At 49.1% G+C, this 65,935-nt stretch overlaps 8 protein-coding genes across 8 annotated transcripts in view; all 8 read right to left on the bottom strand.

The window, feature by feature from the left end:
* LOC128089145 (keratin, type I cytoskeletal 20-like) overlaps nucleotides 1–911 on the bottom strand; it is a 4,061-nt gene extending 3,150 nt beyond the window's left edge. The window contains exons 1-2 of the mRNA XM_052700268.1: nucleotides 442–911; nucleotides 136–218 (exon numbers count right to left, since the gene is read on the bottom strand). Of these exons, the coding sequence (XP_052556228.1) occupies nucleotides 136–218; nucleotides 442–864 (506 nt within the window). The 5' untranslated portion in view covers nucleotides 865–911. The remainder of the gene's footprint in view (nucleotides 1–135; nucleotides 219–441) is intronic.
* Nucleotides 912–9,455: 8,544 nt separating this feature from the next.
* Nucleotides 9,456–19,551, bottom strand: KRT23 (keratin 23). The gene is made up of 8 exons (XM_052700269.1): nucleotides 18,265–19,551; nucleotides 15,225–15,307; nucleotides 13,883–14,039; nucleotides 12,180–12,341; nucleotides 11,963–12,088; nucleotides 11,254–11,474; nucleotides 10,568–10,599; nucleotides 9,456–9,933 (listed from the first exon to the last, which is right to left on the bottom strand). Exons 1-8 carry the CDS (start codon nucleotides 18,667–18,669, stop codon nucleotides 9,830–9,832), a joined length of 1,290 nt encoding a protein of 429 aa, XP_052556229.1. The 5' UTR covers nucleotides 18,670–19,551; the 3' UTR covers nucleotides 9,456–9,829.
* A 1,679-nt stretch (nucleotides 19,552–21,230) lies between these two features.
* On the bottom strand, nucleotides 21,231–25,631 carry LOC128089143 (keratin, type I cytoskeletal 15-like). The gene is made up of 8 exons (XM_052700266.1): nucleotides 25,022–25,631; nucleotides 24,634–24,716; nucleotides 24,078–24,234; nucleotides 23,499–23,660; nucleotides 23,251–23,376; nucleotides 22,898–23,118; nucleotides 22,100–22,125; nucleotides 21,231–21,585 (listed from the first exon to the last, which is right to left on the bottom strand). The coding sequence occupies exons 1-8, from the start codon at nucleotides 25,559–25,561 to the stop codon at nucleotides 21,518–21,520; spliced, it is 1,383 nt and encodes a 460-aa protein (XP_052556226.1). The 5' UTR covers nucleotides 25,562–25,631; the 3' UTR covers nucleotides 21,231–21,517.
* A 2,800-nt stretch (nucleotides 25,632–28,431) lies between these two features.
* On the bottom strand, nucleotides 28,432–32,927 carry LOC128089147 (keratin, type I cytoskeletal 19). Its single transcript, XM_052700270.1, has 8 exons — nucleotides 32,366–32,927; nucleotides 31,061–31,143; nucleotides 30,584–30,740; nucleotides 30,175–30,336; nucleotides 29,899–30,024; nucleotides 29,576–29,796; nucleotides 29,187–29,215; nucleotides 28,432–28,692 (listed from the first exon to the last, which is right to left on the bottom strand). Exons 1-8 carry the CDS (start codon nucleotides 32,810–32,812, stop codon nucleotides 28,661–28,663), a joined length of 1,257 nt encoding a protein of 418 aa, XP_052556230.1. The 5' UTR covers nucleotides 32,813–32,927; the 3' UTR covers nucleotides 28,432–28,660.
* A 7,026-nt stretch (nucleotides 32,928–39,953) lies between these two features.
* Nucleotides 39,954–43,042, bottom strand: LOC128089014 (keratin, type I cytoskeletal 16-like). The gene is made up of 8 exons (XM_052700019.1): nucleotides 42,459–43,042; nucleotides 42,049–42,131; nucleotides 41,751–41,907; nucleotides 41,196–41,357; nucleotides 40,958–41,083; nucleotides 40,638–40,864; nucleotides 40,040–40,122; nucleotides 39,954–39,991 (listed from the first exon to the last, which is right to left on the bottom strand). The coding sequence occupies exons 1-8, from the start codon at nucleotides 42,924–42,926 to the stop codon at nucleotides 39,954–39,956; spliced, it is 1,344 nt and encodes a 447-aa protein (XP_052555979.1). The 5' UTR covers nucleotides 42,927–43,042.
* A 4,166-nt stretch (nucleotides 43,043–47,208) lies between these two features.
* Nucleotides 47,209–50,567, bottom strand: LOC128089144 (keratin, type I cytoskeletal 16-like). The gene is made up of 8 exons (XM_052700267.1): nucleotides 49,922–50,567; nucleotides 49,174–49,256; nucleotides 48,851–49,007; nucleotides 48,499–48,660; nucleotides 48,261–48,386; nucleotides 47,941–48,167; nucleotides 47,696–47,787; nucleotides 47,209–47,468 (listed from the first exon to the last, which is right to left on the bottom strand). Exons 1-8 carry the CDS (start codon nucleotides 50,387–50,389, stop codon nucleotides 47,449–47,451), a joined length of 1,335 nt encoding a protein of 444 aa, XP_052556227.1. The 5' UTR covers nucleotides 50,390–50,567; the 3' UTR covers nucleotides 47,209–47,448.
* A 1,936-nt stretch (nucleotides 50,568–52,503) lies between these two features.
* LOC128089156 (keratin, type I cytoskeletal 13-like) lies at nucleotides 52,504–57,430 on the bottom strand. The gene is made up of 8 exons (XM_052700284.1): nucleotides 56,686–57,430; nucleotides 55,876–55,958; nucleotides 55,293–55,449; nucleotides 54,936–55,097; nucleotides 54,473–54,598; nucleotides 54,022–54,248; nucleotides 53,246–53,541; nucleotides 52,504–52,839 (listed from the first exon to the last, which is right to left on the bottom strand). Exons 1-8 carry the CDS (start codon nucleotides 57,379–57,381, stop codon nucleotides 52,814–52,816), a joined length of 1,773 nt encoding a protein of 590 aa, XP_052556244.1. The 5' UTR covers nucleotides 57,382–57,430; the 3' UTR covers nucleotides 52,504–52,813.
* A 6,145-nt stretch (nucleotides 57,431–63,575) lies between these two features.
* Nucleotides 63,576–65,935, bottom strand: part of LOC128089157 (keratin, type I cytoskeletal 19-like) — a 4,160-nt gene continuing 1,800 nt past the window's right edge. The window contains exons 3-8 of the mRNA XM_052700285.1: nucleotides 65,888–65,935; nucleotides 65,374–65,535; nucleotides 65,145–65,270; nucleotides 64,715–64,941; nucleotides 64,209–64,498; nucleotides 63,576–63,719 (exon numbers count right to left, since the gene is read on the bottom strand). The exon at nucleotides 65,888–65,935 is cut by the window's right edge and continues 109 nt beyond it. Of these exons, the coding sequence (XP_052556245.1) occupies nucleotides 63,580–63,719; nucleotides 64,209–64,498; nucleotides 64,715–64,941; nucleotides 65,145–65,270; nucleotides 65,374–65,535; nucleotides 65,888–65,935 (993 nt within the window). The 3' untranslated portion in view covers nucleotides 63,576–63,579. The remainder of the gene's footprint in view (nucleotides 63,720–64,208; nucleotides 64,499–64,714; nucleotides 64,942–65,144; nucleotides 65,271–65,373; nucleotides 65,536–65,887) is intronic.

Genomic DNA, 65,935 nt, shown 5'->3' with positions numbered 1-65,935 from the left:
ACTTCTACAGCCCGAGTCCTAGAATATTTGTTTTTACTGATCTTTGTGGTTTACTTCTCAGCTTTGATACCAATGACTTGATGTTATCCTGAATAACTGGGACATGAAGGAGTGCAGGCAATGCGTGCAACTTACTTCAGTCTGAAATCATCAGCAGCCAGCTTGGCGTTGTCAATCTGCAGGACAAGCTTTGCATTTTCCATCTGTGCAGCACTGATCTGAAAAGGAATGGTTGGAAAGGGATGAAGCAGTGGTAGTAGAACTCACAAAGGACGCTGAGTGAGTCTTAAACATTAGAAAGTCTGTCACTAATTTGTATCCGGCCAGCATTAAGCATTTACTGTTCCAGGTGAGACAGTTCCAACTTGAAACAGCAGCTTTTCCACAATAGATTGTGATCTTGCAGTTCATGTTGTTATGGATGGCTGTACGAGATCTTACCTTGTTTTGGAGATCCTCGATTGTTTGAAAGTAGGAGCTGTAGTCGCTCCTTATGCCTCCTGTATTCTTCTCATGCCACTCCTTGATCTGCTTTTCAAGCAGGGAGTTTGCTTTCTCCAGAGAGCGCACCCTCTCCAGATAGGCGGCCAAACGGTCGTTTAGGTTTTGCATGGTTGATTTCTCATTGCCGGAGAGCAGCAGGTCGTTGTCAGAAAAGTTGGAGTAGAAGGCACCGCCGGAGCTCTGCCTGCGGACGGAGCTGCTGGAGACGCGGGTGCCGTAGCCGCCCGCCCCGCCGTAGACGCTGGGCGCCTGGATGCGCTGCACGGCCGTGCTCCTGATGGACAGGGCGCTGCTGCCGGGCGCTGTGCCCTGCAGGCGGGCAGCCGTGCCCAGCTGGAAGCTTTGCGTGGAGAACGACATCGTGCTTCTGCTGAGGGGGGGCGGCTGACTCTACAACAGCGAGCAGCTGGAGCGAGGTGCGGTGTGCGTTCCGTCCACCTTTATGTTGTCTGTGGAAGAGGAAGCGCGGTGGTTGTAAACCCCACCTCTCTTGACGCATGCTGTAATTGGTGTCAGTGCAAACAAAGCGCAGGACATTGTCCCCGCATTCTGTAGCGCTAAGGGTTTTTAATCTCTTCATCTGCCTTTGAAAAAACTCCTCAGGAAATTTGGTTTTCTTCGTTTTTAGTTTGAATAAAAGATAAAACACAAACGAGCTGCTGAATCATTTATAGCAGCCTGTCTCTATACGGCCATTGTCAAACAGATCCCGTGTGCAGGTTATGAAATTAAAATGAGTTGACTGTATGTGACAGGAGACTTTAAATATTTATATCTCAATCAAGTACGTATTGCTGTTGTGTGAGCCGTCGCCTGGGCCCGAGGGTGGTGTAGAAAAGTCACAAAATGATTAGAAAGATGGTATTTGTAGCGACTGCCTTAATTCATTCTATTGTGGGCACAAAACAGTAATCTTGGTGTGAAAATTACTGGCGTAGTTTGCTTGCATTGAATGTATGCTGTTCAGTGGTAGAAGGTCCTTAGAAGTTGAACTGGGCTGCAGTTCAGTTGAGATGAGTCAGAAAGTGCATTGCTGTGTGAGTAGGCAAAGCCATAAGGCTAATGGAACCACCTTGATTGCTCACTTTATTTTACATGTGAGATGCTGATGTCCATAGATAGAGCTGAGATCCAGCTTCCAGCACAGCTTGGTGCTCCTCAGCTCCAAGGCCTCCCGTGCGGCTGAAGGGAGAGCAGAGCAGAGCAGTGTGCTCAGCACGCTGTGCCCTGCTGTTCCACTTCTGGCTGCTCTGCTGCTGACAGGAAATCAGCTGCCTCTGTTCAGCACACAAAGAAACCACAGCAGCTGTGTTTTGAGGAGTTCCTCCAGCTGCAGTAGATGTACTTCTGAGATGTGAAATGCTGAGATACAGTGGACAGTGAGTGGAGAAGCTGATTGCTGAGGGAGTTACTGGCGCTGCACGAAAGCAGGCAGCAGGTGTGCACCAGGACAAAGCAGGTGTAGTTCCTTGGGGCACTGCTTTTAGTGTACTTCAGTGTATTAATAATGTATAGCTAGTCAGGCAGAACAGTTAACATGTATTGTTTATTTTAGTGAAAAAGAGCTGCTGTACGTACTGGTCTTCAATCTGGGGACAAGGAAATTGGTGGCAGGCTGAGCTGTGGGGCACTGTGCTGCATCTTGGAAGCATCCTCAGGATTTGAGAACTGAGTGAGGGATTCTATGGGCCCAGTTGTGCTCAGTTAAGTTACAGTGCTGTCAGAAGTCTGCTGAGTGGTGCTGGAGCAAGGCAGAGTTCAGCTGCTCTGGAAATATGCATATTCCAAAGCAACATGAGCAGCGTTCAGGGCAGAGCTCCTTTTCATGAAGATGCAAAGCGTACATTCAGCTGTCTGAACTGTCGCTGGACCTTGAGCTTTGGGTGTAGCTGAAAAGCATAAGTGTCTGAAAAACATTTATGGCAGGGCCAGTCAAAGTACACTAGCCAGGTCAATTGGCCTGTTGCTATAGACACTCAGGGAGGGTCTGTTCTATCTGCTCTGAATAGGAGTCATTGCCATTATTAGGGCACGGCAAAGGTACTGCTACAATTACATCTTCTGGCCGTGTGTTTCACTGCCTGGGTCTCTTATAGTATTCTCTGATGACTTGTTTTTAGCAGACTCTGTGCTGTGTCAGATTTTACGCAGATGTCTGAAGGTCTGTGTGTACTCACAATAACTGTTATAGCAACGCCAGCAAGTTGTTTGATTTCCTGTCACCTTTGTGCTGGTCACTGAGCTATGAAGATAACATACAAGGCTGTGGTAACGTTGGGTGCCACGTCGCGCCTGTTAGTCACCAACCAGCCAGAGGTAACCAGGGAGTTCCAGGAAAAAAGACACACCCAGCTTTGGCTCTGGGTTTGAGCAGCCTGTAGCTGGAGCACCTCTTTCCCTTTGGCTGAATTAAAGGTTTAACTAAAAAGGTTTTTTTAGTTCAGGCTTTAGTGATGATCCGCTTTAATGGTGAAATCCAGCGCCTGTTTATTAGTCCCCGTGACCGCATGGTTGGGTTCAGTTCGGGTTTTGTGTCATAACAATTTGATTCCATGTCTTTTACAACGCAGTTGTGAAAAGGCTTCCGCTGTACGAAGTACATTCAAGGAAGAGGAGTTCTGTGCTCAGTATTTCAGCCGTGTTCCAGCCACGATCCATATTGCTGTGTTTGAAAAATACCCCCTTCTCTTCATAACCTCCCTGTGAGAAGATGTGGCCTCATTTGTGCCACACGCCTGGTTTGGAACCAAGAGAGCAGCAAGGTGGGCATTCAGGCACTGTGCTGCTGTGTGGTACGAGCCAACGGCAGCTTCTGAAAGCAGATTTTAATGAAAGAGTGAAAAAGGATACTTAGGACAGTTCTCCACCCTGAAAGCAAACAGTGTTTGCACCATTTGTTAATGCTGCACCCTAGAATGCAAACTGTAAACAGAGATATTTCGTGTTTTGCAAACTGTGATCCAGGCTCACTATGTTCGATCTGGGAAGCAGGATTTCCCAGGGCACAACAACCCTGCAGTCTGCAGGAAAAGCTCCTCCTTTGCACCTGGTGCTGGGACCCGTTCCGTGTTGGTCTCTTATCTGAGAGCCACTAAATGGGAGCAGCCAGGCTGGGTTCACGCGAAGGCAGAAAGGATGGAGCTTTCTGGCTCTTGTCCCTGCTGACTGCTGTGAGAACGGAGGGTTTTTCTCACAACAAGTGAGGGGTGCTTGTCTGAGCTACAAAAGCACTGCAACCAAATCAGAGAAGGACAGATGAGGTCACTAATTGACTGCCTTCCTTAATCCCTGAACACCTGCAGTGCAAGATCTTACAGTGGCTGCCTCACCTACGTATTTTTTTCCTCATTTCCTTCTCCTTTTTACCTTTTGTCCAGTGAAAATATTCAACTAGTCAAAACACTCCACCTTTTGTTTTCTGCAGTGAGTTTTTGATCGGAGGCAGATTTAACATGATGTTAAATTGGACACTCAAGGAAGTGCTGCGGATTTGCAGTGGTGAGGAGGAGAGCGTGTGGGATGCATCCTTCCCCAGCCACTGACTGCAGAGCTGGGAGCTGCCTGTTCTGTCTTAGCCACTGTCAAGTAGAACCAAAGTCAGTGCCAAGGAAAACAGCTCCAGGCCACACAAATGACTCTTTTTTTTTCCTCCTTTCAAAGTATTGCAAATGTCAGCTTTAATGTAATCTAAGAGATCGCCAGTAGGAATTTTTCCCCTGTGAGACCCATGAGCAGCTGAGGGGCAGCGGAGGAGAAAATCAGCAAGCTGCAGAATATTCTCCTTGGTGTGAGAGCAACCAATAGCAGTGTTGGCTGAACGCCTGTGCGTGTGGAAATGAGGTTTGTAAGCAGCCATATGAAAAAGCTTAAAGCTGGCACAAAGCTGGGACAGCTCAAAGCCACGGGAAGATGTGACACAGAGCAGTGGGGTCCCAGAATACCTGAGCTGGAAGGGCCCACGGGATCATGGACTGTGCAGGACCTCCTCCCAACGTGTCTGCATCGTTCAGCAAGCAAACACAATTTCCATGGCCCTGAGCAAATATATGCACACTGACAGCACGCCGTGACAGTTGGGTACAAACACTGCACTGCACGCCATGACATTTATGTAGAATTTTTCCCTGGCTCTTACAAAACAGCAGCCCTTGGGGTGCTGGCAGTGCCCAGCACACAGTCCCAGCTCCAGTCGGCTCTCTGACCTTGGCCCAGGGGAGGCACAGCTACCAGGGCAGCTGCTGTGCTGACTCTCAGTCTCGCCTTCACGCAGAATGTCGTGCAGATGGAGCTGTGTGTCACTAGGGGCCACCATAGGCCTTCTGAGAGGAGCTGCCCGTGGAGTCTGTACTGCTTGCTGCAGCTGGCAGGTCGGCGCTGGAACCAGAGCGTGCTTCGTGACAGCTATGTAACAAAACTTCACGTATTGCCCGCTTTTCTGTTCCCATATCCAGAAGAAAAATTTTTGGCATAATTCTTGTGGCCAGATGTGTAAAGCAGTATTTATCTTCACAGCCACAAGCTGTGGTTACAAGGAGTTCAGTGGTTGTGGCAGTGAGCTTGTTAAGCAACAGCTCTGAGTATTTTCTGTCTGCACCTCCTGTAATGACAGACGTGTTCATTATCCATTCAGCTGATGCCCCTTCATTGCTGCAGCTCAAGTACCTTGATCCTTAGAGAGGAGTAAACTCTGGACATTAAACATACATATGTTTTTTGTTATTTGTGTGCTTTGTTTGATTCTGTTGTGTTTTTGCATAGTAGCAGTGTAATTTCCAGTGGAACATATCGCTCAGAAGATGGCTCAGTGGGAGCCTTGAAGCTGCTCTGTGGCAACATTAATGAAGCGCTGCCACAGCTTCAACACTGCTTTGTGCCTCAGTAGGAAGGAAGGACAGAAGTGGTGGTGATTTGCCAGCACTGATAACTTTCAGGTTCCCTTTTTGGGCCCGGTTCTAACAGCACCGCACGCCGCCTCCTTTGTATTTGCACTGCTGAGTTCCTTCCTGTTTGCTTGTTTTACGCCTCTGATGCTGCAGTTTCTGTTGGTGTGATCCAGGCACTGCAGGTCCCAGCTGCAGCTCAGACTTTTCTCTGAAGGTTTCGCATTTTGTCCACAGAAGTCCTGCATGGTTTGTCAGCTACTTGTCAGCTTGTTTCTTTCCTCTTCTTTTCCCTGTCTGCTTCAAATAATTATTCCTCTAAATTAATTATGTTTTCTCTAATTAAATTGTATTCCTCATTTTCACTGCATTCATTAGAGCTTAATGACAGCCTATCAAATTAAATCCCTTTGGCTCATCCTTAGGATGTTGTGAAGCAAAGAAGATTTACCCCTGAAGTCCAGATAGTTATTGAAAGTGTCTTTGCCACAGCCAATGTTGTGATTTTATGCCTTCAAGCTTCTGCTGCATATTCAGACATTCAGAAGGCAATTTAAAGTGTCTAGAAGCAGCAGCAGTGCTCCCATCCGCCATCAGGTCACGTCTGGTCCTTTGTCAGCTGTACTTTTCTATCATAAGGACTTTTCTATCATCAGGACGGTCCAGAACTCAAATGTGAGGAACTGGTGGTTGTGTTCAAAGCGATTCTCCTGGGAGCAGCTCCTTCCTGCCAACCCTTAGGTGTACGGCTCAAAAAGGTCATTTCAGTATAGCTCTACAAATACAAATGCCTTCAAAACACGGCTTGAAAAGAAACTGAATTACAGTGAGGAAGGGGTTCTGAGGAAGCAGTGTGCAGTAAAACAGGCCCAGATGCTTCCTGCTTTCTTAAAGCCAAACACATGGAGCCAGCAATTAAGATGCACTGCAGAATAGTTGGGGCAGTGGGGGGCAGGGGGTGCAGGCCTCTCAAGCATCCTTCTTTATTTGCCTTCCCATCTGTAGATTCTTCCCTCTTCTACATGATTCACACACAGGAGCAGGCATCTCCCAGCAGAACTGCAGAAACCTTTATAGGTCAGGGTGTGGGCATTGTGAAATGCTTTGCTGGCTCTTCCACCTATTCTCTGTGCTTCGGTAATAGCATGCACACAGTGTTTTTAGCAGTGATGTAAATGCTAGATTTTGTTTTCTGCTCCTGCTGAAATGACGAGCTTAATTTTGCATCTGTATTAACGAGGCAGGTACAAAGCAAAAATTTTGCATTCAAGAGAAGTTTCTTGCTTGTAAATAAGCAAGAGAGCTGCCAATGTGTGGCCACATCACCAGAAAGAATGCGTGATTAATGGCACCAACCATTACTGCATTACCTCATCGCAGGCCTCTTCCAGAGGATCAACAATTCACTTAGCAAAGCTGTGTATTGTAATGCACCTTAATAAGTTCTAACATTTCTACAAGTGAAATGAGCTGTGACTCATACGCATTCTGGAGTGCATTCAAGTCTGTTATAAATACGTTGGAGGATTATTTAGTGCAGGACTTCCTTAAATGGCAGGTGAAACTACGAGCGGGGATTTGAGAATGCTGGTGGTTTCAGCCTCCTTTTATAGCCTGAAAGTTCCTCAGTCTTGTCGGTTTGCAGTAGTGTTACATCACTCAGCCTTAGAAATGGCATTATGTCCTGCTGGGGTTTTTCTGCTATCCTCCTCCATCTGTGGGAAATAGAATGTCTTCATTTTGAGCCTGTTCTTTTTATGATCTTTCAAATCAGAAAAATGGCAGATTCCCTTGGGCCTGGGTCAGTCACTTCTTTGATACTGAATGAGCACCTCTGTATGCATTTAATACGAATGTGGAATAAATTCCAGCTCACGGCGTGTTGAAACAGCCGTACGATGAAATAATGCCACAATCTGTAAAGCAATACAGTATCACACTTGTGAAGATTTCCCTTCCTTCGAGACACTGATCTCAGTCTCAGGGAAAGCAGGACAAACCCCACCTCTTTTTTAGAGTTTCCCACATTCTACAAAATCAGCAAAACTGCTGTCAGTGTTGCTCCCAGCAGTGATCTGTGCAGGGCTGCTGACACGAGTGCACGGACCATAGGTGGAAGTGGTGGATGCTGAGATCATGATTTGTTCCTGACAGTAAAGAACAAGATTTCAGAAGTAGTAATGAATGTCTGCAGACACAGGGTACCAAAAGGCCAGTGGCACAGCATCGTGAGCTGTTCCAATGGAAGGAATCATCAGCGACACGTCGTGTTGTGAAGTCAGGAGAAGTGCCTAGGAATAAGCTGTTTTTGCTGTAGAATAACTGCTTTCATTTAGCAAACAGAGCACAGTGTAACTAATATGTATATGTTTAAGGACTAATTGGTTTAATTCAATTATTAAAAGCAGCCAGCATGGATATATTAGAGCCATGGACGTGTGATGATGTTGGTAAATGGAGCTGAGTGAGGTCAGGTGAGGAGCTGCGCTGGTCTGAGCACTGCGCCAGTGACAGCTGTGAGCAGCTCTGCTTTGCAGCTCGCAGTGCTGCTGCGCCGAGCTGAGCGCAGTGCAGGGACACCAGCAGAGCACCTGGGTGCTGCGTGGGGTGCTGGGCACAGCAAAGCCGGTGCAAAGGTGTGAAATAAGGATGGGCTCGTTCTCTATTGCTCGTTCCACAGCCATTCAGTTTTCTTTCTTCACAGTTTAGCGCAGTCAAAACCTAGAGCAAAACAGATCCTCTCCTTTGGTTTAGAAATTAGGGGCTGCTTAGAAGTTTTAATAGCAACCTGTATCACAAGAATGCCAACATGCTTTGTGAATTTGGTAAATACGCACAGCTTGAAGTAACACAGGAAACTGTTCAGGAACACCCAGGCACATTTTGTCCAGCTGCTACAAACACCAGATCTGGCTTGTTGGATCTGGTAAGCCGTAAGGAAGGACGTTGTTAGTTAGCCAAGAGTTACCAGTCCTGTATTACAAGTTTTACCCAATTTAAAGAAACCATTAGGTAATCCATCGGATGCTTTTGGGATCTCTTTGTGCAACAAGGGTGGAGAGTTGGGGGAGGGGGGCAGGGGGGGATCGTGGACTGGTCCTGACTTGCTGGTAGGAACTCGTGGTGTTGTAGAGGTGGACTTGGTTTATTTTAGATCTGTGTTGTCTTTGAAATTTTCTTTTGTGAGCCATGTTTCAAAGGAAAGCTGGTAATAGGAATCCTGCACGAAAATCCGTCACAAGGAGATATGAAGGAGTTCTGTGACAATTTCACTCATGAATATGAGGCTGCCCTGGATGTGCTGTTTTATGTGTAGATGTTGACTTTGGAATGCAAATCCACGCAGGCTCTCGGTGCTCCGCTTGGTCTCTCTTAGCTCTGCTTTCCGGGTTTCACTGTCTACTGCCCTAACAACACTGCTGTTTCTCATGCTTAGTTTTTAGTGCTGTGTATCTCTGGAAACTTTCATGCTGCTGGTGGGGTCTGAGCTGGGGCTGGGCTGATCTGAGGAAGGCGATGGAGCCTGGGTTTGGCTGAGCAGCGCAGCTCTCTGCCTTCCTGCACGCACACCTTGGTGTGCACTGCGCACAGCAGCCGTCGTGACTCCGGGATCCATCAGCCAAAAGAGTGAGCATCAATAAGAAAGCAGATTGTGGAGTTTTGAAGTAAATGGGTCACTGAGAATGTATGGGAGCGTATGGGAAATTACTTGTAGTCTTGGAAGGAAAAAGTGTGAAGATGACTGAAGGAAATTTCTCTAAAACTGAAGAATAAATAAATGTTTTGGGGATGTAAAGTGTACTTTTCAACACTGCTGATAATGCTGCTTTAAATGGCAGCAACCAGAAGCTGTATAGAAGAAAATCTGACAGTTTTGCGTATCAATGTCATGTGTAACTTGCACCACCTCCTTTTGTGTCTGCACCCTTCCAGCTTCGTGCTGCTCCATCAGTGCGGAGGCTCTGTGGCCTCTTTCCATAGCGCTGCCATTTCGGGCAGGGCATATTTAAGAATAAGCAAGATCAGAAATTCCAGTAACCAGTACGAGTAAAGGAAAAGAGTTTATTGGCAGCAGTGAGGTATATGGTAAGAGACATGAGACAAGGAGAAGAAGTCAGAGATTATTCACTTTAAATTATAGTTAATTTGCAGAGCAGTAAATGAACCACAGATGGAGATTCGTGCCCCAGTGAGGCGTGCATAATGCATACATTACCAGCTCAGACAGTCATCTTGATTGAATAGTTTGGCTCCAGCATTTTGATGACTAAAAGCTCTTAAACAGCACCAGCTCTGCCCAGCTCTGCGTGGCTCTGCAATGTCAGGCTGCAGGTGGCTGCAGGGGTGTCACCCCGCGGGCCAGCGCACGGCTGGCAGTTGCAGAGCAGCCAGCAGGGGCAGCCCGGCAGCCCGCCAGGAACAGAGGAGCTACAGAACGTTTTCCTTCACTCTTGCTGGTGGATCTGGTTGGTGGTGCAGGACATCAGCTGCCCATTCACGCCGTCGTGCACAATCGCTTTGATCTCTCCATTGGTCAGTTCAGCATATTCTGGAAGAAAATGAAAGGTTAATTATACCAGACTTTGGGGAAACTTCATTTACAGTAATTTACCAGCTACCTCAACTGATTTACGTGTTTTCCTTTAAGTCAATACTTATTATTGCTCTGTGTGAAATTTACTGACAGAGTCACCCTGGGCCTTGTCCAGGTCAGGGCAAATGAATAGCAAAGCTGCATCGCAGCCAATGCAAATCTGACTTCAGAGCAGATTCACCTGCATGTCCGTAGGTCATGCTCATACCAGAAGAGGAGTTTCCAGACATGCAGATTTTGTTTGCTCTCATGCTCTCAGACGGTTTTAGTCACCACATGGAGTCTTTATGCCTCCTCATCTGCCACGAAAGCTTTAGTCTCGAGCCCAGGCTTTGGCCGAGTCTCAAGGCAGGGCTGTCTGGGGAGCAGCTGTGAGAGGGCAGATGCAGCAGAATGTGCTGTGAAGTGCAGTCCTTCACAAGCCTGATGAATCACAGGAACTATTCTCAAATATGGCCTGCATGAGGAGCTAAGTGCAGGGCAACCCCTGCAGAGCTCTGTCGTGTGAACTGAAAATGATTTGGAGTCGAGTTTGGTAGGAAATGACAAAATTAGAGTCACTGCAGAGAACAAAATAAAGGACTTTTACCTTCAGCTTTTGATTCACATGTTCTTGTTATCCTGTAAAGATGATGAAACAGAGACAAAATAATGAATATAGTGATTTTAAGAAGTTAATCTTCACCCTCTCACTGATTCTAAGGCCTCCTGTAGAAGGTATGAGATGAGATGAGAAAAGCCCCGGTTTGGGCTGTGATAAATGGAGCCACCTGTCCTGCACTGCTTCCTGGGGACACTCGCTGATAAAGATGACATCTTCCCTGTTCTGATTTGGCATAAGTGAGATGAACTCTGTACATAAGGTGGGAGAGCAAAGAACAGAGAGATGCAGCCATTTCTGAATGTAGATTCAGCCAAGACACAGATGAGGAAAGAGCAGTGCCTCAGCACAGGGACACGTGGGAGGTTCTCATTGCTGGTATTTGTGGCTACACATGGCTGACCCCACATCTGCACTTGTCTCCACGCTTCTCCTTCACCCAAAATCTAAAAATCATTAAAAAATATATTTGTTATATTAATTTAGATCATCCAAATGAACTGGATACATGTTTCTCTGCATACCAAGTTGCTCCAGCTTTGTATTACGATCCATCAGATTAAAATATCAACCCCGTAGCATGGAACTGACAAGTCTGATTGAGTAAAGAAACCAACCAATAAGCCGAGCACTGGAACTCTTCTCATCTGTTCCAGCAGGGCAGCTTTCCTCACCTGTCCACGTTCCCCTCCAGCAGCAGGCGGTAAGTGGAGATTTCCTTCTCCAGGCGTGTTTTAATCCCAAGCAGAACCCTGTACTGGTTGTGCTGCTGCCTGATGTCGTGGCGAAGCTGGCTGAGCTCTTCCTCACATTTGGAGATGATCTGCTGCATGTTTTGAAGTGCGGCGGCGTAGTGATTGCGAGTGTCAGCCAAGGTGTCTTCCAGCATGTGTTTCTGACAGAACAGATTGTAACAATCCTGTGGTTATGATGGATGTAGTACATAGTACAGAAATGTCAGCAAATTTGGTCTCTGATCAAAGATTACAAAAGTTAGACTGTGGTCATTTAAACACGTGCACTTGAATCGTTATTCATGTGAAGATAGCAGAATCGTGACGTTACGTGTGCACAATGAATGGCAGAGAATGAGTAACTGAGCCCTGCCGTATTCCTTATGCTCAGAAACGGTGCTCCTGTGCTTTCTTTCTCTTCCCCCATTTTTTGTTTGTTTGTAAGGTGAGATATACATTTTTCACATCCTGCTGATGGTTGTGGAATCTATTCTGCATATTCTGACAAAGCATGGCCCAAATTTCAATTTCACTTTAATAACTGCAACAAAATTACACTCGGCATAATTTAAGCAGAGAATCGGTCCAAGACGGTTCCTAAGAATTCATGATGCAACAGTGGGCAGCCAGAGATGTCTGCCACAGATACCTTACTCAGCTGCGCCTGCAGCTCGATGTCCAGGGACTGTAAGGTCCGCGTGAGCTCCTTGATCTCGTTCTCGCTGCTCTGGATCTGCTCAGGATTGGGGGCTGCTGCCAGGGACACAGCTGTGCTCTGCGGAGCAAAGGCAGGAGAGAAGTTCAGTGGCTCTGGTCAGTCAGTGCAGCAATGGGGGTCTCTGAAATGAGCAGGAAAGAGCTGTTACCAGTTCTCTGTACCAGCTGTCAAGGCTTTGACGATTCTTTTCTATTATGGCTTCATAATCTTCCCTTATTTCTGCCAGAATCTTGGCCAGGTCTTCAGGAGGCGGCGCGTTCACTTTCACATTGACTTTGAAGTCCTGCGATGAGCGATTTGCTTCCATGTCCTATTGGTACAGGCACGGGAAACAAAGAGATTTGTTCATGAAAAGGGGACCAGTTTCCATACCTACACTTGTCTCGTCTTCAGTTCCGTCCTCCCACAATGCCCCAGATGCTCCTTTCATCGTGGTGAGGTTAACTGGTAGCTCCAGTCCCCGACTGGGAGGTTTGTGAGGATAATGCTGTGACGTGACTTAAACCAGGGACTGAGACCTGCTGCCACGTGAGAGAAATCAATAGAAAACCGTGTCAGAAGATCTTGTCAAATGAAGCTTCTGGAAGATGTCTGCACTGAAGCAGAAACATTTTTGGGTTACTTATCTGTAAAGAACTTAAAACCTTTCATGAAAACCTAACAGTAATTCCATATTTCTTACCCGGTACGTTAATATTTATGGAACTATAACTAAGTTTACAGGATAGCAATATAAAAGTTCTGTGTAATTGTTAAAGGAGTAATTGGATTAAAACATATAATTACTCTGTAAACAACATAATTACAGGACAAGTGGAGCAGGTCTGGTAACATTCCTGTGCTGCAGCACAATCCTATGTGCTTGGTACCATTTTCAGAAGCGCCCAGGCAAAGCAGCGCTGCAGGCATGACATCACAGCCTCCAAATGCAGGTCAGCTGGACACAGCTCTGCTGGCTGCCTCGACTCCAAGAGCCCATCTGGTACGGCTGCTCAGTTGATGCCAGTCCATGCTGTGAGGGACCCAGCCGAGGACAGCTGCACCTATGCTGTGTAACCCTCGTGTTTGTGCTCTGCTTTGTAGCGATCCACAGATACTGAGTAGGATGTTTGGCTCTGCATTAGCTAATAACTGAAAACAACATTAGCTCAAGCAAAATGAAAGCAGCATGTTGACGCACAGTGGTTTTATGTAAGGGGGAATAACAGATGTTATTGTGGTGTAGCTCTGAAAGAAGGCAGAGCAGCACTATTTTTTCTGACACGGATTATTATCTATTTAATTGTGCTTAGAATTTTGCAAGAATAAGCAGTCTTACTTGACTCCATTAACCACGGTGTTCAGTTTTGATCCTCTGAGAATTCAGCAGCTGCTTAGCTCAGGTCAGCCTGATGGAGAGGAGGGAGAAGGTGCCCTCGAGGGGTCCCTTCCAACCTCAGTCCCTGTGATTCTGTGATTCTGTGCAGTGCTATATGCAGAGTTGACGGGAAATTTGGTGATCAGTCAAACTGAACAGCAACCAGTGACGTTTCCTGAGTGCAGCATCTGTCAGTGTGTACGTGTAAGGACTTGTGAGAACACTTGTGTCAGACATGGAGGTTGTTAGCTATGTATGGTGGGTGAGGAGGTGACTAGAAAAGAGCCTGGGAGAACACACAGCAGGCTGCTGTCCTTACTGAGGTGCCAGTGACTGGTAACCTGTCCATAAGCTTCATGCTTCATCTGACTCTCATTGGCTTCTTCAAAATGCAGCTGGGTCCTGAATCATCAATCCCACTTATAGATTACGGATCTTACTCCGAGTTAATTACATGGTAGCACAGATCTGTGTGATAGCATGACTTTTTTTACCTCCTCATGGTCTTTCCTCCTGAGGATGTGTTCTTCTCTCAAGCCTTCAATTTCCATTTCCAGATCTGTTGTAATAATGGTCAGGCCATCGAGTTCCTTACGCAGGTTCTCAACATCGCACTGCACTCCCTGCCTCCGAGTCTTCTCTGCTTCATACCTTGGTCAGGAGAAAGAAGGCAAATCCCACTCACTGAGAACAGCTTCCAGCCTCTCATACAAGTGGTAGAAAGAAACATTATTTGCAATCGTTGCTTTCCGTGTTTTTTTTTTAAATGGTCAATTTTCAGTCCATCAGAGAACAGGAAAGAACAGTTATTAACAGTTATTAACAGTTATTAACATCGCTCTCTGACCCCTCACAGTTTGACATCTTCAGCAAACCAAGGTCAGAAGGACTCTGCTGTATCTCCCCTCGGGCACCTGGGGCACTTCTGCTCCTCCAGATCTGTCCCTTTCCTCCCCTTTGTGTGGGCTGTGCTGGTGTTTGTACACTCAGCCCTCAGACTGACTCAATTCATCCCAGCCCCTCAATGGAGTTCATTTTCATGACACTACGGAATGATTCCGAGGAGCAAGGCATGCAGTGTGCCCAGTCGTCGTTACAGTATTACCAAGAGCTGAGGTGTGTAAGCAGCTGATCATCATCTGTTAAAAGTAAGTCCAGATATCTGCATGATTCCCAAGAAGTCTGATTAACAGAAAGCTGAACTCCTTTCCTGTGCCAAGATCTGTCTGGAAGCTCTCAGTCCAAGCGTTTTGGCTTTTTAGATGGTCTGAGAACTCTTTCAGCAGTGTCCTGATCAAGCAAACTGCACTGAGAGCCTGGGAAGCATCGGCCCCATTGCTGTGATAGAAGTAAGAACACAAAGCAGAGGATGCTGAAGGACAGGGAGTCCAAAGCAGAGGATGCTGAAGGACAGGGAGTCCAAAGCAGAGGATGCTGAAGGACAGGTCTTTCTTGCAGAGCTGGGTGGGAGAGGTGATAACTGCAGGAAGTAGATTTGGGCTGGATTAGGGAAGCGTATGGTGCAGAGAAGAGGTAATTGGCGCTCTCAGATGACAGTGTAAATACCATTTGTCACCAGTATCAAGTGTCTGCTGTAAAACCTGCTCTTCAGGACCTGAACAAAGTATCATAAACAGGGTGACTCGGTTCAGCAATCTGAATGTCTTTCACCCTTTTTTAATCTTTTTTTTTAAACTACTTTTGTTCTGCACTGGTGCCATTTATCTGCTGTCAGCAGAAATCTGCCATCAAATCAATGTCCTGCTGGATTGTCAGGAGCAAATATCCAGCTTAATCCTCTGTCAAACTGAACGAGGAGACAAAAGAAGTTCTTACTTGAGCCTGAAGTCTTCGGACGCCATGTTAGCGTTGTCGATCTGCAGGAGGATGCTGGCGTTGGTGATCTTCCCATCCTCAATCTGCAAAACAGCAAAAACTGTGTGAGCTTCCTTGCGGGTGCCCTTGCTTGTATCAAACGTATGAACAGGAGAAATCCCAGGGTCAGGAGAGCAAATGAACAGAAGTTTAGTTTCTTGATTCATTTACGTATTTCCACAATTTTTGTCTATTATCTTCACTTTTTATTTGCTTCACTTTCCTGGAGCAGCGCTCCCTGTGTCCGTGTGTCTGGGCTGTGCAGACGGCCGTGCTGAGGTTAACACTGGCTTCCTAAACCAGCCCATCATTCACTGTAATGTACTGAAACCTCTAGCAGCCTGTGGTGATTAATTCATGTTTTGCTTTCGAATGTTGAAATTTGCCCCAAAATGTGAAGGAGAAAGTGTCACTCGTGTAGTGTGCTCATAAGGTAGCTTTGAGCGATTAATCCGAGTATGGAAAGTGCAGGATTGCACTCTAAATCTTTGGAAGTACTCCAGCACCTTGTACGTAATTAGCAGCAGTAACTGCAGGGCATCAATTAGAGAAGGGTCCTTTTCTAACAAATAGGAAAGAGAAGTGTGGTTGCAGCTGCCTTCGCTCAGTGCTGCCGTACCAAAACCAGGCCCTGCAGCCACAGAGGAACATTCTCCGATCAGAGAGCTCCCAGCACTTGTGAGCAGCTCTTCCCACCCCGTGAATCGCAGGGACTCCGGGAAGTGGGAAAACTGTCCTCACGTGTTGGAAATTTACCTTCTGCAGTGAAAATCCGAACACACAGGTGGAGTTTTAACTGATCTCTGGAACAGAACAGGCTGTGCATTCCTGAGCACTCAGCAGCACAGCGCAGGCACGGCCCTGGGACGGCACCAGGGGGACGGGAGAGGTCTGAGCCCCCAGTGTGTCAGCCTGGGACGCGCTGTCAGGGAAGGGGCGATTGTTGAACCCATCCTTACAGAAGGGTGCGCTTTGCTGCGGGAGGGAAAAGCCAAGAAGCCGTGAGAGCTGTGCTCGGGTTCTTTCACTTTGTGCCATTTCGTACAAATGCACCACAGCTACGCACACAGCTGCACTCCTGGCTGCTAAGGGAAGGGATCGTCCTGCTGTGCCCTGGTGGGGCAGCCGTCTGCAGGCACTGCAGTGGCAGAAGGACACACAGCTGTCCGAGGGCTGCAGTGAGGAAGGCAGTGAGGGGCGGGCGGCTGACATCCCTGGTTTGCCAGCAAGGCTCTCTGCATTCGTTCCTCTGTGTGTCTTCTGGTCAGCAGTGCGGATCCTGCTCCCCCGTGTGCTCTGCAAACCAGCTTGGTTATTTGGCAGCACCAGATGCCTGGATACAAGCAAAGAATGACGCACAGGGGCTGCTTCGCTCCATATGGAGCGGGGCTGAGCGAGGCAGCCCGCTGCTCCACGTTTGTCCTCTCGTGTCTGTGGGCACGGCGTGGAGCGGCGCTGGGCCCCAGGTGGCTGTGCCTCCAAGTTCAGGTAGCCACTGTGTCATGGACTTTGTGGGTTATTGGATGGAAGGTCCTAAATTATGTCTAAAAATCGTCTTAGGTGCTGAATTCATCTCACCATTTTAATTCGTGGGTAATTAATTTAACGATGATTAATGATTAAATGTTAAATTTTCACTCACTTTGCTGGCACGATGGTAATTGCAATAATTGATGGCAAAAGTGAAAATCCTGTGTTAAACCACTGAAATGTCACTCATAAATGATCCTTTACCAGCACTGCTTGCCCAGCACCGGGGCCATCGGGCTGACAGCACTCTGCAGTGCATTAGAAATAACGCTTTGGGTGCAGCGCGTTTGGAAGTGAGGGCTTTGCCACAGTCAGCACGGAGCTTTCAGCCACATCATCTTTCTAAGCCTTTTCAATTTGTTAATTTCAAATCTATGTGAAAGCATTTCTATTCCTGATAATAAGTACTCATCTCCGGACCAGTTAAAAAGGAGCGCTCAGGTGACAGGTTTGAGGCCGATGACCTTCCTTTATCCTGAAAACTGAAACAGGCGATGGCAATCCTGGCTCTCTGACACGTTGCCTGTGGTCGGGGCGCCTCATCTTCTGCCTGCAGGCAACGCATAACAGCGAGCACGAAGCCCTGAGCTCCGTCCGCAGGGCTGTGGGGCTGCTGTGCTCCCAGGGCCTCTGGGAAAACATTTCTTGGGGTCGCGAGAATGCGAAGTGAGCAGAGTGCAGAGAGTGGGCAAAAGCAGCAGCATCGCAGTTGGAATAGCTCTGCTTTGTGCCCTGTGTGGCTGTGCAGTTAATTACGGTGATTAGTCACAGAGATGGTTACAGCGCTAAGTACGTTCATTACGAATACAGATTAATATTATGGTTAAATTTGAAGACACGTGAGTTTGGGAGACTGAAAGAGTTACTGTTGAACATTAATATTAACAACTGGCAAGAACCAGAATTTCTTCTTTTAATTATAGTGAAAACATCCACAAGGAATTTGTCACTGCTATTTCCTTAATTACAATGAAGTATTTTTCCATCTGATTACATAAGCTCATTGGACCCAAAAGTCCTGTAGCTTCATTGTCTGCTGCCACAGGAATCAAAGAAATGAAAGGCAGCAGAACTACGTCTGAGGACGGCGCGCATGGAAGAAGGCGCTCACTTCAGGCTGCCTGCTTTTTAATCTGCCTGCCTACACTGCAGTCAGAGGATCGTGTTCTGCCAGACGTGGTTCTCAAACCACAGTTTCACGTACAGCACTGAGCACCTGGCAGCATTCGAGCACCTTTATGCTATCAGCCTGCACAGGGGCCCCTCGTTTCCCTTCCAGCCTTTCTTATTCCCCACTTTCCTCCTTGTGGAGGAAACGTTCATGCCCAGCTCCTGTAACCACTTTCATCTGTATTTCTAGCATTTAAAATGTTATTCTTAATTTTCTTTAAAGGAAAGCCATCAGCATAAACGAGGAGCCAGATCCCTTAGAGGAGCGCAGACGGCATAGCTGCGTATAGCTCTGACTTACCTGTCTTTGCATGTCAGTGACGTTTTGCTCGTACTGGTTGAAGTCATGCCTCTTTCCATGGGATTTTGTCCTGTGCCACTCTAGGATGCAGCTTTCAAGCTGAGCGTTGGCTGCTTCTAAGGAGCGGACCTTGTCCAGGTAGGCAGCCAAACGGTCATTCAGGTTTTGCATGGTCTGTTTCTCATTCCCACCCAGGAAGATGCTTTCCCAGTGGCGCTCGCCGAAGCATCCCCAGGACGCCCCCCCTCCGGCGGCCAGACAGAGGGGGGAGAAAGAGGTGTGTGTGCCGCCGGCACCGTCTGCACTTGGAGGTCGGTGAGAAGTTCCTTGCTGGGCCAAACCACACCCCGCACTACCCCTGAGGGACCCAGAATAAAACTGGAAAGGGCCTTGGCTGCTACTCATGTTCGGCTCCGTTACGGATCTCACCCAATGTTTGACTCGCACTGAGCAGCTCCTTAGCCTTCCCCGAGCGGCTTTATGCCTTCTCCTGTGGGAGTTCCCTCCGCTGAATGACTACAGCAAGATTGTGTCATCATGAAACGTGCTTCCTCTTGGTCAATTCTGAAGCATTTATGAGCCTGCACACACTGTTGTTATTATTTGGAATCACAGCCGCATACCAGATTCCTTTTGCTTGTTTTTTTTTTTTTTTTTCCTTCGCTTTTCATATTATAATTGCGAGGTGTGGCTAAAAGCAGTAGGTGTGGAACCGGATCAGCTCTGCTCGGACTGTTGACTAAACCCAGGAGCGAATGCAGAGTGTTCTCGTGTTCGGAAGGGGAGATCGTCACCCGTCACAGGGCGCAGGGAGGCTGAGGGCAGGGGCTGCGCTGCCGGGCCGCTTTTCTGCTGCCGGAATTCTCAGCTTCCGAGCTGCGGCACTCAGCCCTGCAGCACCGCGTGTCCTGGGGCTGTCCTGATGCACCCGACCTCGTCCCCCGGCTGCCGCTCAGCTGTTCCCTTCGCCGCCTGTTTCCCACCGACAAACATCAGAATTGCATCCTTTGCAATCTTTCCTACTCGTTGTATTCATGATTCGATGTGCGGTCATATTTCAATTTCTGCGGTCTTGTTGAAATATAAAGATAATAAAGTAGGAATTTATCGCTGTTGCTATTGCGAATACTATAAATATATTATAGCTGTAGAAAATATTCCGAAGTTTGTTAAAATTCTCCAAAAACTGAAGCTTCCAATGGTGCAAATTGAGCCGGCAGCTGTGCAGAAATAGTCACTCTCGGAACTTCCAGGTCCCCTCCGAAGCTGCGTAAGTCAAAAGCAGAACGGATCAGCGCAGCCCCTGCCCTCAGTTTGCTCTCCATTTATTCTCCAAAACTGCAATCAGTGCCGCCCCGTCCCGCACCCGGCGGCAGCGGCGGGCGCTGAGTTCGGTGGAGGGGCGGCCGGAGATCAGCGGGGGATCTGTGACCAACAGCGCTCCGCGTTCCGAAGGGTTCGACTGGGGAGATGCTACGGAACTGTGCTGCCCTGGGAGAAGCCTGCGGAATCCTTTTTTTTTTTCAGTGTTTGTTTAAATTGAAATTCTGCAGCACTGAAGAAGCTCCGCGCTTCGCCCGGCGCCGCGGGGCAGAGAAGCCGGGCTGGGCAGGGATCGGGCTCCGCCTCGTGGCTGCTTTGCGCCTCGGCAGCTGACGCTCCGCGTTCCTTCCTATTTCTCACACACTTGATGGCACTGCAGCTTGAGAGTAACGGGAGCTTGAAGCGCCGGGCAGAAATGGAGAGAGCAAACTGCAATAAAACGTGACGGTAGGATGGAACCAGTGATGTCCTGCCGTTCGGTTCATCTCCACAAAGCTGTATTTCACACTGAGTTTTCTAGTCTGGCAGTTCAGCAAGATAATGTTCTGTGAAATACGATGTTGGAAAATAAGTTCAGACATAATCGGAGTCACGGAAAGGTGTGGGCTGGCAGTGCCCTGCAGCGCGCCCGGCCCCTCCGTGCCACAGAGCTTCCCGCGGCCGGCAGCAAAGCGAGGTGCCGGCACGCAGAAACGGCTCCTCTGAAACTGAGCTTTTTTAAATTGGAAAAGATCGCACGGTTCTCCTCACGCACACACGTGAAGGATCCATGGAAAAGACAAAAATCTTCATTCAAAACCCTGCAGTTCGGCAGCTGTCTTTTATGTCCCTGTTTTCAGCCAGCTGTGCGATCCGGGCGGTGCGGAACGAAAGCAATGAGGAAAGGAGAGCCGCCGGCAGGTGGCGCCATGAGCTGAGCGCTGCGGGGCTCCCGGAGCGGCGCGCGGTGCCGCTGGGCGCTGAGCGGCCAATCGCCCCGTCGGCACTGAGCGCCCTGACAGCAGCGATGTGGAGGTAAATAACGTGCGACAAAGTGTAAAGCAGAGCTGTGACATTGACACCGACTGAGGACGTGACCGTTGAATGCTCACTTTGATAAGACCCAAGTTGCCCACTTCTTGTCAAGTGCTGTTACTGCTGGGGCAAGATGCTAGGGGAATAGGGCTGCTGTGCCCTAGCCGTGTATCCTATCAGCAGCAATGAATGCCGTTATGTCGTCCAGTAGAATTTCATGGCTGCTGGCAGAGATGGACGTCCTTGAGAATTAATGTCATTTTTTCCCAAATTGTGAGGCTGTGTGCGTGCTCAGGGTGTGCTATGGCTGTAAGAAACCTGACCGTATGGTAGGCAATAACAACACTGATATTTCAGAAGTTGTGCACGTTGAATTCAGAGCAAAGGGCTTAAGGGTGTTTTGCAATATCTTTTTCACATTAACTTCTGCTTCCTGGGAGAACCCAATGGCACTTTATACCTGTCCATTTATCACTGCCTTTCTTAAGGCTGTTATGTCGCTGTGATGCATGGAGGTACCTCCATGTCAGACCCCACGGCTGGGTTGCAGGGAGTGCTGTGTAAGGAGGGCAGGTGGCTGCGTGGATGGCAGTGCTGCACCGACTACAGAAAAACAACATCAGACTGAATGCATTTGCACAAGCAGGAGAGAAACTTTATTGTGTAGTTTTTCATAAGGATGCTGTACAGAAAGAAGCAGAGGTCTCTGACCCATAGAGCCAAATGATGGCGTAAAAAGGGAGAGCAAGTTTAAGGAAACACGTGAAGCTGGTGCACACTTTTTGGGCTACAATCTTGTGATCTAGCAAAAGTAACAGCACGTTTCCGTAAGCATTAGCCAGTGGTTGGACTGCCCTTCTTAAAGCTGGTCCAGCACAGGTGGTGTCGCAGCAAGAGAGGATTCAGTATTTCTTTATTAGTGTCTCCTGTCACGAGTGGAGGAAGACCTTCCCTCATCTTCTGTGCCCCCACGGGCTCTTCCAGCTGTGGTAGGAGAAAAAAAGATCATTAAATGTATGGGAACGCACAGAATAGTCACTCAATGTTTCTTTGTTTGCTCATTTCCTGACTTTTTTCCACACAGCAGAGGAGGAGGAGCTGCCTCTGCACCTCATCTTCTCTTCCTGCTGGTCCACATCCAGTAAATCTTCCCAGTTATGAAACAGGAGAGGTAAAGATATAAACAGAGCGCACTGCATGTCAGATTTCTCCTGCAGGTTGTATGAATCAGCGGAGGAACTGAGGAATCTCTGTGAGATTGCTGTGCTTTAGAGCCACGTGAGGAGTCAGTGCAATCATTTTGCAAGCTGGGGTCAAAAGTGCACGTAAAATAAAAGATAAGATAAAGTGCAGTGCTTTCCTCTCCAAATGGAAAAGAAGGTATTATTGCAGAGAATATGATCTGTGTTAATAAGAAGAAATACCAAGCAAAAAAGGCTTATTTAATTCTATTGCTTGAACTCATTTCCACCCTCGTTATGTCACATTTTTTACTTACCATCCTTAGGGTTCACTCCTGACATCCTGCAGAAAAGAAGAAAAGTTTGGTCAATGACCATCATGAGTTTGTGCACCGACAGTTAGGAGACGCTGTGCGCCCAGCTCAGTGCTCACAGTGCTTCATCAGCAGGTTGGCTCTTACTCTGCTGGCACTTGTGCTCACGTCAGGGCTTTGAATAGCACTGCTGTGAACTCTAAGGAAAACGTGGCCATCAGTGAGGCCACTTCTTAGTCTTGATTTGTCTCTAGAAACAACATAAGGAGCTGATTCCCTCTCAGAAATCAAAAGCAATTCCTTGTGTAGATCAGTACAAGAAATGGGCAGTAAATGTTAGACTTTACTAAAGTCAGTTGTGGTCTATCCTCTTCTATTCTGGGTGTGTGATGATAAATGTTGTGATATGTGATGTGATGACAAACCTTTGTTCACAAGTGCAGAAAAGCAAGAGAAAGAGATCCTGAGAACAGACTTGTGAGTGGTGTTAGGCTGAAGGCGGTGATTCCAGCCCAGCAAGAGGATTACGTGAGACCTGTCTGGGGCCTGATGCCTTCTGCAGTACACTGTAGTCAACATAGCTTCAAATTATCAGCACAACTGATCTGCAAATGTAGTTTGAGTGATAGCAGCTCTGGGGATGTTGCCGAGCACCCGTGTTGCCAGTGCTCAGCAGGCTGTGTATGCAATCAGTGTGATTTAGTAATCTGGAGTCAGCTAACAAGCACAAATTAGTGCTTTACAATGTGCAATGTTATTAACCTTATCTGTCCATCACCGGATTTGTACACAGAAACGTACTGAGAGTCCTGGGTCTCCAGCAGCTGGCGGTACGTGGCGATCTCCTGCTCCAGGCGGCTCTTGATGTCCATCAGCATTCTGTACTCCTGGTTCTGGCGCTCCATGTCGCATCTGATTTCACTCAGTTGCTCCTCAACACTGGTGATGAGGTTCTGAATTTGTGCCAGCTGTGCGCAGTATCGTCCTTCTGTATCTCGCAGGTTGGCTTCCAGTCCAGCTTTCTAATGCAGGAAGAACAGAACAGGTTGTCATACGGATTCATCCCGCAGATGGAATCTAAACCAAAGCAAGGGAGGAGGGAGCAGGGGAGGTTTCTGGCTGTGGCTTGCAGTGTGCCGGGCACAGCTCCATACCATGCTCATCTGTGACTGCAGCTCAATCTCCAGGCTCTGCATCGTGCGTCTCAGTTCCGTGATCTCGGATTTGCTGCTCTGTATTTGCTCGGTGTGGGTGGCGACTTCACGGTTCAGCTCATCAGTCTGAAAGAAAAAAGCAACTGCAAAATTAAATGCATAAAAAATACATTTTAAGTTGATCTCTTCTGCTGCAGCAGCAGAGATGAGGCAGCGCATCGGTTCGACATTTGCTGCCATAGGCTCACCTGAGTGAGGAACCACGCCTCAGCATCCTTACGGTTCTTCTCAGCCAGAGCCTCGTACTGCTCCCTCATCTCCGACAGGATCCTGGTCAGGTCGATGCCAGGAGCAGCGTCCATCTCCACGTTGACTGTTCCGCTGAGCTGGTTGGAGTACTCCTTCATTTCCTGCGTGGGAAATGAGAGTGGGGACACACAGGAGGTTACGCGCTGCGCTCTGACGCGCTTTCTGCCAGCAGCAGCCCATGCACTGCTGTGTGGTGCTTTAACTATCAGAGATGGGACACACATAAGAACGTTTCTCAAATTGCACCTCTCCATGTATGTGCTTCTCTACTCTCTGTGTACTCGCACTCTCAGACTTACATGTAGTTTCTGTGTGACCTGTCACATGCCCTAGGAATGTCAGACTGAGACTCTGCAGCTCATGGATCTGAACATTTTGGAATCAGATAAATGCTTCTCAGGACCAACTTCAGGTTCTTTTAATATCACAATTCTCTCCTTATTAATGTTGCCATTCTGATTTTATTAGATAAATGCCAAGGGAAGCAATTTCCTCCCTGCACTGCTAAGAGCGCTCACCTCCTCGTGGTTCTTCTTCAGGTAGGCCAGCTCCTCCTTCAGGCTCTCGATCTGCATCTCCAGGTCGGCCCTGGACAGGGTCAGCTCGTCCAGCACCCTGCGCAGCCCGTTGATGTCGGCCTCCACGCTCTGGCGCAGGAACAGCTCGTTCTCATACCTGCAGTTTTACAGAGAGAAGCATTGGCATGAGCGGAGTTTGTAGGCAGCGGAGCCTTATGTCAAAACCCAGACTGTTCCTGTCTTCTTCTCCCTTGTGATTCAGGCCACTAAAATAGTTAAGAGCATCGCTAAAAAACAGACATGATTTATTTGTATACATTTACAGCTCAGTAATCTGGTTACTGTGTTCTAATCCCTAAAAACGCCATCGGTTTTAGCCAGAGATTTCTCATTAGAAGTCATTAATGAAAGCATCTTTCTGTAATTTGGAAATACATCTTTTTTCAGTGGCTGAAGAACTTTGTTTTCTAGATGAGAAGCAATTCTGCGCTTCAGGAAACTGTTTGAGAAAGGGAGAGAAGGAGAGAGAGGACAAATGTGTTTCAGGCAAACTTACTTCAGCCTGAAGTCATCTGCAGCCAGCCTGGCGTTGTCAATCTCCAGAACGACTCTGGAATTGTCGATAGTGGCTGCAAGGATCTGACAGTAGGAAAAACAGGGAAAAACACTGTGAATACTGGGAACTGAGCACACTTTGCCATGTTCCGTTAACTTCTGTAATCAGTTTAATTACAAACACCAGCTCGTCTTCCGGACGCAACGTTTGCTGTTTAAATGAAGGAAAGGTTACAATTTTCTGTTGGTTTGCTGAGAGCCACATAGAGCTCTAGATTGGAGAACTCAAGATTTATTTCCTAATCGTTTTACTTGATTTCAGAGGTGTGAACCTTGCACTTCCACAGCTCCGGAGCATTCTGCTAACCGCCCATCTATGAACGCCATACCTTATCTCGGAGATCTTCAATTATCTTGTAGTAGTTACTGTAGTCTCGAGCCGGGCTGCTGGGCGCTTCCTTCTGGTACCAGTCTCGGATTTTGACTTCCAATTCTGCATTTGCGTCTTCCAAAGCTCGCACCTTCTGCAGGTACGTGGCCAGGCGGTCGTTCAGATTCTGCATCGTAATCTTTTCATTGCCGGAAAGCAGGCCGTCCCCGCCACCAAAGGCGCAGCTGGCATCAAAGCCTCCCCCAAAGCCGGCTCCTCCGCCCAGGCCGAAGCCCGCACCTCCACCGAAGCCGCCGTAGCCTCCTCCGAACCCGCCGCAGAACCCGGCGCCGGATCCCCCCCCGTAGCCGCCTCCTACGGAGGAGACGAAGCGGGCCGAGGACACGGAGACGCCGCGACCCCCGGAGCCGCCGTGGATGCTCGGGGCGCGGTGGGAGCCGCCGACCCGCACCGAGGAAAGGCGAGAGCCGCCGCTGCCGGCAGCCCCGAAGCCCCCGGCTCCGCTGGAGAAGGAGTTGTGCACGCTGTACGAGGTCATGGCTGCGGCTCGGCAGGAGCTGGCGGTGGGCGCAGTGCGGAGCGGGAAGGAAGGCGTTGTGCCTCGCTGCCCCGGCGCCTCTTTTATAGCCGCGAGAGACAAAGCCGGGCCGCAGCCCTCCCTCCGAAGATTCCCCTCCCTTGAGGTGAGGCCAATTATGATGACATTCCTTACACGCGGAGCTGGCTGTACATCCCAGGGGTTAGGGCTTGGGTTTTTTCTTTTAATTAGACTGAAGGGATGATTCAGGTTGTGTTTTTCTTCGGGCTACAGTTCTGAAGCTCGGGGTTTACTTTTCTGACAATCAAGAATGGAAAAACAAAGCGAGTTGAACCGCACCCACTCCCCATCCACAGCAGCCACCGCGGCTCTTGGGAGATAAATGACTGCAGGTTTCATTAAGTAAAATTCTACTTTCATTGAAAATTACAAATTGTGCAGAAATGTCCACCTCGCCATTATTTCTTGTTTCTATTTTTTTTTCCCCGCAAAAATTTGGAATTGAATTTTCCATGTTTTTATCCCTGTTCTTTCCTCGGAATTTGTATTTAAATGTTGGCGTCTGAATTTCTATTGCAGAGACACAGCACAGCACGGTGTGAGGAACGAGGGGCATCCATCAGTGTTCTGGGAGACTGGTTTAATTCACTGACTTGTGAAATAGGTGCGAAGGGCAAAACAAGAGTGAAATGGTTTGACTGAAGGAAGAATGTGGGAAAATGAAGTTCCTGTTACTTTTGGCAAACCTAAACAAGCCGAGCTTCAGCTGAAAAGTTCAGTGTGGGATTAAATGTGCAGCACTGATCTGCGCTATGAAATGAGTAATTATTGAAAGCAAGGTTTGAGAATCACTTACCAAGTGACATTGATCTTTCATTTAAAGCGAGTCTCAAACGCAGTGCATTTCAATTCCACCCATTTGTGAGTGACAATGGCAGGCAGTACATCAGTAACCCAGCTGCTGAGCAGCACAAGAAGCCACGTTTGGGCGATGTTCAGCAGTGTGAACTTCTTGCTTGGTGCTCAGGGTGTGACAGTGGGGACAACGGCTGTGAGAGGTGTGCCTGCAGTGTGGATTCTGCAGACATAAGGTGACAGTTCAGGTGAAGGAGGGGTGAGGTGACTGCTGTGACATGGAGTAAAGGCTGGGGGTGGGAGGAATTTCCTCTGATCTCTGCTCTGCTGTGAACACATTCTAACATTTTTCCCAAAAGTTGTCCTTTTTCCTTCCAAAGAAGGAAAAACCTGTATTTGCTAAACGACACAGCAAGAGCTGTGCTTTTCTTAGCAGTTTTTCAGGTTTCATACCATGCAGGATGTGTGTTTTCGGGTGCTGGGCTCGCTCCAGTTGCTGGGATGGGCAAAGGGTTTCTGTGAGGTGCAGTTGTGCCCTCGTGGTGAGCAGCCTTTGTGTGGGGGTTGGACTCGATGATCTCTGGGGATCCCTTCAACCCCTACGATTCCATGATTCTGTGATTCTGATTCTGAGGCAATGAGCACCAAAACTCAGCAGCAATACGCAGCCTGACAGCCCGTCCACTTGCCCCTCAGCTCATCAGCAACGGCAGGATATTTCATAGCTGTGGAAACATGTTTCAAACGGAGCTTGGACCTCTGCCACAGCACTTCAGTTTTGCTTTGGGGCAGATTAATAGTTGTGTGTAGCTGCCAAATGTGCGTATCTGTGAGAGGCAGCACCTCAGGGACAGGTTGAGGCAAAGTCTCCCAAAGACAAAGAAGTTTCCCTAAGCCCCCTGTTATGGCAGCGTGCGGAGGTGTGCAGGCTGCTGGGTCTGTGGGACGGAGTGATCCCATAGTAGGCGAGATCAAATTCCAATCAGAAAGGAAGAAACACACAAACCGGCAAAACCACTGTCAGCTGTATCAGGAAACTGTGGGGATTTTTCATTCAGCCACACCAGAGCAGCCTGCTGCAGCCCCGTCCTGCCCTCCCCTCCACATCTTTGCTGATTTGTGCTTCTCAGGACTGTCTTTTCTTTGCTGTCAGTTCGTTGTCTCATAGTCAGGCTGCTGTCAAATGCTATAGAGCTGGATTTCCAGGGGCTGAGCTGGGACTTGTGCATCAGGCCATGACAGATGCTGCTGATGGGTCAGCTGAGTCAGCGCAGAGCCGAGCCCAGCTCTGGCCCCTTCACCTGGGGAGGATTACCCAGCCCTGACAGAGCAGGTCTGCAGCTCTGCGCTGCTCCTTGCTGTGCAAACACTCCATTAATCTGGGAGGACTTATAAAAATGAATGAAAGAATGTATTCCCTCCCAAGTCCAAGAAGTGATGAAGGGGCTGTCACTGTGTGAGAGGAGTGATTCACCCTGGGGAGCCGGGTGTCCCTGCTGGGGCTGAGGAGTGGGGCTGGAGGCCTGGGCTGTAGCCCCAGTTTTCTTTTAGCACGGGCCCAGAGAAGTTTCCTTGGCTGTAAGCCTCTGGAGTTGGGAGTGAAATAACTGATTTCTGATGGCCTGAAGTAAGAGCGATTGCATTTGGGATTTGAGCCAGAGCACCCTTCCAGTGACACAAGAAAGAAGGTGGTTGGAAGAGTCCTGAGAGCCCATACCTGCGTATGGGTGAGGATTTGACTTTTCTGTTTGAAGATAAGTGCATTGGACTAGAAAGCGAGTGACGAAATCTCAGCCCTGTCCCTCACTCCCGTGTATCTGCAGCCATTCTGACAGCTTCGCATTTCGCCCTAACAAAACACTGTCCAGCTTTGCTGGAATCTCCCCACATCTCCGTCAGCCCTGTGGGCGCACAGCCACTGCAGCTCCCAGGAGGGCTGTGCTGGGGCAGCAGCTGCGTCGTCCTGTGGCTGCAGCCCAGCTTCAGCAGCGACTGCACAGTGAGAGAACAGGAGCTGAGATTGCAGGATCATCTTTATTGGAGCAGATACAGCACAAGAAAGAAGTAATTAAAAACCTAACCTAGTCTGCATATTAATCACTGCTAAATGAACCAATCTACTTAAGCTTGGTGTAGACAAGGATTTTCTGTGCAGTTAATTTCCAGCAGTTTAGTGTGATTTCTCTGCATTTTAATTCCCTTTTTTCTCTTCATCCTGAAGATGACGTTTGTGGGACTTTCATACTATTTTCCATCTGCCAGCTTGTCTCTCTTGTCTGCAATAATATGGAGAAAAAGAACAACAGTTACTTAACCAGAACACATCAGACCATTCTGCAAGTTACTGAGCTTAGTTTGTGTCTCATCTGTCATTCCCTGCTCTGAGAAGTTTTGTTCTTCATAGCATTGACCTGAATCATGCATCACTTTTACAATGCAGCTGACCTTTAAAAGCCAGTCATTCTTGCATGTTGGTACAATGCCCCTGAGCTGGCAGGCTGAAATTGCTCGGATCCTTCCACCTGGGGGAATGAGTTGTGTGTTTTACAGTGGCAAAGGCTGACATTTTTCCCTGATGTCTAATAGCTTTTGATGTCTAAAACTTGTTGAATTCTGGGCAGAGCCATCACTTTGACTTTTTCTGTGGCACAGATCAGTGCAGCAGCCCAGTCTGAAATGGGCAGAATTGCCTTAATGTATGTATTTATCTTTTTAGAAAATCAAACTTCTTTGGTTACTAAAGGCTTCCTAGAGGAGAAACAGTCCTTACCAGGAGATCCAGAAAGGGAGCCAAACAACCTGCAAGCAAACAGAGGAGAGGTGAGAGGGGAGGTAACACACTGCATGCTGTGTGAGACAGTGATGTAGGACAGCAGATTCTCTCATCATTTTGTACATGGTCAAAAGCAAGATGTTCATTTCCTTGGTCTCCCTTTCGTCCCAGGAGAAGGAATCGTTATAGGAAATGTTGTTGTAAATTACAACAGTGAAACAAACAGTGGGAGAAGATCACTTATTTCCTCAGAAAAAGAACTTGTTAAAAAATGCAGGATCCCCAAGTATCTGAAGCTGTGTGCTGCTGCGGCACACGAGCACCGCGCTGCGCTCACGCGGCACAGGGCGAAGCACAGAGGCTCTGTGCCACGCGCTGTTACTTACTGGGACTCCTGACCCTCCAGGAGCTGCCGGTACGTCGCGATCTCCTGCTCCAGCCGGGTCTTGATATCCATGAGCATCTTGTATTCGTTGTTCTGGCGCTCCAGATCAGCTCGGAGCTCAGCCAGCTGCGCCTCAATGCTGCCAATCATGGCCTGGATCTGCGCCAGCTGTGCGCTGTAGCGCCCTTCCGTGTCTGCCAGGCTGCTCTCCAGCGCTCCTTTCTGCCGGCACAGTTGGAGGGAAGGGTTGCTGGGCTGCTTGCAGGAGGGGAATGCGGGTGTACTTTAGGGGTCTGCATTTACGCCGTGCAAATGTTCACATACCATGCTGAGCTGGGACTGCAGCTCTATCTCCAGGCCTTGCAGGGTGCGTCTCAGGTCGGTGACCTCAGACTTGCTGCTCTGCAGCTGCTCAGTATTGATGGCCACCTCACGGTTCAGCTCTTCAGTCTGAAAATGGGAAAATGCCACATGAGACACGTGGGGCCTCTGAGCGGAGGTCATATGGCTTTCAGATTGGTTTTGTATAAGTTGCAGAGTTGTTTCGTTTCCTTTGTGGATTTAAAAATTAGCATTTATTTAGTATGAAGCTTTTGATACCTTACTGTGGAACCAGGCCTCAGCATCCTTCCTGTTCTTCTCCGCCATGTGTTCATACTGGTCTCTCATATCAGCCAGGATCTTGGACAGGTCAATGCCTGGAGCAGAGTCCACTTCTACACTGACTTGGCCGGCTACCTGTCCTCCCAGGGCACTCATTTCCTTGTTGATATTGCAGCGGAAGATAAAAGAGGGTACAGTTATGAATGAGGACATTATGAGCCATCCGTTCTTTCTGCAAGGCTCTAAATGACTGCACTGGAAAACCGGCAGGGTGGATCTTTCATTTGCCACTCTGCACAGAAGTCTTTTCTTTTTCACTGGAGAGCCCAAGACAATCCTGAGGCACCCCTCACAGTGCTTTCCTAACATCACTCCCCAAACGCTTCTTGTTTGTTTTTTAGTTTACCTCCTCGTGGTTCTTCTTCAGGTAGGCCAGCTCCTCCTTCAGGTTCTCGATCTGCATCTCCAGGTCGGCCCTGGACAGGGTCAGCTCGTCCAGCACCCTGCGCAGCCCGTTGATGTCGGCCTCCACGCTCAGGCGCAGGGCCTGCTCCGTCTCAAACCTCAAAAAAGCAAAGCAGAACCCTTCAGGCTGATGATGAGAGCACCGTGAAATGTGTTATTTGTTAGAGATGCATCTGGAACTGCAGGAACTATAGTATAGCAAATGTTGTCCAGCATTAAGCTTTTCTACACGTATTTCACATGATGGTGAAATATCATTCTGTGGAATAGGTGATGTTTCAGCAATGCATAAAGGGCTGAGCTGCAATGACAGGATCAAACTAGTGCTAATACAGAGATTTTACACACGTTCTTTGTTTTTTCACAGCCACTGCCCTTTGCCTCCTCAGGAGACTTTTCTCCTTCAGAAATTACTCACTTGGTCCTGAAGTCGTCAGCAGCCAGCCTGGCGTTGTCAATCTGCAGGACGACCTTGGAGTTGTCAATAGTGGCAGCAAGGATCTGCAATCAGCGAGAGTTCATTGCTGAGGTGAAACAAGCATGTTGTTTCTCTTCCTTACTCTCAAGGTGGAAGAGTTATGATTGTGTTTCACCCGTAGCTCCACCAAAGATGAGTGCATTTTGTTTGGTGTCAGTAGGAAAATACCAGATTATCTGTAGCAAATAGGCAGCACAGATTGATCACAGCATTTCTGCCATTGCTGTCAGCCATGGGTCGGTCCCCTTACTTGTGTCCTATGAAGGGCTTTAAGCTGGAATCCCTGCAGTGTGAGGGAGAGGCCGGTCAGTGGGAGCTGCTGTGGTTGTGAGGCACAACCAGAGCTTCCTGGCAAAAAGCAGAGGAAGCACAGCGCGGTTCTGGGCAGAACTCGTTCTGTCTGCCTTAACAGGGCAGTGACTGCAAGGCCTGTGTGATTGCAAAATAAATGCCATGTTTGTGTATTGTGAGCAATCTCGGTTGGTACTGCATTTGTAAAGCCTTTGAGCATGTTATTTCCCTTACAATAACCAGGTTAGTGTTTACTGATTCTGATAATCAATCATGAAATGCTGTGAAGGAAATGTTCCTTAGCAGTAATCCCTTTTAATTTTTAATTAGAAAATGTGTCTTTTTTGCCTGCTGCTTTCAAAACTTAAAAGGTCATCTGCAAAAACAGTAGGAACATCTTCTCTAACAAGAGGGAAGAAAAGACAGGAGGAAAAAGAATGCCAAAAGGTGAAAATCTGATTCCCAGTTCTGTCTTTTCTGGAGCTCAGAGAGAATGTGAGCATCTTTCGACAAAGGGAAAATGAACCCCATGGGAGTGGCCACAAACTGAACTGTGAGAAATGACCCTAAAGTTTTCTTCCATTTGTTTGCACAGTGCAGCCAGCTTCCAGCTGTGTGCTCCAGGGCGTGCGTCTCCTGAGGAATCTGACATCAGCTGCCCATGGCTGCTGGGACACAGCCTGCATTATAGATGGGATCGATTCTTTTATGTCTGCTAATTCCTAGTGCTGGGGTGTCTGCGCTGAGCTGTGCTGTGCTTTCTCCCTGCTAACGCTTCAAATCATGGATGATTTCGTACTGCACATTTCTCTCCCTGCCCCAACCAATGATTGTGTTCTCATCTTCCTCCTTTTCACAGACCTCACGGCCTTCTGGCTCCTTTCCTAGGGAGTTTTTCTCTTTGGGTTTTTACGCTTCCTTCTAAGGTGCCCCTTAGAAAATACAACCACCTACCTGGTCTCGGAGGTCTTCAATAGCCTTGTAATAAGGGCTGTAGTCTCGGGCAGGGCCCGGTCCTTGTTTTAGGTACCATTCACGGATCTTGGTTTCAAGCTCTGCGTTGGCCTCTTCCAGCGCGCGCACTTTGTCCAGGTAGGACGCGAGGCGGTCGTTCAGGTTTTGCATCGTCGTCTTTTCATTCCCTGACAGCAGACCGTCCCCAGAGCCCCAGCCCCCCCCGAAGCCCGCACCAAAGCCGCTGCTGAAGGCGCCTCCATATCCGCCGCCCAGGCCGCTTCCTAGGCCAGAAGAGACAAATCTGGCGGAAGACACTGACACACCCCTGCCACCGGATCCCCCATGGATGCTCGGAGCCCTGAAGGACCCCCCCCCCAAACGGAGCGAGCGGCCGCCGGGTCCCCCAGCCACGGAGGAGGTTTGCCTGAAGCTGTAAGTCGCCATGGGGAGAAATGCCAGGGACCTGAAGCGAGCTGCGGTTTGTGATCCTGAAGCAGGAATGCGCGCTCCTTTCCCCCAGCCCGGCTCTTTTATGCCTGTGACAATGGGAGTTGTCTCCAGAATGTGTTATCTGAGACCCGTGGAATTTATCGGCCGTAAACCCTCTGCCAACACAGGAATTCCTCTCATTGGTCAGTTGCAGAGAAGGGAGCTGGGTTTCATTCCCAAATACCTTCACACGAGGAGCCGATGCCCTCCCCCAGGGCTATGAGGAGGAAGGTGGGATTGGGGGGAGGTGCTGCTCCATCGACCTGGTTGCAGTTTGTGTGCTGGGAGCAGCAGGGCTGGCAGCACGCAGCCCCACTGCAGCCTGTGCTGCGTCCCCAGCGAAGTCACACAGCAACTTGCTTCTGCAGCCTCAGGAAAGTTAAAATACGGAGTGATTAAATCAGTTACTGCAGGCTGATAGCAGAGCCTGAAAGGAGCCCCCATGGTGAACAGTGCCTTAGCACGACAGGGTCCTACCAGCCTATTGCCTTCTTTCCCTCAGAAAAAATCCTCCTTTCAGAAGGAACAATGTCTTTGCTGGGCAGCCTTCCTGGGGAGGTGGATCCATGGATTCCCTGTGGATGGTGGTGGTGGAGAGGCATTGGTCACTGCCCTCAGTGATAAGGCTGGCGTTTCCTTAGCCCTGATGTGCTCAGGCAGTTGGGCTGGATCCACAAGCTGTTGAACCGACTGAATTATTCTGTTCTGGTACAAATCTTAAGTTTGTTTCTTTGGTCTCATTTCCTTTTGGGCCAACAGTAAAATGGAGGATCTGACAGAATGCGTCGTGTGTGAAGGAGTCTCTATTTTTGTACAGAAACAAGAATCCTTTTCAAGTGTTTGTAGGAGAGGACATTGAACTTCCCGGGCGTTACCTGGGGAGCAACAACAGAAACAAAGGCCTAATTATACATTCAGTCCTTTTGCTACCATCAAAGAGGGAAGTAAACAGAAGAAACATAATCACATCGCCTTCTGGGCTCTGAGAGTAATGAAAATGTTACTTCTTCTCCAGTGTTTAAATCCAATTCTCCAAGGTGAATTTTCAAAAGCAATGGTGTTTTATCACTGCAAGCATCCCCAGCAGCGAGCAGCTCTCCCATCTCATCCTGCTGTTCTCTTTCTTTCCCCACCAGCCCTCCTTCCCTTCAAACCTCCGGGCCGCTGAGGTGCTGCTGTGAGGAGGGATGCAGAGAGCAGCAGGGGCAGCAGCCAGGCAAGGGCCGAGCTCTGCGTCCTGCAGCTGCTTCCAAAGCTCTGGGAGTGCCAGGTGTGGGCTGTGTTTGAACAACCCGTGTAGAACCGAGACAATGAGGTAGAGATAAGCCAAATGAAATGCACACTCATGAGGGCACGTCTGCTCCTTTTTTGCCTTAAAAATGCACTAAGCACACATCAGTGCTTTCCCCGCTTGGTCCAGAGAGAGAAGTCAAACTGCAGGGCAAATACAGGGAGTGTTAAAGAATAAACACACGAGCTGGAAGCTGGCCAAGGAGCTGTGCAGCAGCCCCGTGGAGTCGGCCTTACAGCCTTCCTTGTGGCTTCTGACCATCCACCAGCTTCAGCGTTTCACAACTCATCATTCATATGGATTGATCTGTCCTTTTTTCCCATTTATACATCATTTTCTGCTGTAATTTATGAGGTTGGGTTCCCAGTTGACAAGAATTCAGTCATTTGTGTTGAATGTACTTTATTGTGAACGTGTGGCCTTGAGGCTGACTCATATCCTGCTTGCGTACAGGTAGATGACCTGTATCCTCAGATGAGAGGGAGTCCTGTCCTGTAGAAGCAACTTGCAGGCTTTTCTGCACCTGATGTATCAGAGCGGAGTTCTGCAGCGACTCAGCACAGAATATATCAGCAGATATGTGCAGTTTGGGGGCCATGCATATTATCTGTGGTTCTGCAGCCTAGGGGCATGACAGCTGGGTTCTTTTGTGTGCCTGCCCCGAGGCAGAGGACAGCCCTTCTGCAGATCTGAATGTTTTATTCAGCCCTGGGTGGGGGAATGCTGCCCAGCAGGTTCCAGCTCCCATCAGGAGCACCGACAGCCTGGGAAGCTGTTTGCATGGGGGCAGAAGGGACCGACGGAGAACAGTTACTTTACTGTTAAATGCTGGAGTCGACAGTTAGAGCATAAAGAACACAACTGGTGCACTTTCCTTCCCTGAGCAGAAATGGGAGAAGCAGAAAGAAGAAAAAGCCCTGTAGTTTTCCCCTTGGTGTCCTGCAGCATGGAGAAAGGAGCATCCTTCCCTCCGGGCATCCCCAGGTTCCCTCATGAAGTCCTCAAGGCAGCACGTTCTGGATTTCTGCAAAATAGAAGGCACATGTATGGTTTTGCACAGTTCTTTATGGTCTACTTATAGAAGTTGGGGTTGGAAGGCCCTGCATTCCCTCAGAACCTCCTGAGTAAAAGCAGCAATCACTGTATATTTTGAGAATACTGCTAATTAGCTGCAATCAGGCTACATTTTCTTCAGATAGGTGGGGAAAACTCCCAATGAGTTCTTCTTAGTAATTTGGAATTCCATCTGGAATTGTCAGGAGGAGAAAAGCTTGGGAGGCAGTGCGTGATGGAGCAACTATTCCATCTTCTTTGTAGCTCTCAGTGAATGGCAAGTGCCTGGACAGCAGCAGGGCACCTCGGGCAGCATTCCTAGGAAAACTGTATTCCGAGTTTCCAGTGGGGTTTGGATTTGTCTTTTAGTTCCACATCCTTTGTAGCTCTGTGGCTGCAAGTGTTTGCTTTTGCTGGGGCTCCCTTCAGGTGATAACACATTTAAATGCCTGGAAAAGCCTTCAGTGTGGTAAATTATTTGCTTGAGGAAGAAGGTGCTGTTACCATTGAGTGCAGGCCTTTGTTTCTCCCACTGCTGTGATCTTAGCTGGCTGTACAGTCAGCTCTTCTGCAGCACACAGAAGGGTGGGACAGCCCACGAATGGCCTTTATCTGCGGCTTATCACCGATAAGCACAGCATGGGGAGCAGCCTTCACCAGGCTCATGTGTTTACTTTATCTGTCTCTGTTGTGCTTTCCTATTGCTGCTGCTCTGTGCAATTGTAAATGCTTTTTCAAGGCATTTTTATGAACGTTGATGTAAACCAGTTTTATTGCCCTTGAGTAACACTGGCACGACGTACCTCATTCTCACTCGCTGCTCTTGCAGTGCTTGCATTGCCGGTGCTGCTCCCACCCCAGGAGCCCCTGCACACTTTCACCTTCCTGACTCTTTTGTTCAAACTTTGTATTTTCTTATTATCGAAGCTGCGCTGCCCTGCCCCACTGATCCTGTGCTGCATCTGCTTGGATCACCACTGTGGGTGTCCTCTCCCGTTAGAAGCCACAGGCACAAAGCAGTTGAACCTCTTTAATTCAGACACACACTTTTCTCTTTTTTTTTTTTTTTGGAACTTCCCTTTGGGAAAAGCCAAACCCGATGAGAGCTGATCTGCAGGCCGTCCTGGTGCTCGGGGAGCAGCTCTCACCCTCCTGGCTTCCCTCTCCCCTCATCAATCATTTCTAGGGCCTTTTTCCCAGATGCTCACAGCTCACATTGCTGCACAGGGCGCCAAGAGATTCCGAGATAGGAATGTTTGTGTGCTGCAGCAGCAGGTCTGGGCACAGGCAGGCACAACTGCTGGTGTTTAAAGAGGACAGATAAGAGCAGCCTCCTCAACCCTCTGTCTTTTGTAGAGGAGAGGGAATGGTTTGGTGAAGGGAAATGTAGGTAGGCCTGGCTGGGACCCCCAGCCCTGGCACGTGAAAGACAAGTTCTGGATGTATTTTTACATTTCCTTTAACCTGTTATCTGCTGGTAGATCTCAGCATGGTGTGACGGGGCTGGAGACTCTTCTCCAAGGCAACTTCGAGGCTGCTGCCCAAAGCAGACAGGCTGTGGCCGCCCCATGCTGCCGAGTGCCCACAGCCATGGGGGGAGGTCCTGCCTGATGGAGAGGAGCAGTGTCACATAGTGGGTGCACGGCTGTGTCTGGTTCCCATCTGTAAAATGTTTGCAGGACACATTCATACCTGTGTGCATTTGTATTCATATGCTTACATTATTTTTTATTCATGTTTAAATACTGTTATTTCTGTTGCTAGTTTTCTAAGTGCAGGTTTGTCTCAGTCCCACCCCACCCGAATCTAAGATAACATTCCAGTAGATTCATTTGGCTTTAAATCCTCTCTCAGTGGAACGCTGAGGTCTGTGTCAGCCATCTCGTGTGTTGGGCAGCCCAGCACCACCGAATGAAGCCAATGGAAATACCTGCTGAGTGTCTTTCCACTGCTTTCAACTTCAATAAAACCCGTCAGATCCCAGTGAGGGGTTTCTGACAGCGGGTTCGGTGGAAAGGAGTTTTTGTTTCTGGCAGCAGAGCCGGCACGGAGCTGCAGGGCAGAGCTGGGCTGGGAGCAGCAGTGGCGGAGGGCCGGGCGCTCAGCAGGGCTGGGCTTTGATCCGCAGCCATGCCCGCTGCCGGGGCTCGGGAGCGCAGCCAGCACTACACAAAGGTGTTCCCTGCAGCCAGCCTTGGCAGCGCCGCTGAGCGTGGGCTCACAAACAGCACTGCGAGGAGGAATGGCAGAGTGCACAAACGGCTCTGCAGGCGCCGTGCGGCTCCCAGTGAAAGGCAGCCTCAGCACAGCTGAAACGTGCACGTGCTGGGCCAGCAGGGAATGTTTGCCCCTCGCTCTGCTCTAGTGCGAGATTGCTTCGAGCAGATCAGAAGTTCGTTGGCATCTCCTCTCCACAATGCTACCTGCTGCATGGAACTTACCAGAAATCTACTGCTTAGAAACACAGAAAATGCATTTTCCTGCAAGCATTTTTGTGCTTGCTTCATTTGACTGCTGCTACTTTTCACGATTACTGTAGGCCAGTAAATGTGAGTTCAGCACTACCTTGTTCACAGCATTTCCTTCCATTTCTTCATCGAAGGCAGAGCGAACGAGAGATTTCTTTGTTAGAGCCCTGGGAAGTGCTGAGGGGATGGAGGGGATCAGCACAGCAGCGCTGCGCCCTGAAAGCTCTCCTGCAGCACTGGGGCCGCGGGGCTGCGGGGCCGCGGGGCTGCGGGGCTTTCCTCCGACCTTCCTGAAAGCTCCTTATGGTGCAGGCGATGATTCATTTCCAGAATAGAGAAACCTGCGCACCCCCGCAGGCCGCAACAGCGCTTTGTGAGCCGCAGCGCCGTTTCACGCCGCACCTCCGCGCGCCCCCTGCAGGCCGGCTGCTGAAGCACAGCCGCTGGGAGCAGCTCGGAACTTCGGGGCGGCTGCAGGGAGCTGATGGCAGTTCCTCTTTTCGAACCTCTTTGCTGTTACTGCGATTCAGTGCTGTCTGATATCTCAATGTTAGCCTTGTGAAAAATATATCTCTTTTATTACTTTTTTTTTCCTTAAAAAATATGAGTCTAGCTAATAATTTTTTTGGGAAAAAATTTTTTTCTTCCATTGTTTTTTTTTTTGGCAGCACATTTTAGTAATGGAAAAGGCAACCGTGAAACCCATTTTAAGCTGCATTCTTACATGTGGCCTTCCTTGTTTGCTTCAGTTGTTTGATTTCTCAGGAATAGTGACACCAGGGGAGCGGGGAGCAGAGCTGCTGTGTGACAGGGTGACATTTTGCCTGACTTGAATCTGATTGCAAAGCAAAATGCAGGGAATTGTGTGCTGCCTGCAGAGCAACGGCCCTGAGACGCACCCAGCCTGCGTCAGCCATGCGGTGCTGTGTGGCAGATCCTGCTCTGCTGCTCCGTGTGCTGAGAACCGAAGGCTGAAACACAGTCTGTAAGTCTCAAATGAGTCATTTCACTGCTTTTTCTTCCTCTGCCTACTCACATGGTGTCGATGTGTTCCGTGAGGCTGGGGCAGCTACAGAAAGGATGGAACCTTCCTCCATCCTGAGTCCCATCCCAGCACAGAGCTGGGGCTGTTCCCACAGGAAATCAGAGGATGTACCTCAGCTGCTTGGATTTGAGCCTTCAGATAGAGGGTGTGAGCCTGGGCCTTCCAGCAGGTCAGGGAGAGCAGCCCTAACAGCTGAAATTCATGTTTCAAGAGCTATTACTTTGCACATTGCCGTTCACTGCCTGATGGACTCTTTGGCTTTTATTGAACAAGATTAGACAGAGCCCTCCTCTAAATCTGGGGGTTGCCTGAATATGATTAATTTCTTCTTCAGCAACCCAAGGGCACACGTCTTCAGATTAACCCAATTTGAGCTTTTAATCACGTCAGGTTTGTTTAAGCTGAACTGTCACATCAACCACCTGGACGTACAGCCCTCACACCAACACTCTGCGAAAGGCTTCCTCCCATCCCTTCTTGTTCCCATAGGTGTCACTCTCGAGTTTAATAAGAACCTGGGCAGGCTTTCCTTCTTCCCTTACAGCTCATCCAGATCACCTGATGAAGTAGGATGTGCTGTTTTCTTTGGGGCTGTACTGAAGTACATCCCCAAACTGTGAATGTGTATCTCATTTCTTTCACGGAACTTTGAATATTTGTACAATATCAATACATTAAATCATCTACTGGACACAGGTTCTTTTTGCACTGCAGAAAAGTGAAGTTTTATTAGAGGCACTGTGGTCAGCAGAAAGCAGAGCACTGATGGCACTGCAGACCGTATGGGGATCACAGTGATCGTGAAGAATAACAGAAAGGAAGAAGCAGAAAACTTTGGGAGTCCTGGCAGGGATTCACGGTCACTGCATGACGATGTGTGCAGATGGAGCTGTGCTCCACGCAGGCACACAGCCTGAGCTGTTTGTTAGCCCTGCACCTGGGGCTGCGCAGGTGGCAGCAGGCGGATCGGAGCAGAGCATCGGTGGCATCTCAGCACACTCTTGTCTGCCCTGTGGGAGGAAATAAACGATTACTCTGTTTGATGAGGACATGGAGAGTCTGATGACTGCACAGGTTTATCCATTATTTAAGGGTCCATCCACATGAGCAAGAGCGTGGGCACAAAGCTAGCCAATATGTGTAGATGGAGTTACGGCAGTCTGAAGTTAAGAGACTTGATTGTCAATGGTTTAACCTCTTGTAATTGTGAATGTGGAAGCCATAGCACAATGTTTAGTGTTAACCAGCAAACAGCAGTGAAGTACAAAATGTGAAAGCTGTGGGCACAGGAAAAATGAGGATCCTTTTTAGAAGCTGTTTCTTACCTGACTTGTCTCCACCAGATTGTCCGTGAGAGTAGGAAGTGGAAGAATAGGAGTGCGAGGTTCGTCCTCCTCCTTGGGGCATCCTGTAAGAAAAGGGAGTGGTGATCAAGAGAACGAGAAATGAATTCCTAACCCGGCACGCTGTGGCGTGGTGTGCAATCCGTGTCACAGCGGGATTTTTCCTGGATCTTAGAAATATTTCTTTCTGTCTTTTCATTTCATTCCCTTCTAGCTGCAAGTTATGAGAAAGCCAGAGAAGCATAAACTACAGAGTGCTGTAGGAGTGCAGTTCTCCCACAGCAGCTGAACATGCCCAGCTGTGGGCAGAGGTCACGACTTGGTCTTGTGCAGTGGTTCCTCTCACAGACTCCACTTTATAAATGGGCTGAAAGGAGCTGGGAAACTGAAATAATTGTAAGTGTAATTGATTTGTTTACTGAGTATCTGATATTTGCATTTCATTGAAGATGCTGTGAAAAAATGTTACATCTGGGGTTCAACCGCGGGCTGATAAAACACTGTGCTCTGTCCTCTGCAAGTGTCAGCACAGAAAACATTGCACTCTAATGTATGCCTTAGTAACAAACAGAATACATACGCAAGGTCTTGCTGTCCCTCATTGAGCAGCGCCCGGTACTGAGCAATCTCCTGCTCCAGGCGGGTCTTGATGCCCAGCAGCATCTTGTACTCCTGGCTCTGGCCCTCCATCTCGCAGCGGATGTTGCCCAGCTCCTCCTCTACGGCGTTAATCTGCCCCTGGATTTGCTGCAGCAGGCAGCCGTAGCGAGATTCCGTCTCGGCCAAGGAGTTTTCCAGCGAGTCTTTCTGGAGGTGGAAGGCAGGGGGTGAGGACAGAGCTGTGCCCCAGGAGGCAGTTTGCCATCCCGAGGAGCCCAGGCTCCGTGCTGCCCCGCGTACCGTGCTGAGCTGCGCCTGCAGCTCGATCTCCAGGTTCTGCATCTCGCGCTTCAGCTCGGTGAGCTGGTGGCTGCTGGTCTGGATGTCCTGGCTGCTGGAGGTGACCTGTCGATTGACTTCTTCGATCTGCGGGAGCAAAGCAGAGCCTCGTGAGCGGGGATCTGCTGCCTGAGAGCGAGGGCGGCAGAGAGCTGCGCTGTGCCGAGGAAGGAGAGCGCGCTGCGGCACTGCTGCGTACCTTGACTTCATACCACTGCTCAACCTCCCGGCGGTTCTTCTCAATGATCTGCTCGTACTCATTTCTCAGGTCATTGAGAATCTTGGTCAAGTCTTCTCCTGGAGCAGCGTTGACCTCCACGCTCACATCGCCTCCAGTCTGAGACTGCAGCTGTCGTAATTCCTGCAGGGTGCGAGGAGAGAAGGCAGGGGCACAGCTCAGTGCTGCTGTTGAGGACAGCAGGTGAAGCAATGCTGAGATTCCATGGTGATCTTTTGAATGTGGAACTGGAAGTGGATGTTACTCTGATAGGAATGTGCTGATGCTGAGAGATATTTTTAAAACAGTGCAATCTAATGAACTCCTGGCTCTGAAAGTCTGTTTTTTTCCTTTTCATCTGCAGCATATCATCTAATGTGGTTAACTTTTTTGTTATCATAGCCATAAAGATATGCTGCTGTGATTGCAGTTCTGTTCACACCTGTACGTATAACAGCCAGTCTAAACCTATGCTGCCCAAGATAATTTCATTAGATATATGTAGTGTTTGGTACTGCATAAGTAAGTTGATCATACCTCCTCATGGTTTCTCTTGAGGGCAATCAGCTCCTCCTTCAGGGACTCCAGCTCCGATTCCAGTGAGGAGCGTGTGTAGGTCAGCTCATCCAGGAGATTTCTCAGACCATTCACATCAGACTCCACGGTCTGACGGATGGCCAGTTCATTCTCATACCTTTCACCGCAGAAAAGAGAAGCATGAATTTCGCTACAACCTGTAGGCCTGGTCATTCCACTTGGGAAGGTGCATCATCTCCCACATTAATGAATCTCATAACATTCATGACAGGGAAGACATGCACGGAGAGCTACTCACTTCATTCGGAAGTCATCAGCAGTCATCTTGCTGTTATCAATGTCCAGAAGCATCCTGTTGTTGTCCACAGTGGCAGAAATGATCTGCAAAAGAAGAGGTTGGAGAGGAGTCAGTCAGTGCTCAAGGTGCAGGAGAAGAAGAAAGGAACCAGAGCTCTGAGAGGGCTTTTGTGAGGATCTTAGGCTCGTTTGCTGCAGCATCACAGGGACAGTGGGAGGCCGTTTGACGTGCCGTGCCAACAGGACTGCTGTGTGCTAGGTTTTGTTTTCCTCAAACATTTTGACCCAGTAATATTTGGTGGGGGAAAGAATAGAAGAACATTTGTGCTGTGAGGTCATCAGCACTTTTGACTTTGAGTTTCGGGGCAGCGCTGGTGCGGGAGATGGAGCGGCGCCGCGGGGCTGCCCTACCTGGTTTTGGAGCTGCTCGATGGTCTGGTAGTAGGAGCTGTAGTCCTTGGAGGCGCTGGGAGCTTGCTTCCTGTACCACTCGCGGATGTGGAGCTCGAGCTGGGCGTTGTCCTCCTCCAGCCTTCGCACCTTGTCCAGGTAGGAGGCCAGGCGGTCGTTGAGGTTCTGCATGGTGATCTTCTCGTTGCCGCTCAGCAGCGCGTCCCCCCCGGCGCCGAAGCTTCCCGCAAAGCCGCCCCCGAAGCCTCCTCCCAGGCCCCCGCAGAAGCCCCCGGCGAGGCTGCCGGCGCTCATGCCCCCGCCGTAGCCGATGCCGCACGCTGCCCCCGCGGAGCTGCCGCCGATCACGGAGGAGGCGTAGCGCCGGCACGAGGCGGAGGAGCTCCTGCCGCCGGCCCCGGCGCAGATGCCTCCCCCGCCTGCGCTGCGGTACGAGGTGCTGGATGTCCTCTTGATGCTGCAGCTCATGGTGAGAGGTGGATGTGGCGACAAAAGCCGAGCCTGCTGCGAGCCCGATGCAGAAGTGGAAGCGCTGCCTCCTGCCCTCGCCGGGGCCTCTTTATACCTCACCGGGTGGGTGTCACCTCCAGGCAGTGCCGCTTCCCATGGGGTTTGCCAGCCACAGCGCTCGTGCCAAAAGTGATGTGCTAAGGGGAATTTCTTTTGGGACCTGGGACGGCCCTCCCCATAGGTATTGTGTTTGCAATGCTGATTCACACAAAGCGCGCTCTATAATTTGGGGTGGGTGGCTGTGTGTTAGATTTTGTTTCAGATAGCGTGTTGCTGGCTACTTCGTGAGTGAAACTTATTTTAATAGCTCCTCTTTGATCCTTGCCATTTTTTTTTGTCCTGAGCAGGGGAGCTGAAGGCACCGCTGTGTTACCGTTCAATTTTAGAGTTGGAGAAATATGAATTCAGGTCCCTTAATTTTGCTTTTTTTTTTTTGGAAACAACATCTCTGAGGTGTAGCTGCTGTCCTACAGTGAAAGCTCATCTTGTGCAGCGTCTTCATGGTGTTTATTGGTAAATCTCAGTAGGAGAACTGCTGAGGAGGCGGAGTTCCTGCTTCACCAAACTGGTTCCATCTGCAGGAAATAACCTGACGTTTTGCACAGAGCAGAGGACGTGCAAGAATGTCATTTTTAAAGCTGTGCTTTTTAATTTTTTGTTTTTTATGTTAGCTGGTTTCCAGGCTATTCCTTCTAAGCAGAAGGAGAGGTGTGGAGTTTACACCACTGAGTGTCTTGGGAGAGGACAGTAAGCGGCTGCAGCTTTTCTCCTTAGCAAACAGAAGGCTGAGACTTGCTGCTACGGAACGAGATGCTGCTGCCATTTAAAATAAAGACAGTTCTGTGGTCCACAGGGAAGGATGTTGCCTGGCCTTGAGTGCTGGAAATGAGGGAAAGCGCTTTGTCCATGGAAGCAAAATGGTTTGGAAGGTGCCTCTGCTGTGGGGATTTGATGGCAGAGGAGGCAGCTGTGAGGTTGGCCTTGGTCTGTTATGGGAGGCATTTATTCTTCACATAATGGACTCAGCTGTGACCCTTTCAATCCCCAGTGCCTTCTGGCTTTGGTGCAGTGGCACAATCACAGCATTTGTTGGAGAACAGGGCAGGAAGAACCCTTCATTGCAAATGGGATTTTGCCATTAAATCGCTTCTGGAGAGCATACATTTCAAGCCTGAGAGGCAGGAGGTTCTGTACGGGAGAGGGAAACTGATGGAATTCATCTCTACCAGCTCTCCTTGGGGGTTTCTTCACTGATGGTCCTCCTTGCTTCAGGTTGTGGCTGGGGCAACATTCTGTCTCTTGGCCAAACCAGTTCTGAAGCCCATAAAATCACTGGTGTGTGCAGTAATTGACTGAGAGTCATGGAAAGCCGTTCACCCTCCTCTTGGTACCACTACACATGTTTCATAGATATGCTGGAGATAATTTGATACTTTGATCTTTGTAATTAGGGTTGTTCATTTATTAGTAGCTCTCTAATTATCTGCACGTCAGAACCAGTTGCTTTGCATATCTGGGACTGAGTCATCATTATTAAAAAAGAAAAATGATTTTCTCACAGGGTGTGATTCCTTACTCATATTTTCCCCATTAGATTGTTGAAATGCTCTTTTATTCTTCCTTATGAGATGTTTATTGCTGATTGGCATTGATGCCAGAGGTGTTGATTTTATATCTGCTTCTCAGTATTGTTGCATCATAACATCTGACCCAACAATTCCAAACATTTCCCAACGCTGCAATTTCATGCCATCGACAGAGACCTTTTCTATGGCTCACCGTCCCTCTTTTCCTTTTTTTTCCTAACACGGTCATGGCTGTGACTGTATCACAAAGATTTACATTTCAGTCCTGTTCTCCAGCTCCTTTCCGTGTCCCACTCCGTTTTGGTCCCGCTTGCCGTGGCTCTGCTTTGGGCTGAGGGAGCTGCAGGGCTGTGTTGGAGGCACACAGATGCTCAGCACTCCTAAAAGCACCATTTCCTGGGCTGCCATCAGCATTCCGAGCCCTGCAGTGGCAGGAGGAGGTCGGCCTGTGGCTGCTGTGAGTGGCACAGGGGCTCCTCAGCTCCGTGAGGAGACGGCGAGATGCTGACATCGCTCCTTCCCCCGGGGGATTTTTTGCTCACAATCAGAAAAGTTGATCTGAAGTACCACCAGTGTTTTGAAAACTTTCTAATTGCTGTTTACTGAGTGGTGAAATTGGGCTCAGAGCCACAAACAGATGCTCTGAATTGGCAAAAGAATCAAAATATTCAGTGGTTTTCACAGAAACCATGATGCCATCGCTGGATGTATGTCTTTGGTCTCACAAGGGGAGAGGACGGCCTCCGAAGCGTCTCCTGGCAATTAATTGTTCTGCAGTGAAGGAGTGCCCTCATCTTGGTCCGAAGCAGCTTCTCTGATCTGCTTCAGCAGGAACTCCATCACAGTGACCCAAACAGAAACTCCATACTGCCAAAGCCCTTTTTATTCCCTGCAGCTCTCTGCAGAGCAACACACGTCTCGTATCGCTCCTTGAGCAGCCGTGGCTGTGCTGCAGTGAGAGCCGGAGGCAGGTTGGGAGGCAGGTGGGCCCAGCCCTGCTGACAGCACTGCAGCGTGTGCTGCTTTCTGCACAGCTCTGTGTGCTCCATCATCTTCCCTGGGACGACTCCTGCTCCGCACCGGGGCAGCTCAGCGCCCACCGCGCCAGTGGCCGCACGCAGGGGGTGTCATGGGGAGGACTCAGCCGTGATGTCGTTCTGCTGGCAGTGGCAGTTTATGGGACGGCCATTCCTTTCAGAACATTTCTCACAGCTTCGGTTTTCCACATGTAACTGGAAGCTGCCATCTGTTTCACAGCCCCCACAATCTTACAAACTGATCCCGAAACGCTCTGTGCTCCCTAAAGCACTGCGGTGTGGCAGGCTGTAGCTTTGGTCATTGCAATGCTTCTCTGTGCTGCTGGAGGTTTAGAGCCAAACAGAACAGCCTTGCAGAGCTCATTGATACGCAGGAACTGGGGCTCAGGTCTCTGTAGCCCTTCCTGAGAAAGATGTCTGTGTAACATCATTGTCTGTGTTGAGTGCAGCTGAGACCTGAGTGAGTTCTGGTAGCCTTTGGAAAGGAAACTCATGTTTGCATTTGCTTTGCATCGCTCTCTCTATTGTTAGAACCTTAAATGAACCCTTTTTCTTTGGAATGGGGCTTTTCTTCATGCAAATTCCTGATGCTGGCCTGAAAAAAGTCATTTTGGCAAGGCGTATCTCCTCATTGCAAATGCTGTGAGCTGCAATTATGTTACTGTGATGGCCGAGCCCAGCCACATAGCTACCGAAACAACACCTAGCCTGAATAACTGCTGAGCTGGTTGGGATGGGCAGGCTTTTTGTTTTGTTACCCTATGGAAACAGTGGCGCAGCCTTCAGTGAAATGGCAGGGCTGGTGGGTGGAGGGGGGAGCAGGAGTGCTCTGAACGGGCTGAAAGCTGCCTTTGGGGAGCTGAAGGGCAGTTATGGATTGAAAAGGGAGCTGCTGTGTCCTTCAGAAAGCAGAACATGTATAAAGCATCTGTTCTAACATTGCCCTTTCATCCCCAGTTGTATTGCACTCTTTTATCTTCTGAGAGAAATAGAAGCATAAGGAAAATACCATTTGTGGGGGAAACGTGTCTCTGATTCTTTGGAAGGTGCTGTGTCAACCAATGGGTGATACAGACAAAAAAGACTTCTTGGCATTATATTAGCATTTAAGTTGGAATTTCAGCTGTAGAATGTGAGAATGTTTTTGCTCGTGAAACTAAATGAAACAGGAGCATTGCCTTGTTGCCTGCATTTCCTAGCAGAAGTTAGGAATCATAGCTTTCTGCATAGTCAAAGGTGTGGAAATACTTAACGTCATGAAACCCCATCGTACTGCAGCAACCTGGACTGAGTCACACCTTCCCTGGGAACTGTACCTATAATGAAGCAGGTAAAGCCAAAGATGAATGGATTCTGATGTGTCAGAGCAGTGGCGATGAGCACAGCTTGGTGCAGTCACGGTTACTTACTCTTCAGAGGTTACCCATCATTTTCCTTCTCCTTTCCTTAGCTCAGTGATGTCACCTGGGCACAGTGGCCATTTTCTTACAGCAGAATTTGTTGTTCTTAGTGTATGTACAGACCATGGCAGGACAGCCTGTATTTTGTTGGATGACCTGATGATACGTGTTCAAAGTTTGTTGAATTAAATTCCTTAGACATTTTTATTTGCATCAAAGAAGTGAAGTTTTATTAATGGCAGCATTATCAGCAGAATTCAAGCTTTTAAACAAAGATCCAGTTGACAAAGACAAGTTGAGTAAGGCCAGCATTGCAGAAGGGGAGGCGAGGCCAGCGATGAGCGCTGCTCCGCACTGCATCACATCGGCTGCGCTGCAGGAGCGTTGGGTTCTGCCTCTCGTCCGTGGGTCAGCTCAGTGCATTCAGGAGGGGGATGCCAGCATCACTGCTGTTGCTCTAGCACACTCTTGACTGCCCTGTGTGAAACCAGGGGAAATCATTGACTGAAGGAGAAATCTGATATTTCCAGCAGAACAGAATTTTTTCATCTATCGTGGTGTGTTACCAAAAGAACATGGGAGCAGTTCAGATGGCTGCAAGTGGAGCAGCACTCTAAGCATATTATCAGAAGTGGGTTTTTTAATTTATTCCTATTTTAGTAAGCTTTAATCTTTACGGCTATTATGATGAAGTGCAATCTTACCTGTCACGTCACCAGACTGGGATTGAGAGAAGGAACTAGAAGAATATGACTGGGAGGATTTTCCTCCTCCTTGGAAAGCTCCTTGGGAGGCACTGTGAGAGGAGAGCAATTCACCAACAGTTAAGAACAGCCACTGCATACATGGTCAGAGAACATACTGCTGTTGAAGCAGACAAGCAAACTCTAAGAAATTACAGACTCAAAAGATTCACTTCATTCCCTTGCTCTTAATATGGTGTACATACGCAAGGTCTTGCTGTCCCTCGTGCAGCAGCGCCCGGTACTGAGCAATCTCCTGCTCCAGGCGGGTCTTGATGCCCAGCAGCATCTTGTACTCCTGGCTCTGGCCCTCCATCTCGCAGCGGATGTTGCCCAGCTCCTCCTCTACGGCGTTAATCTGCCCCTGGATTTGCTGCAGCAGGCAGCCGTAGCGAGATTCCGTCTCGGCCAAGGAGTTTTCCAGCGAGTCTTTCTGGAGGTGGAAGGCAGGGGGTCAGGACAGAGCTGTGCCCCAGGAGGCAGTTTGCCATCCCGAGGAGCCCAGGCTCCGTGCTGCCCCGCGTACCGTGCTGAGCTGCGCCTGCAGCTCGATCTCCAGGTTCTGCATCTCGCGCTTCAGCTCGGTGAGCTGGTGGCTGCTGGTCTGGATGTCCTGGCTGCTGGAGGTGACCTGTCGATTGACTTCTTCGATCTGCGGGAGCAAAGCAGAGCCTCGTGAGCGGGGATCTGCTGCCTGAGAGCGAGGGCGGCAGAGAGCTGCGCTGTGCCGAGGAAGGAGAGCGCGCTGCGGCACTGCTGCGTACCTTGACTTCATACCACTGCTCAACCTCCCGGCGGTTCTTCTCAATGATCTGCTCGTACTCATTTCTCAGGTCATTGAGAATCTTGGTCAAGTCTTCTCCGGGAGCAGCGTTGACCTCCACGCTCACATCGCCTCCAGTCTGAGACTGCAGCTGTCGTAATTCCTGCAGGGTGCGAGGAGAGAAGGCAGGGGCACAGCTCAGTGCTGCTGTTGGGCACAGTGGGAAAACCAGTTCTGAGGTGTGAGAGATTGGCCATCACATGGCATAAGTCTGATTTTTGATATTTAATTTCAGGAACCCTAAAATAACAACAGGCAGTATCTTGAACGTGCTGTTGATTGCTGGTTCTTACCTCCTCATGGTTTCTCTTCAGAGCAATCAGCTCATCTTTCAAGGACTCCAGCTCAGATTCCAGTGAAGACCTAACCAGAGTCAGGTCATCCAGCATATTTCTCAAGCCATTGATGTCAGACTCCACAGTTTGACGGATGACCAGTTCATTTTCATACCTTTACCACAGACAACAGAGACAAATGAGATGATGGCCGTCAACAGCACGTCTTTCCATGACAGTACCCCAATAAAACATGGAGGCTCAGTCACAGCACGTGGTGCAGTGCCTTGCCTGCTGAATTTAAGACAGAACAGATGTGGGGTTCACAGAGAGCTACTCACTTCATTCGGAAGTCATCAGCAGTCATCTTGCTGTTATCGATGTCCAGAAGCATCCTGTTGTTGTCCACAGTGGCAGAAATGATCTGCAAAAGAAGAGGTTGGAGAGGAGTCAGTCAGTGCTCAAGGTGCAGGAGAAGAAGAATGGAACCAGAGCTCTGAGAGGGCTTTGTTGCCAAACTCAGAGCTGTTTCCTGCTGTATTGCAGGGACTGTGGGAGTGGATTGTGCTCTAGATTTGCTTTTCAAAGAAACTCAGGCTATGCTGCTGTTTGTCAAGTTGGAAATAGTTATCTACGACTCCTGGGGACTGCATTTATCCCTATTCCTGCAATGTGATCCTTCCTAGATTGTTTACTGAAATTTCTTGGAACTGGAATAAGATAGCAGCAAGGGAAAGCCTTGTTCCTTCTGACTGACTTGTGTGGGAGTGTGCAAAACCAAAGGCAATGCAGGTCTTGCAGTGCAGCTGTTTGGTTTTGTGGGATGGGAGCAGTGCGGAAAGTGTGGAACCGTGGGGATCCAGCGACGTGCTCCAGCGTGGTTGGGCTGCAGGAGGCCCCATGGAGCCTCAGGCTGTGCCCCCATAGCCCAACCCTTCCCTGCTGGGCATTGTGGGGCAGGCGAGCAGCCCCTAGGACAGCAGCGGGCGGCCCCCAAATGCCCCAGGCCGTGGAAGGCAGCGGGGAGGAGTGAGAGTTTCGGGGCAGCGCTGGTGCGGGAGATGGAGTGGCGCCGCGGGGCTGCCCTACCTGGTTTTGGAGCTGCTCGATGGTCTGGTAGTAGGAGCTGTAGTCCTTGGAGGCGCTGGGAGCTTGCTTCCTGTACCACTCGCGGATGTGGAGCTCGAGCTGGGCGTTGTCCTCCTCCAGCCTTCGCACCTTGTCCAGGTAGGAGGCCAGGCGGTCGTTGAGGTTCTGCATGGTGATCTTCTCGTTGCCGCTCAGCAGCGCGTCCCCCCCGGCGCCGAAGCTTCCCGCAAAGCCGCCCCCGAAGCCTCCTCCCAGGCCCCCGCAGAAGCCCCCGGCGAGGCTGCCGGCGCTCATGCCCCCGCCGTAGCCGATGCCGCACGCTGCCCCCGCGGAGCTGCCGCCGATCACGGAGGAGGCGTAGCGCCGGCACGAGGCGGAGGAGCTCCTGCCGCCGGCCCCGGCGCAGATGCCTCCCCCGCCTGCGCTGCGGTACGAGGTGCTGGATGTCCTCTTGATGCTGCAGCTCATGGTGAGAGGTGGATGTGGCGACAAAAGCCGAGCCTGCTGCGAGCCCGATGCAGAAGTGGAAGCGCTGCCTCCTGCCCTCGCCGGGGCCTCTTTATACCTCACCGGGTGGGTGTCACCTCCAGGCAGTGCCGCTTCCCATGGGGTTTGCCAGCCACAGCGCTCGTGCCAAAAGTGATGAGCTAAGGGGAATTTTGTCATAGGAAAGTAATACGCATTACTGTTCTGCTCAAGTATGTCTGTGTTGATTCACACATGCACTGTAATTTCATGTGGGTGGCTCTTTGTCAGATACTTTGTTGGATAATATAATATCTCATAGCTTTTATTAATCTGACAGTATATCTCCAGTAATGGAAGTTAATGAAGGCTCCGCCTTGCTTGTCTCCTTTGGCCTTCCCTGTGGTGAAACTCGGGGTTCCAGCTCCTGCCTTCCTTCTGCAGGGGCGCCCAGTGCCTCCTGCCTGCAGCCACCTGCAGGGGGCTCATTGCTCAGTACCGGGTTTGGAATTGACATCAACTATTTACACATCTATTTTCATTTACTGGAGGACGTTATTCTTTTGAAAAACATGTTACTGTGTCTCATGGCAGAGAGCGTTGCTGTGAACTTTCTGCTGTTTCCTTGCTGCTCCCATCAGGGGAGCTCCTGCCCGTACCCGATGTGCTCTTTTTCTGTAAGCACAGCAGGCCGAGTTCCCTCCTGTTCTCTGCTGAAGGCAGTGGGGCTGCAGCCTGTTGTGCTTTCAGTCTGTCCTGCTGGCTGCTCTTGCACAAAATGCACATTTTCTGTGTCTGTTCGCCATTGGAAGCCATTCCCTGAGCACAGCCCTGCACCACAGTTTAGGCCTCGTGCAGTTGGAGCTGTACAGCGCCTGCCCCTGCGCTCCCCATGAGTTTCCCTGAGGATTGCATGGCCTGAGCTGCTTCTGCTCGCAGTGCCTGGTGGCTGTGCCATGGACTGGGTCTTTCAGTCAGCTCTGAGGAGTTCTGGTGCTTGCTTCTCATTACAAGCAATAAAGCTCTGGCTTACGATCTGCATGCTTTAGCAGCGCTCTCTCCTCTGAAGCTTCATGAAGAAATTCCTGAGATTCCTGAAATGTGCACAACTGCTCTGGGGGCCCAACTCTGTGCTTCATTTACTTCGATCTGGGAGTTTTTTAGGATGCAGGAGAAATTGTTTTTCCAGCCAAGTCTCTGGAAGTGGGCTTTATCCTGGGGGTGGGCTGCAGTAAAACCAGCCGGCTTTGTTTTGATGATCAAAACTGTCTCAATTGCTGAGAAAGCTGTACTGCAATTGCTTTGAAATAATGAATATGAAGAAACAGGGAGCACATTCAGCTGGAGGTGCAGATGCAGCTCCCGCAGCACAGCCTGCAGGCAGGGGGGCTGAGGTGGGTGGGCTGTGGGGCTGCCTTGGCGTCTGCGGCCAGCGGCGTCTGCAGGTAACGGCTGGATGTGGGTGTAGGAGTTTGTGGCAATGTCCCTCACAGTCAGATCTTCCTATAACCAAAAATAAACACTCTGGTTACTTTCATGTGTTCTTCATTTGGCACAACTAGAAGGCAAATTCTGCTGTGAATACTAACTTGAAGGGATCTTCTTAAAGTTATGTGAAGTGAGTTATATTCCCTCTCTTCCTCTTTTTTTCCTTTAGTTCAAAAGCAGACCACATTTGTGCATTTCCAGTTGAAACTGATGAGTGCCAGCTAAGAATTTCTGACCCACAAAGTGAAACTTTGCTTTTGTTTCACAGTCCTGGCTCTGTGATGGCTCATGTCTCCCTGTCAGGCCCAGGAGGACACTCATTTGAGGCCGCTTTTATCAGCCGTGCTGCCATTCTGCAGTCTGACTGACACAACTGCAGCCGAGTGTCAGAGCTCAGCTGCACTACCAAGTGCTCCATGAAAAACAAAGGCACAGCAGAGGATGCTCCAAGAAGATTATAATCTGCCCCAGGTACTCAGAAACAGAGCCTTAACTCTAAATTTCATTAGCAGCAGTTGCAGTGCATAGTCAGCCTTTCTGCCTGGAGGCAAGTGTTGGCATGGCTTTCTGTTTTCTTAAGTGTTTACATTTGCAGAATGGAAAAAGAAATCGTAGACATGGGATTCTGGTTGCATCAGACAGAAATGAAGTTTTATTAGAGACGCTTTTCTCGTACAGAACAACCAAATAACAAACTGGTTGAATCTTTAAAGCAAGCAGTTCAAGTTCAAGTGATTGAGCCCACCAAGCATTCTATGCAGAGGCAGCGCATGGCACGCACAGCAGCTGGCCTGTCAGAGCGGCTCTGACGGACCCTTTGGGCAGAGCAGCAGCAGCAAGGAGCTGGTAGGAGCATCTCCTTTCTCAGGAGCCTGAGGAATACTGGGGTGCTGGGCCGATTTCTCTTTGACAGGTCTTGCACAGTAGAATCCTCAGTTCTTAGTCAAAGGATTTTCTTCCGTAACCTGTTTGGAGATAAAGAAAGCATTAACTTCTTCAGCACTGGCAGCTGATCTCTGAGGCACCACATGTGGCACCAAAGAAGCTTGGTTATGTGATAGATGGCCATAAGCTCTCCCAAAAGCATGAGGGAAAACTTCAGCTCAGTATGAAAAGAATTATAGCCAGGTTTTTAACTACGTGACATGGTGATATTATCCTCAAAACCGAACCAAAACTGAAACTGTATCTTAACCAGAACCAGTCCTTTGCACACGGATACGAAAGACGTTGTCATAAAAGTGGATCTAGCACTTTCCAGAAGTGCTTTTTTATCCTTGCTACTGTTTGCCTGCAGGAGAAGATGTTGGCACAGCGGATCAATTAGTAAGAATGGGACTGGGCAAGCTGTTCCCATGAAGGAGTTCTCACCTTGGCTTTCACCACCGCCCCTGCATGACTGAGACTGCGAAGATGAAGAGTAGGAGTGGGAACTGCTGATGCCTCCTGAGGTCCTTCCTCCTCCTCCGCTTCCTCCTCCTCCAATGATGCAGCTTCCTCCGCTTCCCCCTCCTATTCCTCCGCTTCCTCCTCCTATTCCTCCTCCCATTCCACCACCCATGCTGCCACTTCCTCCTCTTCCTCCTCCAGAGAAACCACCACCACCTATTCTGCCGCCTCCCATTCCTCCTCCTCCCATTCCTCCTCCTATTCCTCCTGCTGGGATTCTGTGAAGAGAGAAGACATGAATAACAGGTCAGTCAGATGCGCTGTTGTTTTCAGAAGCACTGCTCACAAGTTTGCACTTCTCCTGTCTGTACTTCTCCTTTTTGGAACCCCACACAGATCAAAAGACAACTGAAACCTTTAATTTTTCTCCATACAGGCCTTTTCAAGGTGACTTCCATCTGCTGAACTCCTGGTCCTTTCCAGCACTGGGGTAAAAGCGAGGCCACATGCGTGGCTTCCCTTGTCCAGCCCAAAGCCGGGAGTTCAGAATTTCTGTACTGATATTTTTCTCAGACCATTTCTGTTCTGAATAGATTTGCCAAGAAATGCATTGTACCTCAAACCTGGGAGGTGATTGGTTAAAAAGGCTGATTATCCTCATTTTAGTTTAAAACCTGTTTTGCAAGTCTAAACTGTGACAGTCACTGCTACTGTCTGGGCTTTTGCACAATGCTGCGTCCTTTTGTCAGGGTACATACACAAGGTCTTGCTGTCCTTCCTCAAGCAGTGCCCGGTACTGAGCAATCTCCTGCTCCAGGCGGGTCTTGATGCCCAGCAGCATCTTGTACTCCTCGTTCTGGCTCTCCATCTCGCAGCGGATGCTGCCCAGCTCCTCCTCCAAGGGGCCAATCATGCCCTGGATCTGCTGCAGCTGCATGTTGTAGCGGCGTTCTGTGTCCTCCAGGTTGGACTGCAAAGAGTCTACCTGCAAGTGGAAGAAACAGTGCAGTGTTCGTGGGAACGTGGCAAGCGGAACTCGTGATGGTGACAAAGTGGGAGATCTGCACAAAGCAGAGAGGTGTGTTTTTGCTAACACAATCCAGCACCCCGTCTGCGCAGTTACACGCTAGTTGTAACCAACCTCCTTTCATTCTGAGAGCGCCTGCAGCCTGTGTTACAGGGGAAGCAGAAGCAGCCACCTTTACTTACCATGCTGAGTTGCGACTGCAGCTCAATTTCCAGGCTTTGGTATTCGCGTCTCAGCTCAGAGATCTGTTGGTTGCTGGACTGTATCTCCTGGCCGCTTGAATGGACTTGTTGATTAACTTCTTCCATCTGAAAAATTGTCATACAAAACTCAGGTCTTTCTTTGCAGTCTTCTGATTGCAAGAGGACATTGTGGTGTTGTCATAAAAGCATTTAGGAAGCAAGGAATATGTATAAATAGAGATGTTATGTAGACTGACTGTGGATTTCCCCCAGGCCACTCTGTTCACCCACACCCAACCCGTTTCATTCACCTTGCTCTTGGAACACAGGGATTCCACTTCTTCCCATACCCAAAATCACTTAGTAGTCCCTTGTATAATACCTGATGAGTTGCCTGTGCCCTACTGTGTGCAAACAGAATCTTGGTGAAAGATTTACTGACCCAAAGAATCTCATGCTTTACCTTGGTTTCATACCAGCTTTCCACCTCTCTTCGGTTGTTCTCAATAAGCCGCTCATATTCGGAACGCATTTCATTTAATTTTTCCATCAAGTTAGTGCCAGGAGTAGCATTGACCTCAACATTGACATCACCACCAGATTGTGTTTGCAGTCCTTTCATTTCCTATGAGAAAGAAAAGAAAACAAAACTTGGAAAGGTTGAAGGTGAGAAGAAATGTAGCTTTAAAAACAGGAACAGGAAGGGCCACAGATCCTCCCAGCAGCCAAATCTCATTGCTGCCAGCAGAAGAAATGCACGGGAGATTCTTGGAGTGATAATTTTTTGTTAGTTATTATTTTAAAGTGTAGAGAAATTTACCTCTTCATGGTTCTTCTTAAGGTAGATCAGTTCCTCTTTCAGGGATTCAAACTGGGTCTCCAAGTCCGATCTGGATAGAGTCAGTTGATCCAAAAGTGGACGTAATCCATTAATATCACTTGCCACGCTCTGGTGGAGAGTGTACTCAGTCTCATACCTGAATCACAGACAAGAAAAAAAGTAAAACTGCTGCCAGAGCTCTCTGGTCTCTTCATTAGGCACAGTTCCCATCAGTACGCCTTTGGTCACTGGTCCCATTGGTTTGTTCTTAAAAGCAAGGACCTGATTCTCTTTCCCTCTCCAGTAGGATTGTTTGATTTCAGTGAAATCACTCTGTAGGATTTCTCTGATAAAGTTTATAAACCTATAAAGCAGATATGGAGAAACAGAATGTTTCCTATAAACAGCACTTATCAACAACTTCTCTGAAGCAAAATTCTAACGAGAAACAAATTCCTGCTCTTCCCAACAGCCTGCTCTGCTGCTGGAGCCAAGACACTGCAGTACCTCCAAAGACTGGCAATACAAACTTGTGGTAGGAAAGGGACCAAAGGCAACATGAGACGAGGAGGAAAAGACTTACTTCAGTCTGAAGTCATCCACAGTCATCCTGGTGTTGTCAATGTCAAGAAGCATCCTGTTCAGGTCCACGTTTGCACCAACAATCTGCAAGGGAGAAGGCAGATGCTGGTCAGCCAGCCGTCTGTTCAGTCTGGCACACAAACAGAGGGAAGAAATCCCTGTGCATTAACACATTCCAGAGCATCTCTGAGACAAGCTTGCCCAATCTCCAGAGGCTGCACAGAGAGAGGAGTTCATTGTTTCCAGCTAAAGGAGCACCTTTCTGTAGAATCAGCGCTGGTTGGTGCCTCAGCTGCCAATTTTAGTTTATGGGTAACCATCAGAAGTGCTATTCTTTGTTGGGAAGAATAACAAAATAAACTCTCCATACTACCAAAACAGTGGAAATATTAGCCTTGCTTTTGGCATCAGTATTAAAGTAGGAGACTCTGGAACAGCTGAGAGCTGGAATGGGGCTGAACGCTGTGGCCCATGTTAACTCATCCTATGCATTCACAGTTCCATTTAGATGGCCACTGGAAGCACAACAGAAGCAAACAATGATTCTGTGCCCTGTTCAGGAGAGAGAGAAGCAAATAAAGCACAGCATTGAAAGGAGCCCTGGGCACCAAATGGTGCTTCTGTGTCAGAGCAACATCACACATCAAGCAGAGTGAACAAAAGCTGAGAGTCAGGCCTTGTCGTCACAACTGTCTGATGCTGCCTCAAGTAAGGAAAGGAATATGTTACCCCAAACAGGAAAATTGTGCTGTAGCAAGTGTGAGGCCGTTCTAATGAGACCCTGCCCAAAGTTTGCCAAATCACACCATACCTGGTTCTGCAGTTCTTCAATTGTTCGGTAATATTGGCTGTAGTCCTTGGAACCCGTGGGACCCTGCTTTTGGTACCACTCCCTGATCAGACGTTCCAGGTGAGCGTTTTCTTCCTCCAAGCCTCGTACTTTATCCATGTAGGAGGCCAGGCGGTCATTAAGGTTCTGCATGGTCAGCTTTTCATTTGTGGAGAGCAGTCCAGAATCTTCACCAAACCCCGCTCCGCCAAAACCGCCTCCACCATAGCTGCCCCCACCGAAGCCACCGCTGCCCCCAAAGCCACTGAATCCACCTCCGCTGTATCCACCAGAGCCACCACCAAAGCTGCCTCCTCCATAACCCCCTCCCATGCCCCCAAAGCCACCTCCACACGATCCATATCCTCCTCCTATTCCTCCTCCGTAGCTGCCGCCGCTCACTCTCCCACTATAGCTGCTGCGGCCAATCCTTCCGCAGCTGCCGCTGCTGAACCCCCCTCCATAGCTGCTCTTGGAGCCTCCTCCACCAAAGCTTCTCCCAGAAAAGCCTCCGCTCCCTCCAGAGGAGGTGTATTTTCTGGTGGACACCGAGGAGTATCCGCCAGACTTGCGGATGCCGCAGCCGCTGCCCCCTCCACCGCCGCCACCACTGCCGTATCCGCCACCGCCGCTGCTGATCCTGGTGGTGCTGGAGGAGGATTTGGTGCCACAGCTCATACTGGCAGCAGGCAGGAGTCGAACCACAATCCCGAGTTTAGGTGCACAGCCTGATAAGATTCAGGACTGTAAATTTTCATCCCCAGCACTCTCTATTTATACTTTTGACAGTGGGTGTCACCATCAGGGAGTTCCCTTCTCCCAGGGCATTTACTGGCCTTGTTGTTTGTGCCAAGAATAATTTGCTGAACAATATTTTTCTGCTGATATCTCAGGCAATCTGTCCCAGTGCTGAGTTTATGGTGATTGTTCAAGACCAAACGCTGTGCTTTCTTTGGGTGGCATTCTTTGCATTTAGCTTTTCTGGTACCGGTGGCCTCCTGCAGCCCAGGTCTGCTTCAAAGTGCAAAAAGCACCTCAGCAGGGTCCTGTTGTGCTCATGTGGGAGCTCTGTACAGGGAGAAAGAAAGATGATGCCCGAATCTCTCATGTTAAGGCTGTACAATTATTGATTTTTTTATTCATTTATGTTCCTTGCTCAGGTTTTTGTAGCTGCCATTGTTGGATGCTGTTCTTCTCTTCTGCTCTTTCCTACTTTGTGCAATTAAGGACTCTTACACTGCTTTATTATTGTTCTTATTGTTACTAGTACTATTATTTGTGGCAATGTAAGAGTTTTGTAGTAAGACTTGACTACTGGGATCGTCCAAAACTGCTGCATCCCTGCCAGCACTCAGGAAACATCTTTATGTATGAGACAGCCTTCCTTGCAGTGCGCTGCCATGCGTTTTTAAAGCCAAAACCCTTCCTGTGTGGGAAATGTTAGCTCAGCTCGCAGGACTGAGCTAGGACTCAGCTCTCCTAGAACTCAAAGGAAAAAAGCTATTTTTCACCAAAGAGATGCTGATCTAAAATCACATGAAGATTAAGGATGCTTTAATCACTCTATAAAGTCAAAGTAAATTGCAGCTCAATTAGAAGCTTTATGAAGCCAGGCAATGACCTGCTAACCACCGTGTGGGAAGAGCTGTAAGGTTTAAGGTAGAACAGCTCATTGTCTCTATTGTGCCTTACCTTATAGACAACAGAGCAATTGCGTGGACTGCGTGTGTTACAGTGCACAGATCAGTCAGCTTAAAATATTATTGTGAGAGCACAGCTGAAAGGCTCTCAGCGTTGTGGCACGCAGAGCTGGCGGAGTTTTGGTAGTGAGCACCGTCACCTGCAGAAGTTCGACTTGTGTTAGACTGGTTCATCTTTGCCCTGGGTGTAAGCTAAATGTTTTGGTTCGAGTGCAGATCTGTTCCTCAGCATCAGCTGTCTGCTCTCACATGCACCCTTCTGTATGGCTGTGCATTCTGCTTTGCAGCTCCTCCATGCAGACGCAGAGCACAGCGGCAGCACCCTGGGGGACCCTGCAGATGGATCACGGCTGCTTTCCACACTGCTGTCTGTATCCATGTGCATAATTCTTTTACAAATTCTACCGCTGCTTCTCCAGGCCTTTTTTTTCACATTAAATTTAACATTATTTAGTATTTTCTGCCTGGATGCATCATGCTGTGCTTTGGACTGTGCTTCAGTCGATGTTGCTATATTGCTGCTTGTGCAATCTCTTTCAAAAGCTCTCTGATCTTATCTTGCTATTTTATACTCTCAATAGCTGACAGATGATGAAAGCTTTCAGTTGCCTTGATGATGCGATCGTATCTGTGGGATGTGCAGCTGGGGACGGCAGTGTCACCAAACACAGTTTCTGGGATCCACGTCCTCCCGCTGGTGTTGAAAGGCATCATTCACAAAACAAAAGCATTTGGTTTTTGTGTTGCTCTGTGTGTGGGTCGGGACGGGGTGGGGAGTGGGGCCCTTCCTCACGGATCCCACTGTGGTCAGCTTTCCATCACTGCTGCTGGAGTTGGTTTTTCACAGACAGGCTGAGCGCTCGGTGGGTTTGTTAGTGATAAAGGGCAAAAAATGTTCCAAAGTTACTGCAACAGGAGGAGCAACATTTGCCCAAAGAGTCTCTTAATCTGTTTATGTCCTTCCTGAGTATCTACGCTGTTTTCTCCTTTTTCTACATGTACTCCCTTTTCTCTGTATGTCTCCTTTTTCCCTATGTACTTGTTCACTGCAGGGACTTGTTGATACCTGAAGGTTTTCCTGGTGAGGGCACATCTCATGGTAGCTAGGAAAACAGCAGAAAAGCAGTGAGAGAAAGGAGCCACGGCATGGAGCCGCAGGGCTTCAGATGGCCTCAGCCTTTCATTGTCGTTCTGTGCTCTTACTGCTACACGTGTACACAGGAGGAGCACCAACAGAAGGCTTTGGTAGCTTTTAAGTCATATGCTGATACGATGTTCCCTATTATGTCGTTGTATTTCCTTCTTGCTGCCAGTTTGATGTCAGTGTTTATGGAAACCTGCTGGCTCTCGGGCCTTGCTGCGTTGTTTGGAGCTGTAACATCCCCCCGGGATGCTTTGTTTCTGTCACAGCCACCTCGCAGGAGGTGCAGTTTGTCTCTTCAAGTCTCAAACACTGAAGTTGCAGATGTGTGCTGCAGCCTGCGCTGTGCTGCGTAACACCACTGTTTCCAAATCGGCCCAGAATAAAGACATTTATGGCCACAGCTGCCAGCATTGCTCAGCCTGCAGAGTGTTTTGACAGCGCTGTGCTGTGCTCAGCACGTCACGTTTCAGGTACAGCTGACATTCTTGACACTCAGCTTTGTCTTCCTTTCCATCAAACCTCCCTGATCCATATCAGAGAAACGGCTGTGTCCCTTCAGAGCGAGGATGGAGCTGCTGCAGGGTGAGCAAAGTGGTGGCTGCTGTGTGCTGCAGCTGCTGGCTTCACCTGTGTGCTCTCTGTGGGTCTCCATTCCAGAAAACTTACATCTCCCCTGCACACAATGCCATGCTGATGCCGTGCCTCAGGCAAGTGCTGCAGCTTTATTCTCTCGATCTAATTAATAATCTCTATCACTCTTAGCAGAAATTTTTGCAAGAAGCAATCTGTATTCATTTGGGATTCAGTGTTCTCTCCCGATTCCCGCTTCATCTCAAAATATTTCCCTGAAATCACAGTGATTTCTGAAGGAATTTAGATGGACCCGGCACAGGATGGCTGGAGTCACGCTGTGCCCTGAGCCTGAGCTGTGGGCTCCTGCTCTGCTCTGTGCCTTGCAGAGGGTCAGGGCAGCTCCTGGGATGCAGCCCTCGCAGCTGATGCCTGTTGGTGCTCCACAGCCTGCAGGACGTTTTCCCCCAGCGCCGCTCCCATCCAGGTGGGCCCCCCTCATCCCTGCCGTCCCTTCCTGCGCCACTTCTGAGCACGGCTCGCTTTGTGCTGGCAGCACAGTGCTGCTGCTGGACAAAAGGGAGGGAAGCAGAACACGTCTGTAGGCAATATGGAACATTGGAAATTCCATCTGTGTGTTCAAACGGGCACAAGAATTGCTCTGGGAGCTCGGGAGCAAACACACAGGAGTGCGTGTGCACGTTTATTTTTGCCAAAGGTTGCTCTGAAGGTCCTGTTCCAACACGCACTGCAATTTTCTTCTCAGAGCACTAATAGCAGGACCAGATAAGTATCCAAATTGCAACATTTTGTGCTCATAAAATTAAAGCTTATTATGCAGATTAATGCCTAACAAAGTGCGTGCAAATGAAACCTGCAGGGCTGTCCTCCCTCCTGTCAGTCCCGCTCAGGCCCCGCTCTGAGCACCCCAAGCTGGGGCAATTCCATTTTTCTCCAGGTTTTTTCCGATGGTTTCGGTTCTGTGGCTCTGTTCCTCCACACACGTATCTGTCACCGTTGTTGTTACTGCTCTCATAAATATACACTGCCACACCAGTGGTATGAATGCAGATTTTGTATTAAAAAAGAAAAAAAAAGAAAGGAAAAATGAAAGAATTCTTAATTTGGCATTTGCTTCCACATTGCGGGATCAATTCATCCCAGTGCCATCTCCCTTCTGTCTGCTGTGATGCCATGATTAAGTCAGGGGTTTCTGAAGTTCTTCAGCGGCTTCTGTTTACTTTGTCACATACTGCAAGGAGTAGCAAATAATATCCTTTGAAGTGGATCTGCATGATGGATGCAGGCTCACTGTGTGCAACATAACAGCATTATAGCAGCTGTGTTTAAGGAAGGTACAAATTTAAGGTAAGGAAGCAAGTTTGGGAAAGGAAATTTTAGGAGGAAAACAGAATGGAGAGCCCTGAGCAGCAAAAGGAATTGCAGTGTTGCACTGCTTGTCCTGATTACTCAGAAATGTCTCCTTACTTGTGAGCGTGGTTCTGACACATCCATGGCAGCACACACATAGCAGCACGCCGTGCTGTATCGCAGGCACTCCTGCCCTTCTGTCCTCTCAGTGTGACCCCTCTGTGTGCCTCAGAGTGACGGAAGACACCGAGAGCAGCAGGAGGACACTGGGCTTCTGGAAGTTGAGGATGGAGGAGCGGTGCCGTGGCAGAGCAGCACGCTTTGCTGTGCCCTGTCAGCTTATTGCCCTGAGCAGATGTGCCAGAAAGTCATCGCAGCCTGCAAGAAGTGCAGTGAGTGCAGCAAGTAGGGAAGGCTGGGTGAGCTGGCAGTGCAGACATGCGGGGCTGCGATGATTTAAAGGGGCGCAGGTGATTTTGCAGTAGAATGAAGCTGAGAATCAGCACTGCCTCTTTAGCACACGAGGTCAGGGACATCAGTACCTGCTCGTATGTCAGGCAGTTCTTTACGAAGGTTCGCCAGCTCCTGGGTGCCCGCACAGACTGCGGTCAGAGGAATTTTATTTTCTTACAGCCGGATCCGTTGGCTGAGCGCCCGGCGCAGGGCAGTGCCATGAATCACCCACACGTACGTGCCTACAGCGCGGGCCCTACGCGTCCCGTTCCCACGGTCTCCCACTGGATCAGTGTTTCTCAACCCCCTCCAGGGGCCGATGCCGCCCTCGGAGTGAGAAAGCAGAGCTCGTGACAGCCCCGTCTTGGGCAAAACCGGGAGAGAAATCCGATGCCAGTGATAAACCTGGGTTCCTTTGGGTTGTGTTGAATCGAGAAAGGCAAGGGGTGAAGAACGTGCCCAGAGTCCTCTGAGTTGTATTCAGGCAAATTCTGTGTACGGTTTGTTTTGCTAATTGAGCGCAGGGACGTTCAGCACCGTCCCCACACTTTCATTATCCTGAGCAGAAAAGAGAAGCGCTGTGTGGGCACAGCATTGGGTGCAGGCTGCAGGAGCCCCCTGCCGTTGGGGCCCATCCAGGACATGGGGGTGGGTATGGGTCTGTAATTAAAGCAAGGAGGAGAGTTTTGCTTGTGCCCCCACTGCTCCCAGCAGTGCCCCTGCTGTGCGCTCTGTGAGCAGCCCTTAACAACCACCTGGGAATCATTTCTCTTGGGTTTCCTGTACTTATAGCCTACCTCTGGGTTTTGTAAAAGATTGTAGGTATGGACAGTTTGTCTGTCTGCTGTGCAAAGTATGTGTCTGTTCATCCTCAAGCACTGGAAATGCCCTGAAGAGGAAATACATTGGTGAGGCCAAATATTGCACAGCTGCATGGCTGTGATCAGTACAAGTGGCCTCAATTCCTTCTTTTGTGAGACACCATGGGTGCAGTTTGGGTCACTCATCTCCAGAGCCCATCGGGGACAGCCACCCCCTCCCAGCACTCTGTGCCATGGCACTGCTGGTGGCTGTTCTCACACTGTGAGCATCACAGCACGGCTGGGAGGCTTTGGCAGTTCTCCTAAGTGGTGAACATGCTGCTGAGAGCTCTGGGGTCTTTTGACTAATCTAAATGAGTTGCTATTGTGCATTCCACAGGCAGGGTGTGACGTTTGTGACCAATTCATGCAAAAATGAGTGCTAAAGGAGACTGCTGCCAGATACAGCTATCTGGTTGCATCAGAGAGAAGTAAAGGTTTATTAATTAGAGTAATCTTTTTCCCAGAGAAATACCAATCACGGTAGAGATTGACACCGGTAACAGTGATTCAGCACAGAAATTCAGGTGGAGAGGCAGCTGGGATGGAACAGGGATGCTCCTCTCCTCCAAGGCCGGAGCCGCTGGGAGCTGCAGCCATCAGTGCTCAGCCGTCCTGAAACTCCCTGGGGAAAGATGAAGGGAAGCAAGAATTTCTTTGAAGAGATGCCGCCTCTGTCAGCCTCTCCTGCCTGCCAAACGTTATCACATGGAGGACTGCTGCAGGTCAAGTAGAATGTCTGATTGAAGCTTTCTAGAAATGCTAACCTTCAGCATTTTTAGGCATCTGAGATGCTGTCAGGTCCTGAAGCCTTACGTGATCTCAAAGTTTTTATGGCTTCGGACACTTCCTCCATTGTGGCTCCTCTCTCCAATGTTTTATTCCCTTCCAGGCAGAGCTTCAAGTTTTCAGCACCTCCTGGAACCACAGCCATGAAGTCAGACACAGAGAAGACCGTCTGGTCACTCTCCATCTTTTGCTGCTTTAGGTCTTTTGCAGCTAACACTCTTTATATTTTAAATGTTGTGAGTGTTCCAACTATTCCGCTTTAATCGTGTTTCTCTCTTAATAGCAATTAAGTTTCTAATGTTTGGCTTCAGGATACTTCTGACTTCTCTGGCCCCTTGCTTTCAACTGGGCATTATTATCCTTTATTTTCTACTTCTACACCTTGTCTGATTAAACTCTTCATATCATCATTTAAATTTGAGCCGCTTGTGAAAATGAAACCATTTTGATATGTGATTGTATAAGAAATAAATGACTTAAACATGAATTTGACAAAAAAACATAAAAAACACCTCCAGATTTCCAAATAAGGAAAGATGTCTTCATGTCCTTTGCCACTGTTCAGAGAGAAGAGTTAACGGAAGGACACGGGAGGTATTCCTTTCTTCCAGTTCTTACCTGGGCTTTCACAAGAGCTGCCGGACTGGGAATGGGAGGATGATGAGCGGGAGAGGCAGCCTTTGCCCCCTTCTCCCCCACCACTGCCTCCTCCTCCACCTGAAGCTTTTCCACAGCCTCCTCCTCTGCTGCTGCCTCCTCCTCCTCCTCCAGAAGTTTTTCCCCCAGATCCTCCGCTGCTTCCTCCACCTGAGCACCAGCTGCTTCCTCCTCCACTTCCACCTCGTGCAGAACCACTCGTTCCTCCGTGTCCTCCAGAAGATCCAGCACCGGCTGCTCCCTGCGAGGTGCTGTGAGGAGGACAGGGCGTGCGTGGCTGAGATGCACAGCAACACGACTGATGCGTGACATCCTGCCAACCCCATCGGGCCACTCTCTGACTGCCTTCCTCTGAGCTCCTTGTATGATGGGAAAGTGCTGCTGTGTGAAACGCGTTCTGTTTCTAAACTGTCCTAATCGGGAACAAATTAACTGCTCTGCATATTAGTTACTCCCCATGTGCATACCTAATGTCATGCTGTCCTTCCTCAAGCAGTGACCGGTACTGAGCAATCTCCTGCTCCAGGCGGGTCTTGATGCCCAGCAGCACCTTGTACTCCTGGTTCTGGCCCTCCATCTCGCAGCGGATGCTGCCCAGCTCCTCCTCCAAGGGGCCAATCATGCCCTGGATCTGCTGCAGCTGCATGTTGTAGCGGCGTTCTGTGTCCTCCAGGTTGGACTGCAAAGCCCCTACCTGAGAACAGAATGAAAAGTAGTTTCTTAAGGGAATGTGGCAAGATTGGCCCATTCTTGTGACCCAAAGGAGAAAAACCTTTCACACTGTCCATGTGCCAAACATCCTGTTTCTAAATGGAATGCTAGCTTTAGCTGCAGAGAGCTGCTTCCCCTGCCATTGCAGCCACTCACGTATCAGGCTTAGAATCAATCTCTGCTTACCCTGCTGAGCTCAGACTGCAGCTCAATTTCCAGGCCCTGATAGTCACGTCTCAGCACAGAGATCTGTTGGTTGCTTGATTCCAGTTCCTGACCACTTGAGTGGACTTTTTGGCTCACCTCCTCTATCTGAAAAATGAATGTATATTGTTGGAGTTTTTTGGCCACCACAGTTATCATGGAAGCATCCAACTGCACGAGGAGCTGAGGCATTCAATGCTTGGTCATTTACCTTGCTCTCATACCAACTTTCAACCTCTTCACGGTTTTTCTGGATGATTTGTTCATATTCTTGTCTCATATCATTCAGTTTTTTCAGCAGATCCTCTCCTGGAGCAGCGTTGACCTCCACATTCACATCACCGCTGGATTGTGCTTGCAGCGATTTCATGTCCTGCAGAGAAAACCCAGACCCAAGGCACACAAACAAAAATGGTGAAATTACTTTGTGAAAGAGTTTTGGAGCCAGTCATCTCCCTCTGGAATCATTAACTATTCTAGACCCTTTCAAAAACATAGATATTTCTGTGTTCTGGCTATTTTAATGCAGTTGCTTGGCTCTGACTTCCTTGATGTTGCTTGGTGGGAAGCCCTGTGCTAAGAGAGACCCTGGAAAAGTCTGGGCCTGGAGCTCAGCTGTGTTGGGAGGGCAGGAAGGTGTCGCTGGGGAAACCTGCCCACATTCCCGGTGTTGGAAGCGTTCTCATTGGCCTCCACAGCCTGCGGCTCGAGGAGCCGGCTCTTACCTCCTCGTGGTCCTTCTTGAGGCCAATCAACTCTTCTTTCAGGGACTC

The sequence above is a fragment of the Tympanuchus pallidicinctus genome, unplaced genomic scaffold, assembly GCF_026119805.1.
Source record: "Tympanuchus pallidicinctus isolate F22 unplaced genomic scaffold, pur_lepc_1.0 scaffold39, whole genome shotgun sequence".
In the NCBI taxonomy this organism is placed as follows: Eukaryota; Metazoa; Chordata; class Aves; order Galliformes; family Phasianidae; genus Tympanuchus; species Tympanuchus pallidicinctus.
This window is presented reverse-complemented; position numbering and strand designations above follow the sequence as displayed.

What these genes read in the sequence shown, in the direction of transcription:
- KRT23 (XM_052700269.1), bottom strand. Translation starts at nt 18,669, where the DNA reads ATGAGTAGCAGCCAAGGCCCTTTCCAGTTTTATTCTGGGTCCCTCAGG. An exon ending in ACAGCTGGTACAGAGAACTG is followed by an intron (nt 12,089 to 12,179) that starts GTAACAGCTCTT and finishes TTTGCTCCGCAG; the next exon opens with AGCACAGCTGTGTCCCTGGC. An exon ending in ATGTGAATCAAAAGCTGAAG is followed by an intron (nt 9,934 to 10,567) that starts GTAAAAGTCCTT and finishes ATTTTCTTCCAG; the next exon opens with AATATGCTGAACTGACCAAT.
- LOC128089143 (XM_052700266.1), bottom strand. Translation starts at nt 25,561, where the DNA reads ATGACCTCGTACAGCGTGCACAACTCCTTCTCCAGCGGAGCCGGGGGC. An exon ending in AGGCGTGGTTCCTCACTCAG is followed by an intron (nt 23,377 to 23,498) that starts GTGAGCCTATGG and finishes TTTTTCTTTCAG; the next exon opens with ACTGATGAGCTGAACCGTGA. An exon ending in CTGGAGACCCAGGACTCTCA is followed by an intron (nt 22,126 to 22,897) that starts GTACGTTTCTGT and finishes TCTTTTCTGCAG; the next exon opens with GATGTCAGGAGTGAACCCTA.
- LOC128089147 (XM_052700270.1), bottom strand. Translation starts at nt 32,812, where the DNA reads ATGGCGACTTACAGCTTCAGGCAAACCTCCTCCGTGGCTGGGGGACCC. An exon ending in TTGAAGACCTCCGAGACCAG is followed by an intron (nt 31,144 to 32,365) that starts GTAGGTGGTTGT and finishes CGCTGATTGCAG; the next exon opens with ATCCTTGCTGCCACTATTGA. An exon ending in TGCAGTCCCAGCTCAGCATG is followed by an intron (nt 29,797 to 29,898) that starts GTATGTGAACAT and finishes CTGTGCCGGCAG; the next exon opens with AAAGGAGCGCTGGAGAGCAG.
- LOC128089014 (XM_052700019.1), bottom strand. Translation starts at nt 42,926, where the DNA reads ATGAGCTGCAGCATCAAGAGGACATCCAGCACCTCGTACCGCAGCGCA. An exon ending in TCAAGAGAAACCATGAGGAG is followed by an intron (nt 41,358 to 41,750) that starts GTATGATCAACT and finishes CGCACCCTGCAG; the next exon opens with GAATTACGACAGCTGCAGTC. An exon ending in TGCAGGCGCAGCTCAGCACG is followed by an intron (nt 40,865 to 40,957) that starts GTACGCGGGGCA and finishes TTCCACCTCCAG; the next exon opens with AAAGACTCGCTGGAAAACTC.
- LOC128089144 (XM_052700267.1), bottom strand. Translation starts at nt 50,389, where the DNA reads ATGAGCTGCAGCATCAAGAGGACATCCAGCACCTCGTACCGCAGCGCA. An exon ending in TCGAGCAGCTCCAAAACCAG is followed by an intron (nt 49,257 to 49,921) that starts GTAGGGCAGCCC and finishes CTTCTTTTGCAG; the next exon opens with ATCATTTCTGCCACTGTGGA. An exon ending in TGAAGAGAAACCATGAGGAG is followed by an intron (nt 48,661 to 48,850) that starts GTAAGAACCAGC and finishes CGCACCCTGCAG; the next exon opens with GAATTACGACAGCTGCAGTC.
- LOC128089156 (XM_052700284.1), bottom strand. Translation starts at nt 57,381, where the DNA reads ATGAGCTGTGGCACCAAATCCTCCTCCAGCACCACCAGGATCAGCAGC. An exon ending in GTGGATGACTTCAGACTGAA is followed by an intron (nt 55,450 to 55,875) that starts GTAAGTCTTTTC and finishes TCTGTGATTCAG; the next exon opens with GTATGAGACTGAGTACACTC. An exon ending in TGCAGTCGCAACTCAGCATG is followed by an intron (nt 54,249 to 54,472) that starts GTAAGTAAAGGT and finishes TTCCACTTGCAG; the next exon opens with GTAGACTCTTTGCAGTCCAA.